The 60,948-nt window shown below is 41.6% G+C and overlaps 3 protein-coding genes across 5 annotated transcripts; 1 reads left to right on the forward strand and 2 right to left on the reverse strand.

Moving 5' to 3' along the window:
* Positions 1-18,474: 18,474 nt before the first annotated feature.
* exoc5 (exocyst complex component 5) lies at positions 18,475-27,441 on the reverse strand. Its single transcript, XM_026356368.1, has 18 exons — positions 27,254-27,441; positions 26,783-26,877; positions 25,189-25,336; positions 24,897-25,091; positions 23,457-23,521; positions 23,216-23,244; positions 23,000-23,109; positions 22,834-22,878; positions 22,609-22,749; positions 22,448-22,530; positions 22,147-22,356; positions 21,875-22,022; positions 21,682-21,790; positions 21,006-21,126; positions 20,787-20,873; positions 20,564-20,672; positions 20,180-20,395; positions 18,475-19,648 (listed from the first exon to the last, which is right to left on the reverse strand). Exons 1-18 carry the CDS (start codon positions 27,278-27,280, stop codon positions 19,460-19,462), a joined length of 2,127 nt encoding a protein of 708 aa, XP_026212153.1. The 5' UTR covers positions 27,281-27,441; the 3' UTR covers positions 18,475-19,459.
* Positions 27,442-27,509: 68 nt separating this feature from the next.
* On the forward strand, positions 27,510-32,110 carry ap5m1 (adaptor related protein complex 5 subunit mu 1). Its single transcript, XM_026356831.1, has 8 exons — positions 27,510-27,705; positions 27,862-28,522; positions 28,608-28,835; positions 28,910-29,049; positions 29,783-29,868; positions 29,963-30,075; positions 30,269-30,365; positions 30,450-32,110. Exons 1-8 carry the CDS (start codon positions 27,638-27,640, stop codon positions 30,530-30,532), a joined length of 1,476 nt encoding a protein of 491 aa, XP_026212616.1. The 5' UTR covers positions 27,510-27,637; the 3' UTR covers positions 30,533-32,110.
* A 4,966-nt stretch (positions 32,111-37,076) lies between these two features.
* Positions 37,077-50,847, reverse strand: slc35f4 (solute carrier family 35 member F4). 3 transcript variants are annotated; one of them, XM_026355772.1, is made up of 6 exons: positions 50,502-50,847; positions 39,356-39,656; positions 38,599-38,818; positions 38,375-38,500; positions 38,061-38,253; positions 37,077-37,647 (listed from the first exon to the last, which is right to left on the reverse strand). In XM_026355772.1, exons 1-6 carry the CDS (start codon positions 50,728-50,730, stop codon positions 37,517-37,519), a joined length of 1,200 nt encoding a protein of 399 aa, XP_026211557.1. In that variant the 5' UTR covers positions 50,731-50,847; the 3' UTR covers positions 37,077-37,516. The 3 variants fall into 3 exon arrangements, with proteins under 3 accessions (XP_026211557.1, XP_026211556.1, XP_026211558.1); XM_026355771.1 differs by having other exon boundaries at positions 38,351-38,500; XM_026355773.1 differs by lacking the exon at positions 50,502-50,847 and adding an exon at positions 42,614-43,033 and having other exon boundaries at positions 38,351-38,500.
* Positions 50,848-60,948: the final 10,101 nt, after the last annotated feature.

Genomic DNA, 60,948 nt, shown 5'->3' on the forward strand with positions numbered 1-60,948 from the left:
CAATGAGGAGAAAATTCCATAGGATTCATTTTCTCTATAAGACCCCTGCCCATGCCCCCAGCCCCCACCCCATCCACAACTTCAGCTGTGCAGCCCGGTGTTAAAAGACCCAGAGGAATACTGTCTTTGTCATCCTACCGTTTGGGGCCGAAGAATAAGAGAAGTTTTAATCCCCATTGTCCACGAGTCTGGGGGGGGGGGGGGGAGGGGGTCGGCGGCTGTAAGATGATCCAACCGGCCACACTAATCCCTCCATACCACTTTCGCCTTCACATCAAAAACACCCCCACCCTCCCACAAAGCTGCAGTCTTGTGTGTTGGACCCCAATGTGCAAATTCTAAAGAGGAAAATAGAGCAAAGAAAAAGTTGCAACAACAGAGCAGAATAGACTTAAAGACAGTTGCACAGAAGATAGGGTGAGCTCTGGGGTGAGGGTGGGGGCATGGTAGGCTTCTTCGCTGGGAGAACACGCACTCCCTCTGCTGCCACTCTCCCCCTCAGGTCAGGCCCTGATGCTGCTGCAGTTGCTCTTTTATAGGTCTCCCTGGCAACCAAAATATTTTCCGAATCGTCTGTATTTTCTATTTTGTAGAAATTACAAGCCAGAGGGAAGGGGACAGGTGCCACTCAGCTGAATGCACATGGGCTTACTCTTGTACAGAAATACCGACTGTGATACACCATATTGTTTCTTTCTAAATCCTGCTGGATTAGCCAGCAAAACAAAAAGGCAGCCAAATGTGAACAACTCAAAAAAGTGGGGATTGGAGGTTCCAAGGTCTCTATTTGCTGGTGGATCAAAAGTATGTAGGAAATAAAAAGTATAAGGTTCTTCAGCTTCCCTACTTAAGACTGACCTATTTGGATTTTCCTTATGACATGTGCTTTATTATCAGGCTGCTCATGATTTTGCAGTTTTGCCCAAATTGGAGGTCCATAGAGCACAAACCAAATTACCAATGAAATCTAAAAAAGGAAAAGATTTATTGGCTTGTCATCCGTTAAGAGTCGCTATGGTGATTTTAATGATAATGAATAAATAGTAATAATAAAAATAAGAAATGAAACATCTTGATGAGGTGAGGTTCCCTTTCAAGCTGTATTTACCAAGGCACCAAGGCAAGAGGACCCAGAAAGTAGATGAGAAATGAGGTCTGAAGCTCAAGGCCACCAAAGTCATTGAGATGATCCATCCTGTGGCCTCTGGGGGCACACACACACACTCACATTCACACCGAAGCTGCTCTGATGAAGTTCACTGTAATATTGAATGTGTGAGGAGTCAGAGTGGGGGCAGGGAGAAAAGACACAGGGGGGTAGCATGCGTGTATGTGTGTGTCTGTGTGAGGGAGCCAGGAGACAGCCGTTTAAAATTCTGTTTCCTGCAAGTGAGGAGGCTAATCCTGCCCCCATAATTCCCTGCAGCCAAAGCACCCCTCCTTCCTCAACATCACCACTCCCTTTTTTCTGTATCTCACTCATTCCCTCTCTCTCTCTTAGTGCACGCTCCATGAGTGACAGCACAATGCCCAGGCCCTCGCACGCTTATCTAACTCTAGCAGATGGTCGACTTGGATCAATGCACACACGCCACGATCAATGGCTGCGATAAAGAGCGGCGGGGATGGTACCCTCTCCCTAGCTCCCTCTCTCCTTCTATCTGCCTCCCCTCATGCCCAGCTCGCTGCCCCCTGCCCAATTGTTTCTCTCCGACGTTCGTTCATCTGCATCTGCACTGGCACCTACCCGGCGGCAGGCCCTCTGCTGATGCTGGGGTTCCTCCTGATGGCAGGGGTACCCAATATGCTGTCTGCTGCATCCCTCCACCTCCCTTGACCTGCTCGCTGGGAGAACTCTGAGCCCTCTTTCTATCAGGCTTATCATGAGATCACTGCTTCATCTCCTCCTCGCCCACCCTCCTCAACTTATCTCACTCCCTCTTTCTCTCTTACACTGGCTCCGGCTGTATCTCACATGTTAATCTCCCATGGATGTACTCATTCTCCTCAGCCATACAGGGAGCTTTCTGTTTCTGACCTTCTATGCTCCCCTTGAATGCACCATTTATCATGTAGTTGCCATTCTCTGATGACGCAACCTCATGCTCATCTCGTCATTCCTACATGGGATATCACTACAAAATGTTTCCACTTATATAGTCAGATTTTCGTTTTGATTTATCCCGCGTCAGAGTATTCCTTGGTGCTTCTCACCGGATGGTGAGGACACTGATGTGAATCAAAGTAGATCAAAGACAGAACTGTGAGGAGAAAGTGGAGCAGAAGTCTGACTGAGTGAATCTCCAACTGGAACTATGGGAGGAAGTGGGACAGGGTGCACGCTGCTAAACAAATTTCAACACCATAAGCAACGACTGTATTCAGAAACACACTGGGGTCTCTGACTGAAAAAAATAAAAAACTGCATCTTCTGTCACTTAAACTTTTATTTCACCTATAAGCCCTGGACCTTTGAATATTTTGTTAACAAGAAATATGTAAATGCAAATCATCAATATCATCAATTATATTCTGTCAAGAGCTACTAATGCATTTAACATTGCACTTCCATTAACAAGGGGACCCTCCAGAGTTTGAGTACAAAGAATTTGTTCTCTCAACACATTAACTCTTACCTCAAGTGGTATCTACCCAGGTAAATGGTGTGCTGTTTGCACAGGTTTTGTGATATCCACCTCTGACCTTTCCCACTGCCACATCAACACCATGGAGGTTGATAAAATTTCATTTGTGGCACATGAAGCATTGATAAAAACTCAATTCAAAACGGGTGAGGGTAAAACATAAGAAATTTTAAATGAATTCAAGGGCTGGTGAGTTTTTTTTATATGGTGTGTCTTTTGACAATAATAATATGATGCAGAATTCATCAGCTACTGTAATTAAACAAACTTTCCTGTCTGTTTAATTATATAATAAGCTATTGCGTGGCACCTATAGGACACATCCGACCACTTTAACCAAAACATGGGGCCATGTGATTTGTCAGCTGCATAAACTTTGCCGAAGAGTAAGCTCTCTCTTTCCTTCTCCGTAAAGGAATTTGTAATTGGCCGTTGGTGATGTAATGCGGTTCATAATAAGCCCATTAAAGCCTTTCTCTGTGCTGATGGAAAACGCAGTAGCAATATGGACACCTCCGCTATTTATACCTCTCAAATCCTCATGCATATTCACACCGTGCAGAGACGGGGAAAGAGCAGACAGACACCCTGACAAATAAGTGCCTGGATCTCATTTCTTTTGGAGCCTAAGCTATTTCAGCACACTGGGGCCTCCTCCTCTCTGCACACTATGGCCACAGCCTCATCCATTCTCTTGGTCTGCCTGCTTTCATTTGCTCTCGGTCAACATGAGCCAGAGATGTGTGTGTGTGTATGTGTGCGTGTGTGTGAGAGAGAGAGTTAGAAAGAAAGTCAGAGAGAAGGAAGGTAATGACAAGGCTTGGCTGAAGAGTTTGATGCACCACTGCCCCAAATTCTGTTATGTAGTAAATCTTTTTGTATTGCACAATTTTTCAATGACACCAACCAACAGGTGTGCTCAAGCAACCGTGTCTTTCTTTGAGACACTCCAACCATTACAGCTGTTAACTTGCAATGACCATTCTTCATATTAACATTTTTTCGATAGGCAATATAATTTTAGAATTTAAAACACACATATTTATACTGTTTACAGTCACTGAAACATGATGATGATATTCCTCAAATCATTAAACCCTTTCAATTTTAACTTGCCCTAAAAATTATCCTCTGAAGATGGCCTGGTACTTTAATTCAAAAACAATGCAGAAACACGGCAACAGGCATGGTGAAGTCCACTCACAGAAATTAATTGACATAAAGTCTGTCTTTGTTAAATGACTAAAACTTTAATTAAGTGTACCCTTTGTTGTTGCCCTTGTGTGCTAACACGGGACAGCCTCATTGCTCCCATGGCTGCCTGCTGCTGGACAGTTAGTCTGGCTGACCACACTATGCTATTGTCACATGAGCTTCAGCCTGAAGAGGCCGGTGCTCCCCCTCTGTCCCTCTGCGTCCCCCTCCCAATAGTTCTTAATCCCGCTTAATTTGAGTGCAAAGAAATTCACATGTGCCAGTAAGAACATTTGCAGAGTACACTGCCTCCATTTTCCTCCCTAAAATAAAACAGAGCTTAAGCACTAAGCTTTATAGATCTTACAACTTGATAGTGTGATTAAGGGGGAAGACGGTGCCTCTAAAAAGTGCACCCTTTTTGATTACAAGCTACGCTACACTGCTTTTAATTGGGAATTCATTAGCATGGCAGCAGAACTTTGGCAGAGAGGTCTACTTGTAGTTCAGAATGGACACCTACCTGTTTGATGCTTGTCTGCATGCACTATTATATATTTTATTGCGGAGTAGAGGAAGATAAAAGTAAAGAAAGAAAATTTTACACGCCCAAAAACAGTTTGAAGTTTCTTTAAAGGATAATCTGTGGTGCTAAGTCTGGCTGCCATCACTGCCACTTACCAGCCGTCATAGGGGAGGAGTGGATCTTTGTGTGTGAGAGAACAAAACAGACAGAGAGGGAAGAGAGGGAGCTGTGGCCCAGAGAGATGCAGATTTGTCCCAATGGAGATTTGAACACCTCCATACTGTGGGTGGGCAGACACACACACAGAGACACAGAGCTAAAGGGCTACATGGCCACCCGGTAGAAGAAACTTCATACCCTGGCCATGGTAAGCATTAGTTCAGCACCAGCTCTTCAGCTCACACACACACACACACACACACACACACACACACACACACACACACACACACACACACACACACACACACAAAGACAAAACCAAAGGATGCAGAAATAGCAGCTTTGATCACTGAATCACAGGTGTCTACCAGTTCCATTTAACCCACTTCCACTAAGTCACAAGAACTCAAATTCATTATTTCCCTCTCAACATCAAAGTGGTACGACTGTTTCATCCAGCAAGGTTTGACTTCTGCTCGAAAAGACAAAATACCATTCAGTGTCTCTGTCTATAAATGTTATTTTGGAACTCAAACTTCATATTAGATGTACTGACAAATTGAACAAAAGCAACACGGAAGAAAAAAAAACGGCAAGAACTGGTCCATATTTTGCTAAGATTTTGAACACATTAAGCCAAAAGGTAAGAAACGCAAGCTGAAAAATCCTCAGCTGACAATGGCACTATCTTATTGTTTGTGATACTGAATGTAATGTCTCAGATCTCGTTGGCATCTTCCTCTGGCAGCCTAACTCGCTCTGCTTTTTGTATTTTCATTGTGGATTGTTGTTTACTGGCTTCAGTGTGTTATATCAGTGCCTCTCTTTCCTCAAAACACCTACTCATTTGAGGACTGATTCATTCTGGGCTAATTCATATTCCCGAGGGATTAGAGACATCTAATTTGGTGATATTTCTGTCATGCACACTTTGGATGTAGTATTCAAACAGTCTTCCCCTCCCCCTTTGCCAGAAGCACAAAAACACAAAAAACAAATACACTGCAATACATCATGCAGTTATCTTGCTTGCCAAGCTAAGAATTTTCTTGTGTGCTTGAAAGAATCTCTGTTCATGTCTTTATTGGACATCTGCATTGTGGTGAGATAGCTAGATAAGAGTTCAAAATGTGCAGGAAGAAAAATAGTCTCAGCAACAGAGAGATAAGTATTTCCAAAATGAAATTGTGGTGCATAGGCACATTGGGAGCACATATGTGTGCCAGTGGAACCAGATAAAAGAAAGAAACAGGAAGTGTAGAAGATTTGGACAAGGCCCCAAGCTGTGTATTAAACAGATTAGATGCAAAGTTAGTAATCATTGGGTTTTCGGATGTCTGAAAAGAGGTGAGTTAAAGGTGAATATCAAGACATTTAGGTAATGAAATGATGATGAATTGGAATTTTCATTCCTGCTGTCAGAGACATGCAGAAAACTCTGATTGCCATTAAATTGAATATAAGAAGATCAGACAGTGTGCGAAATTAAAAGAATATATAAATGGAGGGGATTCACAATATCATTCATTTAGTGTGTTCATATGTTGGTCTGATTTAAAATATTATTGATTCCTTTGGTATATTATTGATCCCTCTGTGTACACTCAAGCCGATTTTTACTCATACTGAACATACAACGTGAGCATTTTTGTGCATAGAGGAGATTAAAAAAAATTTCCTTTACCTCCTAGTATGTGTAGAACTACCAATTTAAAGTTTATTGGGTGTATGAGTACATTTATCTAGGTCTAACTCCACAGCCCTTAGGGTGTAAAATCTAAAACAAACACTTGATGCATCAAGAAATTCACTGTTTGTTCTGTCAATTGAGCAGCTCCGGGCTATGCATCAAAGTAACATCATAACTCAGAGTTGTTTATTTTTACAGTTTCATAGCAAACTGTCTACATGCACAGGAAGACGATTGTACTGAGCTTTTAGGTTCAAAGTTCCTACCCTGCAGACAGCGACTTTTAGATTGCTAGACCCACCAAGTGTTGAGTGGCTCTAAGAATCAGCGGTTTCTCCACAGTGTGCCCTGCTTTTCGGAGGGTGGCATGACAGTGATGGATAGCTGTAAGCCTGGTACCAATAAGAGCCTCCAAGTGGTCGCTTTGGGGCCCAGGACTCCAGTAGATGGGCCCTCCAGGAGACCCACTCTAAATTAAATCCTCTGAGGCTGCCAGGCTACTATGACGCTTTCCCTGTGCCCCACGCCCATTCTCAACTGCTGCCTCCAGCCAACCTCACTTTTGTTCCTCCAGAACAAGTTTTTCCTCCTTAATTAATTCAACAAAAAGTAATTAAACCTTTGCATTTTGCCGACATGCTTCGTCAGCCCCCACCCTCACAAGACACAAAGAAAAGGTAGAATGGAGAGAGGGGGCGCAAGAAATTAAGAACACTCAGTGCCAAATGACCGTCGGAAGCAAAACAATATTAGCCCCCTGAGTTAGTGGCCAGGACTCATAATAAAAGGAATAACAAGACCAGGCAGAGTGCTGAGATGAATGCTCTGTGGTGGTGGAGCAGGTTGTATTGTTCTGTGGGGAGGTGGTGGCTGCTGAGGTGGACGGCCCCAGCCACAGAGCCTGCTCTTAATTTGCTGAGTGATGTAAGTCCTCAGGGTGCGTGTTGTTTGGCCCCGAGGGGTAATAATGTACTTGGCAACTTTTCTTCATCTCCCCTGCATTCAACACTTTATGTGGAAATTTTTTGGGAAAGAAAAAAAAAAAGTTGTTTTCTCAGCATTCATAACCTGCTCTTAAAACTCATGCTGTAGACGAGAAGCTGTGTATGCCTCCCTGCCCTTTATTAAAACACATTAAAAGGCTGCTTTAGCTCTGATTGTCTACAGTTTTAGGTTTACAGTAGTTGCCTGACAAAAGTTAAACCTTTGTTTTAAGCCAAAAAGTGATCGACATGGACTTTGTCTTATTCATTATTGTTTTGATGTGAGTAAATATGGAAATTATTTGTACTTGACCCGCTATATACGTGCATTGTAATTCATAACATGATACATGTTTATGGGTGTTGAGTAATTGAGCTTCAGTTGGTATTCAGAACTCAGTGAGCATATTTAGTATAATCAAATGAAATACAGTTTCAAAGAGCTACAATAAAATGACAATTCAGGTATTTCTTATTAGTCTTACTGAGTCATAAATGATTCATGGCCGCTGCACTGGGTGTTGTCCGGGGATGTCTTAATGGTTTGTCTAGTAAAGAGAAAAGTTGGTTAAGCCCATGTCTTTGAACTGTGATGTGGGGTCAAACAGACAAGGCTGATATTTGCACAGCAAATATCTTAATTCCCAACTAATCACTTGCTGGGTCCGGTGGATGGAGGTTTAGGGTGGAGTGGGTTTTAGAGTGGGGGGTTATGAGGGGCTGCCGTAGTGGCCTGCCACATTCTTCCTGTCAGTGACACGCCCTTTTTCCGAGGGGATTGTGGGAAGAGTCAAACAGGGTGACCTCTAGAGCGAGCTGCTGGAGGGCAGGAGGTGTTGACTTCAGTCCTGTAGAAAGGCCACGCGGGTGCTTGCCTGTGGCACCCGCATCCATGCAGATCCATACAAATCCACCAAACCCCAATTTATAGATGCCTGTAATTAATAAGGGATATGACTCAATTTGTCATCAATCTAAAGTTGAAATCGGAGGTATGAATGAACATTGTGAGTGTGCGTCTCTTTCATCTTCAGCATAAAGAATCTGCCCTCTAGAAGCCCCTTGCTTTCTGCAGTTTGGATTACACTTCTTTTGAGTGAAAATGCTGCCCGTGCACTGCTCTCTCTAAACATTTTTTCCACTGATGCAGGGGAACACACACTCTCACGCTGTGGCACTCCGGATTCCTCAGCCGTTCGGTGACTCTTGGCATTTGCTTATTATCAGAATATTCTTAATCATAGTGGAGACAGTGCCAATGGAGAGAGCGAGCCGAGAGAAACACGTCAAAACATCTTCAACCGTAAAGGACCAGACAGCAAGCGTGATGGGCAAATTAGTCAGAGGCACTGCCTAAATGGATGGTGAGGGCACAGAGGGAGAGATATGGAGTATGAGTGTGTGTGGAAATCAGCGAGGGAGCAGAATACAGAAAGAGAGAAAGAGAGGAACCTTCTCCATTTCACCATTCAGTGGTGCCTCCTATTCCCGAAGCACTTCGCCAGATCACAACCCACTAACTGATAGAAAAATAAATTAAGGAAAGGCTGCTCAAATAGATATGATTCTGAAGGAGATTTAAGGAGTGGAACTGATTGTGCATGTCTGATTCCTGCGCTTCAGAGTCCTCACCCGGGGGGCTTGGCTTTCAAAGCTGAGTGACTTGCACGGAGAAACACTCCATTAACAAAGTTCAGCTCTCCTCTGAGCCCTCCTTTCCTTTCCACCCCTCTTGTCTCACCCTCTCCCACCACAGAAGACCTCTCCCAGGCAGCAGAGCGTCTTTTCTAATGATGTTTCGGGGTGCTGTGCCTTAATAAACAGGAAGAATGCACATAAGACAGCAAACAGTTGACTGAGCAAGCTCCAGGCCTGGCTCGAGTATTAAAGGATAATTCCAGTTTATTACAACTTAGGTTGTATTTTTCTAGTTTTAGCCATTAGTTATCAGTTATGATAACATTGTATGCACAAAGTTAATTGCTTAGATCTGGGAAGACGCCAACATCATCATAATATAAGTTATTGGGGCAAGTAACAAAAGATGATTAGAAAGACTGTGACAAAGCTAATAGTTTGGGCTGATTACCTAAACTAGGGAAGCTCTGATATTATACAATGCATCCGTATCTTTGCAGATACTGACTTGATTGAGAGAATCACATGTGTTAGACCCATATTAAAAAGAGATTGTTGTCATAATAAAATTCAGTTGCATGTATTCAGCCATGTCGGTGATTCAGCTTTTATTGTCATTGTGTCATTGTCATCGTGTGACGTGTCATGTATTGGAATCAGTATTGGGAAAAAGTTAGATTAGTTTTACTTATATACATACATATGTATATATGTGTGTCTAAAGTTGTAATAGATGATGTTCACAACAAACAGGTTAAGTTAAAAAACAAAACCATAATGGTCCTTTAAATGCCTTTGGAGCGGCATTTGCTTTAGCACTGCTAGCTTTACTGGTGCAAAATAATTGATTTGCATTCTTAAGTTGTGCTAAAGGGTTAACTTCAGCTGAGGCAGTTCTGAGAGACACAGAGGGGCACTGAGCAGGCAGCATGGAGGAGAGCAGTAGCTCAGGTCCCGAGTTCCAGGATTAGAGTCATGGGACTAGGCAGAGGCAGGACCATTACCTCTGAGTGGAAAGGCTCAAACCCAGTGACTCCTTCAGATCAGATGGAGAAGAAAAGAGTCAGAAAAAAGAAGAAAGAGCAAGAAAAAGAAGTAGAGATGGATGGAGGGAGGGGGTACGTGTCAGCAAGGAGGATTGCAGAAGAGCAGAGCAATTAGGTGTGGTGGGATGGGGAAGATATGTTTTTATGAGCAGAGGAGAGTCTTGTGATCACCTTGAAAGAGTGTGTCCTTAATCTCTATGGAGGGGTTACTGTGGTGAGAGTGATTGTGGTAATGGAGGTCAGTTTGTCGATGAGGAGCCTGGGGGGGCAATCACCACTCAACTTCATTTAACTTAATTTTTCCGAATCCATCTGATACGAGTCCCCCTAAAACCTGCTATTGAATCTCTGTATTATTCCACTGGGGCCGTTATCACCTGAATGTGTGTGTTGTGACTGAATCACTCAGCTCATGTCTACAACCGAGCTCTTGATCATTAACCCTTTTAACTTGTCAATACACCACTGGAAATATTTGGGCTTTTTTTTTTTTTTTTTATTTCTTTGCATGGGTGAGAAGTTGAAGTTGAAGCTAGGTGAGTGTGGATAATTGAGCAGTCTGCAGGCATGGAGCCCAGAGATAAGTGAAAGAGTCAGAAATTGAGTGTGATGCTGAGGCGAGGGCCGAGCCCTTTATTTGATGGAGAAAAGAGGAAACGGGAAAAAGGAGAGGAGGATGTCTCTGAGGAGGAGAGATAGACAGCAGCAGAGCGAGGGACACGGAGACAGAGAAGGGGAAAGATATGGATGGCAGGCAGCAATTACTGAGGCTGAGGCTCCATGTGAACACAGCCAAGTGTGTGTGTGAGACAGTATGCGAGGACAAGAGAGGCATAAAGCGAGGGGGTGGGGGGGGGCAGAGGGAGGATTGAGATCTCTGCCTGCCTGGGCCCCTGCTGACTCTCATACAGGCAGATCACAGGCTCATCATGTCAGCTCTGTTTGTGGAAATCCTTCCTCATCAAATGACAAATTTGCTACACGTTTACCTTTATCAGATTTGGGAAGAGAGGCAGAGGAGATGAATGAGAGGAAAGAGGTGTGTGTGCATGTGTGTGTGTGTGTGTGTGTGTGTGGAAGTCTCTGTTGCTGCTACCGTCAAGGGGCCAATTACTTGCTCCTCCGAGAGCAATGCTACCATCTCAGGCCTTTCATTCAGCTGCCCTCCTCCTCCTCCTCGGAAACATCTGTCTCTGAATATGCAATGAGGGTGTCAAAGAGAATATACACACGTTCTGCAGAGAGCTAATATTTGCTAACATCAAACCTGTCTGTTCTGCCTCTAGTAGAGTGTACGCCGCTGGAGCAGGATGCCACCGGTGCTGCTGGGAACCTCTCCCCCTCCTGCTGTAACATTACTGGCCTTGTTACTGACACCATGCCTCGCTGCCCTCCGCCTTCTCCTCCTCTTCTTCCTCTCTGACTCGTCTTTCCTTCTCTTATCATTCAGCTTAATTAACCAGACTTAGGCCTCATCAACTGTCTTCAGTCTTGTTAAATAAACATCAACATCGATCAAAGTTTACACGTCAGCTTGGGCTATCTAGATTTTTATGGCTCATGGATGATGAGTGCTTTTATCCTGTCTTTACTGGTCTGCCTTAAATAAGAAAATATTCCAAATCTTCTGGTATTTCATTGGCTTAACATGTACTTTAAGGAGAATCCTAAAATCAAGAGATGGATATGGAGATTGGATTATGTCTTTAGGGTTATTGTTTGTGCAAAAAATCAGGACACTGGACAGGTAATTTTCTAATCCAGATTTTATTTAGGTTTAAATTTAAGTTCTAAAATTAGGTTAAAGAATAAATTGTTACAGAATAAATTAAATTATAAAAACAAACAAACAAACAGGTTATGTTTGTGTGCATACAAGTGTACAATCATGGTGTGATTGTGCATATGCATAATTTTGGTGAGATCAGTTTTTTGAATCATTCATCATCAGTTCTACTTGTGTTTTGTAAAATTTGTTAATTTTTTTTACAATATATGATACTATAAAGAACAAATAAGAATAATGATCATTCTGTGTCATAATATGTAAAGAAACAACTTTTTCATTCACTGTCATCCCTCAATCGATCCACCTTCCACCCAGCTCTCCCTACCTTGTCCATCCACCAGTTTTTCTTATCAAAATCAACGGAGCAGACCCAGAGAGTGCCCATCGTCGTCTTACTTCATGCGTTCTTCTTCATTGGTACAGCCTGATGCTGACATAACCCACAATGCAGCTGAAATCTGGATGCGCTATGCTGGCAGCAGCCGACGTAGCCCGAGGCTCCAGCCTTATGAAAACCGACCTGCCAAGGTTTGGTGAACTGTTTGTCTTTCTAACTCCACATCTCCATTTTTCATTTTAAGACTTGTAGTCTTCAGATCAAACAAACACTGGCTCAAGTCCGACTTTGTGCAGCTCACATAAAACCACAAATGGCTCTATGCTATGTTGTTCACATGTACACACACAGACCTGAAAGAAGCCTTGATATATAAAATCAATCAAGTTCCTCTTTGATAAGATATCACATTTTTGGGGGGGGGAACTTTATATGTCTAGGACTCCTCATCCTGACCTTTAATTTTGCTTTCAGGGATTTCAGGAATTAAGACTTCATGAATGAGGAGAAAAAGAGAATGAGAGGATAGAGCGCTGGAGAGGAGCTGTTTTGACAGGAGATACTCTCCACACTGTCTCTGTCTCTGCTGACTGATGAAGATTAAAGAGACAGAGAGTGAAAGATTATAGAAGAGCAGAGATTGACTGCTAGAGAGAGAAAGGGTGAACAGACGGAGCGAGAGAGGAAGAGAGAATGGATAATAACAGGCTATGAGAGGGTGAGAGAGAGAGTGAGGGGGAGCATTTGCATAATGTCCTCCACCACAGTAAGTCCCTGAGGCTAGCCATGCTGGATAACAGAGGACCAATACTCTTAATTCAATCTCTTTATTTTTCTAATACTTCAGAAATTAATAATTCGTCCCTATTCCACCCCCAGCCACCCGCTCTCGTCCGCAAACCACCGTGAGCGTTGAGCTGAGCTGCCTAAGTTGGTAACTTTAACCCAAGAAATTGATGTTAGCAGGCCTTGAGGCAGACCTGCTAATGAATGGATAGAGAGAGAAAGAAGAAAGTTAAAAGATGGTCTTTTATAAAGTAATTTAAGAAAATCCTGTTAGCTGGATCAAGTACAAGAGTATAATTTCTCAAAATGGGAAAAAGAGGAGCTTTCGCGCCTCTCCCGCACACTTAATAACAAAATTAAGGAGGTAAAAAGATAAAGAGAGGGAATCAATTAGGCCAGGCTGGTAAACAGTGCTGTGGAGAGAGCGGGATGGCCCATGGAGGTGGAATGATAGGTGTGATGCTCAAGTGCTCACACCCTCGGGTGGCTTAACCCCACATCACCTCCCACACTGACATCCCATAATTGGGCTGGGTGGGGCCAGAGGGGGAGGTAACGCAGCCCAGGTAAACACACAGAGGTCTGTCCTGACACCTGCCTGCCCTCACAGGTACACTAGATTTATTGTGAAAGTGGTTTTCTGCAGCTGGTGCATGCATTACATTTAATAATATAATGATACAATAAACCCTGTGTATGTTTCACTCATTTATTAGCCTTTTGTATATCAGGCTGTCCTGCTCTGTTGTAGCCCTCAATCACTAGGGTCTCAGGTTCATGATGACATGATCATTCCCCTATGGCAGAGGCGTGGAGAGACACTTGTCAAGTAGACAGCCTGTTAACCAGGCACTAAACACACTGAAGATAAGAGGAGATTATCAGACTGTTATTGTTCCAAAAGGGAGTCCTCTGTCACAGAGACCTGGCCAGGCTCAGTCATTCAGAGAAGAATAAGGAGGGATGGATGGTACAGTTTGCGATAGTGGTGGCGATTACTTCCTTCTTTTCTAAACATAACCTTTGTAGTGACGGCTGGAGGAGAGAAAATCAGATAAATATAGAAGAGGGACATTTGATTTATTTTGAATATGATGCCATTGAAGATATGTGTGTATATGGGTTTATTTCCTTGTGTAGCTTCAGTCTCATAGTTGTGAGGATGTGTGTGTGTGTGTGTGTGTGTGTGTGTTCCTTTATTTTGTATCATCAGCTTTTTATCTTTTATTCAGTCTCATGTGTTTTTTAAAAATGCTGCATGTCAACTAAACTCAATGTTTGCAATAGTTTGTGATAACTGAGTCACCTGCTGCTCGTCAAAATCATATTAAAATATTTTATTTGTTATTTATAATTGTATTATAGTACAACTGTATCACTATAACACTATTTTAGTTTATATTTTTTTAAAAACAGGTAAATAAAATGAGAAATGATGTAATAGTAGAATTCCAAATTAATTTTACAAATTCAACATCCTGTAATTAACCTATGGATAAAAAATATATTTAAATTAGCATGTGATAACATTTAGTCCTTATTTGTACTGTATGTACTACTGTATACATTATTAATAACACTAAAAGACAGACAAATAATACATTTTAACGAATCATCATTTGCTATGAAATGCCAAGAAAAAATTCTGTATAGTTTAGATTATGTCTAAGGAAAAGCTAATTGTACTTTCCTTCTGTATACATATATATATATGTGTGTGTGTGTGTTTGTGTGTGTAAAATTAGTTTTTTACCTTGTCTTTAGATGTGACCCCTTTGACCTTTTATCCAACGTTTTATTTCTGTTCCACTTCCGTTAGTAGATAAAAGCTAGGATGAATGGTTTCTGTGGGCATACCAAACACTGAGCATTTTTTGATTCACATTCCCCTGGGTGTTATGACTGGGAAATAATTGTACGTATTTGTATTTGTTTCTTTTTCACTGTGGTGTGCTCTGGGTAATTCTTAATACCTTCTAGAGATTATACGGTAACTCCCAAACTCCCATGATTATAATTAAGCCTGAATTGGTTATAAAATGAGCAAATGGCAATTTAGTTTTGCATCGTGTGGGGGAGCATCTCTGTGTTTTCCTCTGACTTCCCATATGTCTCTACATTTCTGAATATTCTTGTGATTGTGACTGCGAGTTTGAATATGCACATGCATTGTGTGTATTTGTGACTGTGTGTCACGGGAAAGTGCTGCAGAGGAAAGGCATATTTACGAGAGGGTTTGGTTGGGCATGGAGGCTGCTATCATCTTCTGGCAAAAAAAAAAAAAAAAAAAAAAAAGACGAGGAGGAAGAGGAAGAAGAAAAAAACACAAACATTCCCCCATCCATTCTCTTTCTCTTCCTTATTCTCTATCTTGCACTCGCTCTCTTCAGCTTTCTCCCTCCCTCTCTTTCTGTATCACTTACAAAGGCAGCCGTTTCCTCCAAAATGAGGCCACGTACGGAAGGTATGCAAATGAAATCATTGCTCGTGGATTAGAATGGGACACCATATACCCTAAATCATGATTGTCAATCATGACTGGGGATTAAGGGATACGGGCTCACAGACCTAAAAAAGCAACATTTCCCCCCTCAGGCAGATCCCCATTGTGAGGAGCTCTGAGGAAGAGAGGGCGCCACAGGGGAGGAGAGTAACACTGGAGCATGAGTGCCCCCTTCTGTCTGAAGTTCTCTGCACCATTTCATCATCAAACACCAGCCAGTCTGAACAGAAATAGAGGCTGGCACACATCAGCCTATTCATTTACATTCAGTGTAGCCGCAGGCAAAAGCTTGATTAGACAAATGCACATGCTTTGGTGATGCAGTGTTTCATCTTCAGTGGAGGAGAGAGAGACCTCATTTGTTTCTCTGGCATGTGTGCGTGTTTGGTTCAACATCAGTGGGTTAGGAGGGCCATAGGCCTTACAAACGTAACAGATGTTTGTTTGCCCTGTGAGTAAATGCATTTAGCACTGAAGTCCCTTAACCCTCACAATCAATTTGTTCTTTACACTGTCAATGTGTGGCTTTAATATGTACTGTGTACTGTATGCATTTTTATGTTTATTGTACATGTACTACATATGCCAATTTGTAGTATATGCTATGAACTGTGTACTATTGCTACCAATAATTATACATGAACTACTACACCGAATGTTAATATTATACAACACTGCATTAGCACATTATAAAGTATAATATTATAAAATGTAGGTAATGTGTTGAAATCTGGATTGTGTGTGCAGACCCTGGAGCCCTCAGCTAGAGTGCCAGTCTGTTCCTGTGGAGCAGTCAACCAGACAAACCCAGCCAAGAGAGAGCAAGGCACAGGCACTGGGCCAGGAAATAGCACTGGAAAACACTCCACTATGGCAGAGAATTAATAGTGTTTTTAAAGGAGAGAAGTCATGGGGGACGGAGGGATAAAAAGGGCAAGCACACAAGCTTAGCATCATCCAAAGGACAGTTGTGTATGATTGCAGGAATCAAGGGAGAGTTTCATTAAACCCCATCAGACTAGATCTTGATAATGAGAAAAGTGAGCAAAGGAGGAGAGTTGGCACTGTTCACATCCTGCACAGTGCAGCTCCAGGCTGCCCAAGACTGAAGGTGGTGCAGCACCTGTGCCATTTTGGCCCCAGCTTCGTACGGGCAGGAGGTCAAGGCCGGGGCAACATCTGCATCACATCAGAGAGCCTGGCTCCGTGCCCACACCATGGAAGTCTCTCACTGAGAAATCCTAAAGAATAGATTTGGAAAAAGTGCTTTCTGTGGATATTCAGTTTACATGTCGTTTTCAACTCAAGTACTCAGTATTATTTCCATAATAAGTACTATTAAGTGTGTTATATTCAAACACTTCAGAGCGGTCACACCTGTCGTATGACATAAATGCTAAGTTTTGTTACAAAATGGTTTGAGAACAAATAACATCTACTGCCATGTGATATTTGGTCGATGTGGTCTGTCCGAGGGCAGCTGCACACTCTGCAGCGTGTGCAGTAAAAATTACCTGACTCATTTTAAACAGGGGGGATCCTTAGTGTCCCTGTCTGCTACAATGAGACCACCTAAGTCATCTTTATGATGCTGGGTAAAATAAACCACAGAAATTGATACGAGCCGCCAGCACACTAAAGAGCAAATCATTATGCATCATTAGGTGAAGATTTAGTTTAAACGTATTTAGCAGGAATTAAGCAAAGCTGTTGTTGACATGGATTGACTGCTGTAATGCTTTATTGTCAGTGCTCCAGAAGGCAGAGGGAGGGCCGGCCTAGTTGGGTAGCTGCAGTACGCCGAAAGCAAGGATTTATGGGCTGTTAGGAGGACTAGCCGGGTGTGCAGGAAGAGTGGACAAACAGGAAAGTACGGCTGGTGATTTGGCAATTGGAGACAAGGCAAATGGGAAGTGTGAAAAAAGGGCAAACAAATGAAGGTGTGTTTGGGAGGTGGTGGAGAGGATTCAACTGCAGAATTTTAAAATGTAAATCTCAAGTACAGGTGCATTGTTTTAACTCTCAGGATCCCTGAATCTGCATTGTTTTAACCCTCAGGATGCCTGAATCAGCCATTTAGTGTTAAATAACGTACTATAGTACACAGAGTAAAGGGCATCGTGTTGAAGACCGATACTTCAGATAGCGTATACAGAAAGGGGCCATGGTGCAGGTACTAATTCAGGGATAAATACTGTGATATAAGGAATGTTTCCCAGGAGTTAAATGACTGGAGGAAATATTGTGCAGGTACTCAGTGCCTGTTTTCCTGATGAGGACGGGTAAGTGTCTCAGCACGAAGTCAAATCAAAGGTAGAACATGAACAACTTGTCCATAGTCAGTCCAACCACAGCCATGTTTCCCTATTCCATCCTGACACTCTTGTTTGTATATTTTGCCGTCTTTATGTGTCTGAATGTGTATGCACGAGCTGCTCAAACCGACGAGTAAGAGAGGACAGTCTTATCCAGCTCTCCAGTGTTGACAGTATTACTAATCCCCTCCACCTGCTCAAACACACACCCCAAAAACCACATCCCTCCTCCTCTTCCATGTGCCTGCACCGGGAGTCCCTAGGGCCAGGCTGCGCCTCTGCCTTCGTCTCCACACCAGTTATCGTCACTGGCCTGGCTCTGCTCCCCCAACTCGTTCCTGTGCCGTGCACATTAATCGCTGCAAAAACAAATAGTTTTCAAATGTTTGGAATAGACCCACTGTTTGCATCAGGGCCTAACAAAATAATTTTTACAAGCTATCCAGTTGTGATTAGGGCTGAGAGAATTGAATTTATGTGGCATTGATAATATTAATATTAGCCTAATTAATTATGTTGTTTGAACTTGCACAGCACTGTGTGTACCCTCTACACAACACTAACCAGCCGGAGCTGGAACTGAGCTCTCAGGCGTCTCTATCTCCCCGGCTCTCCCTCAGTCCATGACTACTGCACACAATTCATCAACTCATAGATATCTAATCCCCTCTGCTTCGCTCACTTCCTGAAGTCTAAGAAAGAACTTTACTCTGGTGGCAAGAATTCCCATGAATACTTGATGACTTCTATAGAAAGGAAGACTGTTTCATCTCACTTTGAAAGTGACATTCGCAGAGAACTGCAGTAACTTTTGATTCACAGCTCCGTGCTTATGAACAATATTCATAGAGGGACAACCATAAAATGCAACATCTTTTTAATGAGTCACTAATTAAGGTAACCAGCAGTACAGCGGGAGCAGCTTTAAGGAGACAATATTTCAAACATCGGGGACATGATCTGCATTTTTTCTTAGAGCAGAAGACAATGACTATAAACCCTAACACAACAAGCCTTCTAGTTTGTTTCCTTAATTAGCAGAGGTCAACATTTCAATGTCTCCTGACCCAGAAACACTTCAGATCCAGGCAACAATGTCTTTGGACTGTGTGGACCGCCGGCTGAGCATGTGTTGATCTGTGCAATTACAGTGACATATACCCAGTGACCCATCACACCAGTCATCTGAGCTTGAGAACGGACCACCCAAACCTCCAGAGAGATTCTCAGACCTGTTTATGCTTCTATGTGATGGCCTCTTGACCTCTACCTTGTGGTAAGGGTTCAGAGGTCAGAGAGGTGGTCATGTGTCTCTTTTAGCCAGACTGAGCTCTATCTCAGGCATGGTTGAGCAGGCTCTGTCACCTGCAGTTCATTGCAAAGGGAAGGCCTGATGTCTGACTTTACAGCGTGATTGTTTCCCTTTACAGCAGCGTTAGGGTGTCTTCCTGTGCACAAGTGCAGTCACAGATTTATATATTTGGCACAATTAAAAAAATATTTTTAACATAAGTACAGAAATCTGTGTTGTCCATTTACTTGTGTCAGGGACATTTAGCCATGAGGATTGGTGAAGGATTAGTATTTAAAAACAAATGAAATCTTAGGTCAATATACATTTAAGTTGCTTCAGCTTGGGAAAATTATTAATGAACAAAAGGGGTAAAATGCACATTTCCCACATTCAAGGGGCAACCCCACGATGCACAAAGCAATCCCAGTAAAGTCTGTAGGCTGGGGCCGGACTGATGCTTTCTCTGAAGCAGGGATGGGTCTCTTCAAAGTGCATCGTCTCATCAAAGCATGGGTTACTGACTGGAGGGCAGCAAGGTGTTGAATCAGTCATTAACTGAAGTGCCGGCCCAGTCTGGATGAACGGTAGTCTGCCCTGAGCTGGACAAAGGCGTGCAGGAGGTTCCGGTCCAGATTGGTGAGCTGCTCACCTGAACAAACCTGCTTCAGGTTGTCAGGGGCAACCACCAGGAGGTTACAGAGGGCGTGGAGTGTGTCGAAGAGCTGCAGCACCAGAGGGACCTGGAGGACAGAGAAGACAAATTAACAAACCACAAATTTCTTCATATCTTGTTACTTAGGTACAGTAAAGCTGCAAATCATGGAGAAAAAAAATAAAGTTTATATATATGTGATATTTAATATTTTCAATCTATAGCAACACAGCTTGCAAAACATATACTAGTGCATTCTTACATTTACTTATAAGTAACACTGCTATGATTGGTCAATCAACAGAAAATCAATATAGCTTATAGATCGTAGTAATTTATCAAATAGAGTTTTAAAATTGTAGTTTCCAGATTTTCACATGTGAAGAACATTTATAATCTTCTGTATAATTACAAAATCATTACTTTTTGGTCTTTTAACAGCTGTTGCCTCAAAATAAGCAACTGTGCAATGTCATATTAGGCTCTAAATATTCATGATGACCACTTGTCACTAGTCTAAACATTTAATGAAAACAAATGTAAGCAAAATCAGTGCAGGCAGGTAGGCCAAGATTTGCCGTGTCACCAGTGTCTCCTGGACCTATGCCCCCACACTCACCCTGAAGTCCTTGGCACATCGTCGGTATTCAGCCACATCGCAGATGGCCAGCATGCCTCCCATTGAGCTGTAGTTGTACTGTTGTAGATGCTCGTGGATGAGCCGGTGGAAACGAACGCCCAACTCCGTCAGCACTGTGTCTACATTTTTCCCATCCATGGACTTCCGCACGTGCTCCACCTGCCGACTGACGTAGGCGCATACCTTGGAGCAGGCCTGCCATGCGGGAATACACACAGGGACACATGGAAAACATGCTGACAAAACAACTGATAAAAACCTAAGTCAGAAACTATCCATGTTTAGTCTAATAATAAGACAGGCGGATGTACTGCAGGTAGTTTGCAAGTAGCATTTTCTGATTTGTTGACTTGTATCTCTTACTGTAGTGTACTGGATCATGACATTGTTCTCGTCCTCTGGCTTGAAGTCTGTCTTCTTCTGCTCTGTTGCCAAGATGTGTTTCATTTGTCCCACCATGCAGTTTAGTGTTCTGTGGGCAGCAGAACAAATTTAAAAGCTAGCATGGGTTTGAGCTTGCACATATAAATGATAAAACACACGAGTATTTGCTGCCTGTTATAACTTTCATTCCATAAATACTGACCTGTCAATTCCTGTGTCCAGTTTCACTTCCATCTGTTCAATCACCTCTTTCTTCTTGTGCAGGCACTCTGCCAACTTTGGAGATGAGCTGGTGATTGATTTAAAAAGGTATAATTAGAGGTTTCCCTTTTATCTCAAAATGATGAAAGTATGCACGTTTAGATCTAATAACTGGATACTGTAAAGTTTTTATGATTTTAACCTTTAACTTTTAACTGACCTTATTAGAGGCATTAGCTGGTCATTAAACTGCTTGTCAAACAAGTGGAAGATAGAGTTGGCCTGTTGAACCACATCCAGGAAGTAAAGGTTGGCATTCTTGGCATCTGCAGAGGGAATCGCTGTAGATCAAAGAGAGAGAATAAGACAATATAATAAGCCATGAGGTAGGTGAAAGAATAAATCTATATGATTGATCCAGGAATGTCACTGATGCACTTTCTTTTATACAGAATGTATCTCGGCCTGAACTAAACACTGAAAGACACAAAATAGTTTGTTGCATGTTTAGTTCCACTGTAACTTCCTGAAAATGATAAACTCCCTCCTTACAGACGAGACAGATAGTACAACCTGCTTCCCAGTGAGGTTACTTGCATATTCATCTTTGTTTTTTTTACAATTGTTGACTGACCTTCACTGGGTATCTTAAATGTCTGATGTAGGTCCAAGAGACCAAAACATTGTAGTAGTAGGCTTTCTTATCTTAGTCTTTGAAGCTAACTGTGTAGCGGAATTGACAGTAGGTGAATCAAAGTTATTCTTATCATCTGTAAGGCTGGACTGTTTCGTCTGAGGAGGAGGCACTGGCTAAGCCTTAAAGGGAAGTTTCTATTGTCTCAAAACACCACACAGAAGGTTGAAATAATAGTTATAATGTGCTGAAATGGATCTACCTGAGAGACCAATTTCCAGGGCATAGTCAATGTGATCCACACACAGATGTTCAACAAGCAGCAGGAAGATTGAGAAGGCATTCTTAGGCAGGTCAGAAGGATCTGAAAGCTATAAAAATAATACACAACTTTTTTACAGCTGCTTTTCTTTAGATTTAATCTTTTCAGTCAATACAAGACAGAGTATTCTCACTTTATGGCATCTCTCAAAAGCATGGCGCGTCTCCTGCAGCAGGTTGACAACCAGCTCTGGGGACAGAAAGGTCTCCCCGTGAGTGTCAATGCTAGGACCAAGTGGAAGGTTGGTGCGCTGCCTGATGCGCTCCTTCAGCTCTTGAATACTGTGGAAGGATACAGATGGAGATTTTCTGTGTCTGTGTGTGTGTGTGTATGTGTGTGTGTAAAAGAGATTTGCAAATCATTTGACTGCATAATGTGCAAAGAAACTAAGAACCAAAAGCCGACCTGCCAGTGCCAATCGGGCGTTTCTGGTGGTTCTTGGAGTCATAATAGCGCTGAAGAATCATGGCACCTCGAGTGCGAAGATATTCCCTCTCCATGTCAATGTAACTTTCCAGGTATGTGGAGAAAATGCTCTTTATCAGCTTGGATAGGAAAGTGTGCTTGTCTGAGCCCAAGTTAAACTCTGTTAGCTTAGTGGCCAATGTGGTCGTCCTAGAAAATAAAGAAAGAAACGTGTGTAAAAATGTAAGCAGAAAGGTTTAGCTGTTTCAACAGGAAGAGAATATAAAAGTGAAAAAGTAACCTGGTGTAAAGGTCATAGAGGTTTTTGAGGTACTGTTCCACATCAGAGTGTCGAGTCCCTTCCAGCTTTTCCTTAACATGGGCCTGCAAAGACAATGCCACTCAAATATAGGGTGACTGATGTCTAAATAACATGAAGCAAATGAAACTTAGTAGATTTACCTGTAACTTATTCTCAAAGATGTTTTGGATGAGTTTGGCCATAACAGTCTCTGGGCTGCTGAAGACCTCGCCCACTTGCTTGTTGACCCTCTGGCAGAGTATTGCAGTGTCCTCAAACACATCATTCCTTAGGTAGGCGCCCTAGGGAGTCGAATAAAGGGTTAATTAGGGTTCTGCAGATAATACTGGTCCACAAAAACACTGAAGAAAACTTTTTACACTCACTTCCTGACACTGCTTGATATAGACGTCAACACAGTGTGCATAGCCCTTTAATAAAAAGACACAGCAGTTAGTTTTCACTGCAGTTGGAAAATAATATTTTATTGATCATACACAAAAGTAAATAGAATATCAAATCCAGGAAACAAATATAACGAGTCTTAGGCACCTTGAAATGTAATAGAACAGCTGCAACCTCCCGCATGCGTCCAATTTCCCCCCTGCGCTGGGCAGCGGTGAACTCCTGGATTAACTGTCGCTCCAGGTCATGATACTTACCTGTGTGGATATGCAAAGACACAAAGATATTTGAAACTTCTATTGTACTTGTAATAAGCACTGTGTAGTCTAGATTACAGCAGATAGAGCTTTGTCACGCACTTACTTGCAATTTTTGCCTTGACATCTGCAAATCTGTCAGAGATAAACATATTTATTAAGAAAACACTTAAAAATAATATTATTGTTAAAGGTAAAAGTGTATTCAGATACCAAATTTAAATGCTTGAATGCATGTTCTGCAGTGAGTTTACATTGTGAGAGATAGTTGACAGCATTAATACACCACCTAGCCCCTTATTGGACATGCTCCTTTTGTAAAGCTGCCTGCAGGATGCTTAACTCACCTGTCGAATGGCAGCTCCTGGGCAATGAGATGCAGCTTCTGAATGATATCAGCAGCCTCCTTAATCTGAAGGAGAGACAGAAAGTGTGTGTGTGAGAGAGATGTTAGGTGAGGTGAAAAAGAGAGAGAGCACAACGTGACTATGAGAGGTGGACATCCACACAAAAAGTGGGCAGACTGCCGGCAGTGTCTCCACTTGGGGGATCATCATCTTAGAGCAGCCCTCCTTCAGCCTCCCATGTTGAACAGGAAGCTGATAACAGAGAGGCTGCGCTCACCTGGGCATCGGCAACAGCAACAGCAGCAGTCCTGACTTAGCAGCATATCCAACTCTTTATTGGCATGCCTTTTCTGAATGGGCTGTAATCCCACAGGAGTCTAAATCGCCTTCAATAATCTGTCCGGCCAGGGATATCTGTCTCAAAAAAAGGGGCCCTGTCGAGAACCCCCTCCCTCCTCACCCCTCCTGACATACACGCTGGCTGAAAAAGCCCCAGACCTACGAAAGGCCCGCCATCCGCAACTCCTCTGTTCCTGCAGATGCCTGCCTCAGCTAACATCATTACTCTGCTCCCGTGAGGAGGATCCAGCCTTTTTGCTCGGCGAAGGTTTTCTAAGTATCTGTCCCCCAGCTAAGATTAGCTAAATCCCATGTAAGTAATGTAGCCGTCTCCCTGCAGTCAGGGTTTAGCAGCACTTGTCTCCACGCTGGCGGCCCAGCCCTCCCTTTCAGAAGGATTAGCAAAGCCATCCCCCTTCAGCTATTCACTTGCAGCTTTCCTCTTTCCCCCTCGTCTGGAGGTATGCTCAGGAAAAGGAATCTGGCCAGATATTTCTGCATGCCTCTCCAGAAAGCTAGCTCCATCTCCAGCTCTCGTCTTTGGGATTGACCCCCAGACTCACTTCTCTACATCCACTAATGATGTTCCTACTCAGAGGAATTAAATCTAAAGCATCCCGATCTCTGCTGTCACTTATAAAACTGCGAGATCAAACTTTCAGGGGTCACTTGTCTAACAACAACATGGCTTCTGTGTAGGCAGGAACTAAAAATGTGCATTTTCTAGTATGCATGTTATCACCGCCCTTACATGTACGTATCATGCCACAAGCTCTCTGCTGCTGTAATGTGACACAAAGCTGAGGACCAACCAAATTCTCGCTCCCAGACATCCTACTGTAAATGCAATTAAGGTTGACATGAGCATGTTGGCATCCATGCTAGTCAATCAGCCAGCTATTGTCATACAGCAAATGACAGTTTATTAATCCAAATTAGCCAAGGGATCCAACTAAAGGGATAAACTTGACAAATTAATATGGACGGTTTACCTCCTAATCCTATTCATTCTTACCTCCAGCAGTAACACAGTGGGGGTCCTTGTCAGTGGTCACAAACACACACCTCCACTTAAGTGAATGGAAGGAGTAGCTTACTCACCTTGTCTGGGTTATTGAAGACATCACTGCGTAGGTCTCCATCCAAAAACTCGTTGAAATAGGTCATCAGACGCTGAGCTTCTACAGCCCTTTGCCGAGGTGTGTTCACACCTTCCAGTTGGTCACCGAGGTGACAAACCTTAGTAGCAACATAGCTTATATGCTCATCAAGCTCCTGGAAATGCTGGAACGCCACCTGAATTGATACAGAACAAAATGTAAATGAATTCTATGATGCGACATAAAATACTCCAAATGAGCGTATTTTGAGTACATCAAATCATATAAGACACCTGATTGCTTCTCTGCAAGTCTTGTACTTTATGGGCAAATTCTTTGGCCTCACGATGACACTGATGCTCAAGTTTCTCTACTCGTCGCTGGATCTTCTCATCCAGTTGCTTCAGCTCCTCTATGTGGTTCTCAAATTCTTCCAATAGCCTATGACAGAGATGAGACAGGGCATAGATGCAGAACCTTAAATTGCTCTAAATAGCATACAGCAAATGTTCAACAAACAACAAGTAAACAAATATTACTCTTTCTCTGGAAGAGTAATTGGGGACCACAAGGTTAAATCTGTTCCACTGACCTCACAGTTTAAGTTAATAGTTACTGAGTAGTGCCAGATGCTTAATTCCAGGGTCCCCAGAGTTAAGAAGCTGTGAAAACTAGCAGCTTCGTCAGCTGCATTTTAAGTGCCATCAGGACTACAGAGCAAATGTTCTAAGTCAGCACCACATTTCACAGAGTAGGAAACATCCCAAAATGATGAGTGTATAATCTCTTGACTAATTCCCTCAGCACTGGCTACAGCTTAAAGACATCTCCCATCCCTTCCCAATAGACACCCATTTCCTGGCTGGTGACTCACAGTGTGGTGGCCTCCACAAATATGTTGTCTCTGACTCCACGCTAAGGAGGTGGTGGCAACAGTTTTGTGAAGGGAGAAGATAAGGCATGATGGATCTGCAGTATAGTTAGACTGTTTTGGCATTTTTGCTTACGAGACATAACTTGGTCCCGAAGTGTAAACACAACAAGCAATGAAACCATGAAAAAAGCTGTTAAACATAGACATATCCTGTTTCTCTCAAACCCAACCATCAAAAACAAATTAGCATAGAAGAGCCAAAGATGAGCATTAGTAAATGCAGAATGATAAACTCAGTTCAGCTCAGTTAGCAAGTTCATACCGACAGCTAAAGTAAAGAAATCATTACTGACGTCAAACAACTTTTTATATTTATTACAAGTAGTTGTTTTCCAGTAAATATTCTAAAACTAAATTCAAAAAAGGGCATTTTTACTGTTGATCCCTTCAAATGTTGCCAATATGCATGTAGGAGAATGCTTTTTTGGCTTTGAGAATGTTAAATAACAATTTCTAGTTCATTTATAATTAATTTGTAAATTATAATAAAATAATGGATGTCTGCATCTGATAATATTTGAAAAATATTAAAGAAATGATTTTGCATTGAGGACCACAATATAAGTAGTAGGACAGGATGAAATCATACCAAGAGTTTGCATGAAGTGCTCTAGTCCTGAGTAGAAAGGCTGCATTTAATTGTTATATGAAGCATGTGAAGCAACTATTAAAAAAAACTGTGAACGTAGTGATCCTAAAATTGTCAGCAATTTCAAACACTGGAAACCAAAGCCTGATTTAAATAGTGTTTTATACAGCATCTTAAAGTCAAAGTGACAAGGTCCAACCGGTTAATATGTTTTAGAAACCACAGAACACATTGTTGTAAACCAGACTGTCACAAATGTCAAGGCTAAAATCTGGGCCTTGTGATTCTGTTGGGCTTGACTCTCTTTGACTTGAACATGTTATTCAGAGAAATGCAAGATGTGTGTTGTAAATAACCCTCTTACCTTTTAGGATCAAATGCTTCAGCCCCTCCTTTGGAGCCTCCTCCGGGAGTTCTCCATGCCAATCTTTCAATGTACTCATCTGCATCAAAAGGCTCCTGGAGAAGTCATAAGGTATAGATGGTAACGCCACAACAACAAAACGCCAGCTAATAATGCGATGCTAAAAGAAAACAACCTGGTATTACTGTTATTTTGATGATGCACTGTAACGTTAGCTTAAACTACCTGTTTTTATTTTGTAGCACATTAACAGCCAATAACCATTTCCTCCAGGAATCAAATTCGTATAGATAAACAGCATGTGTCCCGTTTTCTGTCTAGTATACAACATAAAGCCAACTTTTATTTTAATTCTTATTCAAACACTGGGAGGATGTACAAGGGCAGCACCGTTAAGTTGCCGTTAATCATAGTTAGCAACCTAGCTAGTCTGCTAGCTAACACAGCTCTCCAGTGCAGCAGTCGTTTTACCTCGAAAAGCTGAGCAGTTGTCGCCATGTTTAAGATCCAGCCGGCGGCGTAGTGAAATGCAATTTAGGAGAAGGAGCGCAGAATCGATAAAATCGCCAACTTCCACATGGATTTGTTGATTTTGTACAGTTTTGCCCTTTGTTGACAGCTTGCTCGTTAGCAATACAGCTTCCTGTGTGGGAGAAAAGGGTGGGGATAGCTGCTTGCCAGTGCGCAAGCGCAGATGTCAGCTGATCGTTCGTAGCTGTCACGTGAAACGGTAACAGGAAGTTTATGTCTGTGTCAGTAAAAATTACGAGGAATATTTCAATTGAATAACTGAACAAGAAGATGAAAATATTCAAATCGAAGTCGTAAATCGAGGGCTTCAGTGCAGTCGGCAAAATGAGTGTGCGCGCTTTGTGGATTATTTCTCACGAGAAGGGAGAACAGTCATCCATAAAATTCTCTAGGTTTGTAGATGAGTTATACTGGTTTTCATGTTTCACTTCTTGACTAGTTTGTAATCGTGTTGAATAATGTAACAGTGTTCTAATATCTTAAAATCTCTGCCGTCACATTTCTTGCAACCTTCTTCCTTTTGTGAAGTCTTGTGTCTCCCCCCTCAGGAGGTTCTCCACTGTGGAGCACCGTGCAAAGAGCCTGGGAGGTTCTTCATATGTAGCAGTCCCAGAAGACAACAAAGTGCTGCAGCTCTTGCTCACTGAGCTGGGCCTTTCAGACTCAGACAAGTCTTACGTAGCTCTCAGAGATGATTGCCTTTATCGACAGCGGTCACCAGCCCTGGAGTTGCGTGTGGATGGTCAAGAAAAGAGAGTACTTTGGCCGGTGTTAGCCATGTTACAAGGGCCACTTATCTTGGCTTGCTTGCCTTTAGTGGATGCCCCTCCAGAGCCACGACCGCCTCTGGCCAACCTGCTGTCTGTCTCACAAGGCCTCACACTCCTGGCAGGTCTGCACACTTTTCTCCTTGGCTCTGGCAGCAAGCCTGATAATGAGGGGCTGGCCTCTCGCCTGGCAATGCTGCCCTCTGTACTCCTGCAGGTTTGTCCACTTGGCACGCCGCTGGATGTCCCACTACTGGGGACATCTGCTACACACACAGTGCACACACCTGCTGGTATCCAGAAGCAGCCAGCCTGGAAGACAGGGCTCCACCGTGGTCGCGCTGTGGTGAACGTCTCAGTGATGGAAACAGTACGCTCCATGCAATATGGTAACCGGAGCAGACAGGACCTCTGGGATGTTTATGGCACAGTGACATGCAAAGTAAGTGCATCATGGAAAGGAAAGGCACTTTTTCCTTCTATTTATTCTTTTATTTTATCCTGCCTTTTTGTTGTTCTTTCAACAGTGTGAAGTTGAGGGGGTGCTCCCAAATGTGACCGTGACTCTCACACTGCCACCAAATGGTTCACCACTGCAGGACATCCTAGTCCATCCCTGTGTCACCTCCCTAGATTCTAGTATTCTGACTGCAAGCAGTGTTGATAACTGCGATGGTTCAGCTTTCTCTGGGCCATATAAGTTCCCCTTCTCTCCACCCCTAGAGCCTTTCAGACTGTGCAGCTACACGTCTCAGGTAAAATACACATACGTCTCACCTCACACATTATTAGTCTTGTGATTCTTACTGATACTCCAATTTTTCAACAGGTCCCTGTTCCCCCCATCCTCGGATCCTATCAGCTGAAGGAGGAAGAGAACCAGTTGCGGGTGTCAGTAACCCTCAAACTTCACGAAAGTGTGAAGAATAGCTTTGAGTACTGTGAAGCACACCTGCCCTTTTTTAATAGGTAAACAACACAATAACCAAAAAAAAGCTAGATCTGAGAACTCCTGCTGCCTCGTAATGCAGCTTGACTTTTTAAGTAGATTGTTATCTTACCAGCTAATTAGAAAATTTAAGGTCTCTTTGATGAGAGAACTTTATCACTAGCTAGGTTTTTTAAGATCTCTGTATGTGTCATGCACCATTTTAGTTTAGAGAATGAAAATATTAACTTACAGATATGGGCTAATAATGCGTGCATATTTAATCCAAAATTGAAATGAATTCAGCTTGTAACATAAATTAAACAAGGTCATTTTTTTTAAATAACCATAACATTAGAAAAACACGCTAGTATGCAAGGACAGGATTATAGATAGTAGATTTTATATTTTGTGTGAGTATGAAACAGAACTCTCCTACTGTACATCCTATTTAAAATGCACAGATTACTTTGGAAAACAGCTTCACTGGTTTCACTACAGTACACTAAATAACTCGCAAAAAGTATTCCAGCAGCCGGTAACCAAGTTTTAAATAGCTAACTGTTAATTATCTGACACAGGATGCAGAAATGTCCCTAAAATGTTGCACTAAATTTTTTTAAATGATCCGAATGAGATAAACTGTTCTTCTGTGTCAAATCTATGTTCATTACTTGTCTATTTTAATATTTATCTTTAACATGTCAACACATATATTTAGTATATATATTTTAAATGCAAACATTTGCATGTCCACCTTTTTGTCTCGTGCAGAGATCAGATTGGCGTTGCAGATGTGAAGGTCAGCTCTGGACAACTGGATATTTCCAAGGAGAAGAACCTGCTGGTCTGGGCCCTGGGTAGGCATGTTAAATGCAAAAATAACTTGTTTATTGCTGCTGTATTTTATTATAAAAGAACCTAATGGCTACTATTTCTCTCACCAATGTTTAGGACAAAAGTTCCCTAAATCTCGTGAGGTCACAATGGAGGGAAAGATTAGTTTTTGCGGGCCAACACCAGGACCTACTGATCCCCTCTGCACAGACCTTACAGCCTACATCAAAGTAAGTTAAAATTAGTAATAATCATAAATATGTTAGTCGGGTCATGAATCAATTGTCATTACTGTTATTTCTGTGGTCTTAATATTCTGACCATCTTCATTGTATGGCTCATTATCATTTCTTTACTAGCAATGTAATTATAGATATTCTTTAGAATGAACAATTATTACCACCTCCACTATTATCTCCACAGCTGTATTTCAGGGTGCTTGACATGACACTCTCAGGATGCTGTGTGGACCAGCATTCAGTGCAGGTTTATTCATCTGCCAAACCACGGATCGTTACATGTAAGCTTACAGTACTTATTCACAATCTAGATATTTGCTCTATACAATTTCCTGAAAGTAAAAGAAACTTTGTCTTATTTTCAGCCCGAGAACTTCAATCCAAAGAGTACTTCATATGGAATTCAACAGGCACTGCTCCGGTATCCTCTGGGCAGATGATGCTATAGCATGGATCCATAAAAAGTAGCTTGGTGGGAAAGTGGACCATTGACTGTCAGAGTCAGACTCAGTGTGTCAGTACTCTGTGATCCACTGAACACACGTTTACAGTGTGAAAACCTTGACTGGCAGAAGTGCTGATTTTGTTGCTGTACTCTAACTTTTATCCCCCAGTCTTCACCCTCCCTCAAATTTATCCCATTGCAGACACAATGGCCACCCCTCGCTCTGACAGTCCCACTTCAGTGACTCTCCATCAGCCGGATAATTAGCAGCTGGGGCCTTGTCATCAGCTGTTGTGGGCCTGGAGGAGAGGGGTTGCTAGGCTGTGAAAGGCCAGGCTGCTCTGGCCAGTGTATTGGCTACAAAAGGCCCCTCTTTTAGAGTTGGCAGGAGTCCTTACCCCCACCAGTCACTCGCCTCCACCTCTTTTGACCCCATCCCCGCCCTGTCAACTAGTGGTTAGTTCAAACACACAACCTCTCCAACCAGACTGTGATTGAGCGCTGACCCTCTGGTCCCCTGAGACTTTAAAAGCAGCCAACCCTATTCAATGAGCAGGAGCTGCGTAATTGGTGAAAAAGTCACAAGGATGGTAATGGTTGGGCTGTTTCTTGAGATTACAGAGGTGTTTTATCTGAGTTAATGCAGTACTTCAATGGATATGATTTTCATCTTATGTAGGTAACAGCAGACTCTGATACTTAATTATTATAAAGAAATTATTAGAAGAAGAGATGTTTTCCAAAGTTTATATTATGTTGCCTGGACTATATAGTTAAATGCGAACTCATGTTACATTTCTCCTGTAAAAGCTCCTGTATTAAGTTTAATGAATAACTAACCAAGGAAGGGTTAAATCAGAAGAGATGGTGCCCCACTATTCCACAGCAGCCAGACTCCTCTGAGTGTCCTCATTGTCTGGTGTTGGCCTCTTGTGCCCCTTGCTGGTCCAAATGCTACATTCTCACGTGGATTTCCACTCAGAAGGCTGACCATGACCAATCCTCTGTCAATTGGAACCAATTGCTCACACGGCATCCTTCACCTTCTTTTTATGTAGCAGTACAGAGTGGCAGACACCGAGACCTCTCGACTCTCCCCCTCCACGATGATTTGGCTTTAAGGACCAATGTGTATGGCTAGCGAACTGGAAAAGGAGAACTTTTTGAAGAGAATCTCCTCAGTATCCCAATATGTGGTCAGTCTGGCTCCTGAAGTCTGCAGCCACTGGCCCCTCACTGGCAGACTTTGCTTTGTTGATTGAATGGCTTCCTAAGTAGACCTTCCTGTTTTAATGTGTTCCTTTGCTCCAGTAACTGAGGCCCATAATCTGCTTTCTACAATTACACATTTATTCCATTATTGTTTATTCTTGTATACATGCAAAGGTGTAAGAGATTCACTGTTTTGTACAGTAATCATCTAAATAAAAATCAGATGTGGCAGAAAGATTTTACAGTAAAACAGCAATGTGGGTTGTGATAAATCATAGTAATACATCATGAGATTGCGAAGCCATTGGTTATTCAAAACAGTTTTTTATGCCAAAATATTTACTACACTAAAATAAACCCTTCAACTAATTCACTGTACTGTGCAGGTTTACCTCACTGTGTCCCTTAGTCCAATAATGACACCCAGTGGTGGTGGAGTACAATTTAGTTCATGCTAGACTGTTTTCATTTCTTTAAATGAGTTTAATACACGTCATCTAACCACTATCATATTATGTTTGCCAATTTTATTCCTGTTCAGACCCCCGTTGTGTCACAAGATCCCACTTGTGGAGTAACTGTGCAATTAGTTAGTTTCCTGTTTTCAGTGTAATTATATTTCAAGAGCTATAAATCTTGTTCAGATGCCGAAGGATTATTTTGTGCTCATTACTGTGCTGGATGTCAAATAAGAGACTATGGCTGATTTTAATCCCATCTTTTTGAACTGAATAAATAATTCTTAATTTTGGATGCTTGCTACAGTATCAATATTGTAGGAAAGCTGAAACGGGCTTTAGATTCACCAACTCTAGAGAAATTTTTTATTCTCACCCATAGATGGCACCATAAACTCAGCAATAAGGGCACTATGTGTTTGTGATGTGAATTTGTTCTTGAAATATATGAGATAGTGAACATGACCATTTAGGAAAAAAATAATTTGTTAAAGAAAGTTAAGCTAAAAAAGACAAAAAAAACTAAAGACTATGATTGACTGACAGAAAAATAACAGCATTTGGCAGACTCGGGCCACGTCCAACCCCCTCTCTGTGTTTTACCCTTGTGTTTCCTTGTCAGTTGGCCATGATACGTTTTATCTAAAACACATCACCTGTATCCAGCCTGTTGAACCGTTTTTAGTGCCTGTCTTTTTTTGGGACCTTTACTTCGATCATGCTGAGCCTCGTCTACTGCTTTGGACAGGAATTGTCTGCTGGCCATCACAGAGTTGAGGTACAGATTTTGGCTGCAGAAGGCAGCTGGGGTCCAGACTAACCCTAACTCTCCTGTGGTCTTATCTAAGAAGATGTCCCTCTCTGTGGGCCTTCTCACAAGTTGCATCCCCCATTGCAGATGAGCCTGTTGACTGCGAGTTGTCTGGGCCTCCAGAAATTCTCCCTGGAAAGTTCACAACAAATCAGAGGTGGAAAAGTAAGTAGCATCACTGGAGAAAATATCTTTACTTCAGTCATGTACATACAATAAATGCAATTTTGAGGTACTTGTGCCTTATTTGTATATTTCTATTTTATGTGGATTTTCTACTCTTCTACATATCAGAGTAGATGCAGTTGTATGGTATTTTCTTCGTGCAAGTTTTTACCTGATAACAGGGGCTTTTCGGGTCCCTGTGCCCTGAAAATACATTCCACTGAGGAGCAGTCATGGCTGTAGACCACCCTAATTTACACTCCACCGACACTTTAATCAGATCCACTGGGACAGGCAGGGCCCACATTCACAGCTCACAACTGTCACTCTCTCACTTTCTCTTTCTTTCCATCTCATCTTTCCTCCATCTTAATTTTTTAATTAATTAATTTGCTTTACCTGAATCATTTTTCTGGAGCTTTTGTTTCCAGTCTGGCCAGTTGTAGAAAACCAATGGACAACCCCATTTCTGCAGTTCCTGTCCTAGAACAAAGATCAAAATTTCATAAATGAAAGATGGCATTGGGGTAGTGATGCTGGAACGGTCAGCAGGGTATTTTCCCTTTTTGTTTTATATTATCATGATAATTTGATTGGCAGTGTGGCCAATTTGAGGGGCCAGCGGTTCCAGTGCCTGAGGAAAGATAATGATGGGATGTCTGGGTAAACAGTCAGAAACCATAATGCAAAATTTTGTGTCCCAGCACAAGATTGAACAGATAACTTCTCTTATTAATCAGGCAACAAGCCTACCCTGTTATAGTTACTTTACAACTGTAGTAGGCAGCTGATTTACTGTGCTAACCTGGGGTCTTTGGCGTGGATAGGTGTGAATTGTTGCTTTGATTCTGTGGGATGCTACCTGCAAAGCGTGGTTCTTAAAGCACACGCATATACATGTTACAAGTTACGTAGTATCAAAAGCCCTAAAACAATACAGTGATATGTAATAAGTAATAATAAAAGCAATAAAAACAATCCCTGAGTGACAGTGAACATTTTCAGACAGAACATTTCTACTAACCTGAAAGAGTTATATCCTGTTTCAATGGAGGCAAGGTTGTCTTTCTATGTCTGCAAGATCCTGGCGGCTGCTCCAGGGTGACCGACAGAGCAGGAAGAGTCCATTGTTGTTCGAGCTGTTCCTCCTCTTCTTGCAGACTATTACATGGAGCTACCTTACGCAGCCTTGATCTGGAGCCTGTGGAACCCATTGTCCTGCTCTCTGTCTCAACGCACCAACTTTTCCCTTTTGAGTCACATTACCATTGGTACAGGTTGGTGTTAATTAAAATTACTAATTTCACAATTTTAATTTATTCACATCTGTCACAAAACATTTTATTACTGTTGGTCCATCTGTTTTTAATCACTTCCTTTAAAAAAAAAAAAAAAAAACATTTTCAACTATAGAAAACCACTCTTGAGTTTTCCCCATGTGTTCCAGCTGCTCCCAAGTAAACCTGGTGGTCTTCACTTCAACCCTGCTGTGGAACTGAATCTTTGTCCTGATGCATCTCTGTCTGGTGCCAAAGTACAAATGCAACAAACACTTCTGATTGTCATTAAAGGAGTGTGCACACCAACGTTGCCTTCATACTTTTTCATTATAATGAGCTAAGTTTCTATGGCAACTCTCCCTACAGGTTACTTCGTAACTTATAAATTAATGCTTGAAAGAACCTGTTATTTTCAGGGACCCCCCCATTAGAGACAGACATTGTAGTTCTGTCTGTTCCCTCATACTGTATCACATACATTATGGTGTGCACAGATATTAACAATGCACAAAGGAACGAGATGAAGTTGACATTTTTCTTTTTTTTATGGAACTATTTCAACAACTGTTGCAAAGAAATTCTGTCTCATCATCAGGTCAAAATTTAGCATAAAGTATATATTTAGTATATAGTTAATAAAAATGAGCACAAATCGTGGTTGAAGCAGTATTTCACATTCACTACAGGGATTCTGATTAACGTCTTATGTCAGCAACCAGATGCGTGTCCATGACCATCAAGGAATTAAGAATTGAATATTATGGGTCTGTGCTTCTCCTAGATCATTTATTTTATTATGTTAAAATGCCACCGCAACTGTTTTCACTGAAACCGTCTTCTCAGCAAATGCTTTATTATACGCCTTAACTCACTGACTGCACTCTAGGAACCATAATGGCACAGTGGGTTGACTCTTGGGAGCATGCTTGTGTGAATCTGTGGCAGAGAGTGATGAAGAAAGGCTGAAAAATTATTCTACTGACTCCCTCATTATCTCAATAGCACATTTGGACTTGAATTAAATTTTAACATCATGTTTTGCAACAAGAAAGGATAATTTTATTATGCTGTATAGGCAACGCATGTCCCATGGGCTTTTTCAGATATGCATGCATTATTACCACAGTATCTGTGTATCTGTGAAAAAGGATAAATTATAGTAACATAACAATGATTCTCAGTGTTTTTTAATTTCCAGTGTATATGTGTGTCAGTTTGTGGTGGCATATAAAAGCATCATATCGTATGTGCAGAACATGAAAGCATCATATAGTATATTATAGTTATTATTCTGCAAAGTCATTGGTGCAAACTCAGTGCAATGCACTTTACAGATAATTAATACAGTATGAATCACACCACTCAGTTCTGCTAAAATCTTTGTCCATGATAGGTATAGTGGGGACCACATTTAGGCTCTATTATGTGAACACAATATACTGTATATCAAATATATTCAGGCTCAACTACTAGCCCACGTGTGCCTACAAATTACACAGAGGAGAGATAGGTTCCAGTCCCTCCACGATCCTTAACAGTGAGTTAATGTATATAATACAACCATGCTCCGTATTTCGGTCTTGTGGATGATTCAGTTAGTTAAATTATGTCAGGATGCCAATGTGCTGGTTTAATGTGAAGTACCTGTGATAGTTTGCCAGCAGTATCAGCAATGTCGGGCAACAAATAAAACAAAAAGCAAAAGAATTTTCCAAAATAATACCACATGAAGGATTTAGCCACAAATTCATGGTCCTGAGATAAACTAATAACACATGTCCACAGCTATGAATGTGGGTTTTAAGTTCTTTATTATAAAACCAAAAAAGCCTGTACATTACGCGTAGTATAATTGTCATTCTTGTCTATAATACTATTCAATAAGACTTGAAATAAATTTTAATGATACAAGTCTAAATAAATACCATAAATACATATAAGATTGAGCCAAACTGGCCCTGCCAATATTTATATTCACAGAATACAGTTCGCAGAGCAGGCCAGGGGAAGTCAGTCAGCTCTTGGTATGGGTGCGTGCGAGGGACAGACGGGTCTGAGCATTGCAAGTATTTCAAGAAACTAAATAACACTTTCCACCCCTCCAATTAGCAAAATCTATAAATGTTGTCTTTTCCCCTCCGGTAGTGAAGTGACAGAGACAGAGATACATCTCTGGAGTGAAGTTCGAAACAATACTTTCTGTCTTCATGATAGAGTCCATGTGGACTGAACGTCTTGCATCTCCCCCTGGGTGGGCAATGGAGGAACGTGAGTAGACAGGTAGCTTCAAGACTGTCAACAGAGGTCAGCCATGTCATGCCAGTGGAATGGAGACAGTGCCATTGGCTCGACTGCGGCTTCGAGTGTGGGCACTGGACTCTGTGAGCTCCTCACCGTGTTCCTCTGGCTTCTTGTCTGCAATGGTGGCAAGGAAACGCAGTGTGACTGAGTCCCACTCCTCGGGCAGCAGCAGGAGCAAGAAACCCAAGCAGATGATGCAGGTGGCTGCCAAACGCACCACGCTGAAGATCACCTCATGCTTCAAAACATCTACAGCTACATTGGAAAAGAAAGACAGGAACAAATGAGGGAGCTGGGAGACTGAGACGATAAACAAAAACGAAGTGAGATTAATTATATGAAGTGAGACAAACCACGGGACACTGCAGCTGTGGGGGATTAGTGTTGTAAATGCGGCTTATAATTAGCAAAAGCAATCCACTCTCTCTTCTCTGTGTCTTTGCGGTCTGGAGCGCTGGGACAAGATGCCGTAACCCACTGACCTTCATACAATCCATCGTGGTTATAGAAAAGAACTTGTCTGCAGGCATTTAGTGTCGCCTTTGCAACCCTATCCTCCCTCAGTGAGCGAATAGGTGCAGGGTTTGTTGAGGCACATTGATGATTGGGTTTCCAGGATGAGAGACTTGCTGTGTAATCTGTTTGCTACAGTGGCCTTAAGTGCTGACCTCTCGATACAAAACCATTGTACTGTATGTGTGGCCATTTACTCTGTTTTACAATCATATTTATTTTCATCATAACAGTCAAGAAGCACAATTCAGGAAAGTTGTGGTGATACTTGAACCGCATAAACCCTACCTGCATTGCCCGGCACACTGAGCAGTGTGCCTATGGAGATGAGAATGGGGTAGGTCAGCACCACACCAACATGGACCAGGATGTTGAACACTGTAAAAGATATGAAACATGTTGAAAGGTTCAAACAAATTTGAGCTTTAAACTAAAAATGTTTTTGTTTTTGCACAAACAAGCTATTTAATCATCTAAAGTGGGGCGCTGTAAACTTTTGGAGAGGTGTGGAACTTTTAGTAAGGGGAACCTGTTTTATTTTTACAAGCACGCAAAGCAAACACACAAGTGCACAACAAGTGTGTTTTATATTCTGCTGTTGGTTTTTAGCAGTAATACACCATTTAAATATAGAAATCACCAATAAAGACTGGGGAGATGTAGATCGCTACCAAGTCAAGTGTCAAATTAATCAAAAATAAACATTGTTTTTCATTGCAAACATTGTTTATGGAACCATATGGGTGAAACCATGATCCTCAGACTTCCTCATGATGTATATACACTCTCACCCAGCCACAGTCCTGCCAGTCCGCACAGGTATCCCCAGGGCAGTGAGGACAGTGAGCCCCAGTGCTCTACCTTGGTGAAGTAGAGGATGAGTGGTACACAGGAGATGAAGATGAGGTTGAAGAAGCCTATAGTGGAAAGAAAATGAGCCACTTCTCCAAGGTTGGCACTCCCCAGGAACATCTTGAACAGCACCTGCACGATGAAGCGACAACTGTCAGGTTTAGTCCCTATAACAGTCACTATACAGGTATTTAAATTTAGTGAAACAGACAATCACACCAATGTTAACCTGTAATGTGCTTGGCAGTCTGACCTTGTAGAGAGCTGATGTTGAGGCTGAGCCCACAGCCAATGCCACACCCACAAAGGAATCACCATGGAAACCATCAGCATAAGCCATCATGACAATACCTGTGATGGCCATTATGGCTGCCACAATCTGCAGGTGGAGATTCAGAGACATCACTGTTATCTCTCACAAGTAAGACAACCTGCCCCTGAAATAATGATTTGCACTGTTGATGTTTTCACACAGACCCGAACACCCATGAACCGATCCTTCAGGACAATCCATGAGAGGAGAAAGACGAAGGCCTTGTGGCAGCAGTAGAGAGCAGAGACATCAGTGGCGGTCAGTTTCTTCAAGGCCAGGAGGTACAAGTAGTTTGTCAGTGTCCACAGGATTGAGAATGGTGCTGTCCTCTTTACGAAAAGCTTGAGAGTCATCCCATCCTCCCCAAAGAGCTTACTGCATTCCCTGTTAGGGAGAGGGAAGTTTTGTCATCCGGTCCTTTCCTATGGGATCATTGTCTTTCGTTGTATCTTTTAGTCTTGCTATCAAGAGGACCATGCCTTGAGGATGGAAATGTTGGTTGCTTAGTTGCCTGGTTCCTTACGGAGCAGTCAGGTGTTTCTAGCTGAGTGTAAAGAGCAGCAAAGCCACTAGGGACCACTCGTGTAGTGTTTAGAGTACCTTGACACTAGTCTGGATCATTTCCTACTTGTTTGTGTGTATCTAATTGTGTTTCTCTTCCCTGCTGTCAGGTACTTTACTAGGTTAAACAGAAACAAAACTGTCTGGCAGTTCCCCCTTATGGTTGGTGACAGACTGACACAGCTCGCTGTAAACGTGACATTCCCTCATTTTTATCACACTACCGTGAAAACATGGAAAAAGCTCAATTGTGTTTTGTCTGCTACAGTTCATTTTAATAGTTCTAAGTACGGATGTACTCTAACAGAAATAGTTTTGTCCTTCTACATCAATACACATGTAATTTTGTGGGCAAGTTACCTGAATTTCTGTATGGGGGTCTGTTTGTCCCGCGTGGTAACCACGTGTCCGGAGTAGTAGATGGGGAAGAAGAGGATGTTCCAGTTGCTGCTGAACCAGGAGATGAAGAAGGGACAGGAGAAAGACTGGAAGGTCAGCTTGACCACCTGAGTGGTGCCCACCCAGGAGGATGAGACACATAGCACCATCAGCAGACCACCCAGCACCTTCAGAGCGGTGTTGGTACATGAGTGGTATGACCGGCTCTCTGTGCTAGTCTCACTGCCTGGCGTCTCTGTATGAGACTCTGAACCATCCTCTCCTTATGAGACACAAGCAGAGAAAAGAAAATGCAAGTGTGTTGCAGCATGAAAACAGATCAACTGATTACAGTCTAATGACTTTCTGGCTGGGGTCCTGCACACAGGCTTTTACTGACAAATCATTCTTAGTGATCACAAGCTGAGTTTGCATTTGTCAATATAAAGACACAGAGTCATGAGGCAAGGCTTTGTTTAAAAAGTGTTGATTTAACATTGTGCTTATGGATGTTATAAAAAGCTTTGTTGCCTCATGAGGCAGCACATACTGTACACCCACTGTTGTCAGGTGTGCACAGAAACCAGAAAGCAACAGCAAATCTAACTTCATGACATTCCACAAAAAATGAATGTCAAGCTTTGTTTTTGTTTTGGGTAGATTTCTGAAGATTGGCTCTATTAAAACAAAAAAATATATGTACATATATGTACATATATGTACATACGTATATAGAGGGCTTTTAGATCATTTTAATCTATGGGGCATCTGGCCTAGTGCCTTAATGGACTGCGGGAGTGAATGGCTCCTGGCCCTTAACTGTGTGGTACAATATGTGAAGTGCTGGGTGTGTGAGGATATCCAGAGAGAGAGCTCACATCCGTTCTTTACCTTTCAACAGTGTGATCAATTTACACCAGGGCAGGAATAAAAGATGACATGTGCCGGTTGTTTGCTGCCTGCGCTCTATTTCCTAGCTCAGCATATGAAGCTCTACCGTTTCCACCATGGCTACAGACACTATTGTCCTGCCAGCAATGGAAGTTGTACCGGAAGTATCTCTGCTCTCCACTAGCAGGGTGTCTCAGTAGTGCTCAATATTGCATCGCAATAATGAGACGTACTATGAGTGGTGTCACTGACATGTGTTATGATAGTGAAGTTTATCCAAAAGTTGACTTTTGATCTCACATACTTTAGTAAAAGTATCAATACCACAATGTAAAAGAGCTTCATTACAGTTAAAGGTTCACCGTTCACTAGTACAGGTACAGTACAATAAAATAAGTACTCTCAGCTACATGTGCTTAAAGTATAGTCAACAAGTAAACAACCTGTGTCACTGCTATACTATCATATTTTAAATGACACCTTTGTTCATACTGATTTGTCAATCTAAGCACCATTTTAGCTTTGAAACATTGAAGACGTTCTCTAACATTTGTTAAATATGGAAAATACTGTTAAATATAAATATGGTTGCTAAAGTTTGAACAGGTGAGAATGGGCACCAATGAAACAACCTTTATGTTGTTAGCGGAAAAAAGTGACTATGACAGTTCCTTCCAGAGTTTAAAAAATATATTTTAAAAAAAATCTCTCAGATAAAAATCTCAGGTAAAATATTTCATTTGGCAGTATGTCCCAGATGGAAACCAATTTGCAATATGTGGCAAAGGAAAAGGTTTAACACAGTTACAGTTTTGTTTTTGCACAGTCATCGAGGGATTTGGTCTAATTACATTCTGTCACAGCAAGGATTTTTAATCAACCTAATGAGTCAGTGGCTGCTAACTGGAAAACTAAGATCTGATATCGCCTTTTAAAAAATGTCTGATTCTCTTCGTCCACTGAGCAAGTTGGTTTGTGTTTCACAGCACTAACAAAACCTACAGCTTTTGGAGTTGGATAAGGTTCTGCTGTCCTGAGGTAAATGCCACTACAGGCTGATCTTGTGCCAAGATGCAGTAATATAATAACTCTACTATTCCCCTGCCTCATAAAACCAGCTCTCGTGGCCAAAATTGTATTTTCATAACAGACAGTATTATTGCTGACTAATATTGTTGCAAAAAAGTTGCAATGAAAACAGTAATCCCCGCGATACACAGACTGTCAGCGCAGCATTGCAGAGAAATACGTCACTAAAGCAGAAAAAGCACTATTTGAGGTTAACTTCAGTCAACAGGAGTAAGTTTGGAAAACACCTCAAATAAAAGATTAGCAGCGCCGGCTGTCACGAGTTAGTTGCATAATTATGAGCCTGGGGATTTTTTTTTTGTTGTTGTTGTTTTGTTGGGCAGCATTCACATTGCAAAGGTTTTTGTAGTTGAAATGTGGGGAAGTAAATTTAGATATACACCTTCCACAAATACAACTATACTGTAAATATTAACAATAGAGTTGTAATATCTGCTCGGAGATTTAAACAGAATTTTAAATTGTGGCATGCTCCTTTACACCTCTGTCAAACAACAATCCATAATTAAGCATATTTTCAAGTATACTACCAACTAATGAAATACTTTACGCTTTAGAAATTAAAGCATGTTTGTATTTACTCATCCATTAACCAGTTCCTCACTGCACAGTAGTTTAATAAAAGTGTATTTTAAAGGATCAACATTATACCTTTATATTACAGAAATGACAGCGCTGCAGAGTAGTCATTCATAACTGGCACCCAATAACAGACCTCATCCGCTCTGTGCCGTGCAGTATGCTGTTCAGACCTCACATTTCAATCCACCCTGTGTTTTAACCCTGCCACTGACTAGACATGCGAGTGACATTGATGGATGGAGCCTTGCTGAATCAAATTTGAAGCTCACAGTCACATTTGCAGTGCTAGGACTGCTTGCTGTCAAACAGCTCTAAGCCTTTATCTAAATTAGGTCAGATAATGTGGTGTGGCTATGATGATAGTGATGAAAAGGTGATTAGCAGTATGACTCTGTACTGTACACTTTCATGTAAATTAACTGAAAAAGCAGTTGAATGAAGCAGAAGACTTGAGCAGAACACTGATCATATGCCGCACAACACAGGTCTCAGTATCACACTATCTATCAGTAGCCTCTACTGTATATGAAATTGCACATGAATAGACACCATGTGTAAAAGTCACTAAAAAAGTACATTATAAGCTAATGCTGCCAAGTGTGCCACACACACATTAAGTACACACAGTATAGTATATATGACAAATGGTGTCCCGGGCCTCTAGTTCTTTCAGTTTACCTTCAGAGACAGGGCAGGTCAGGACCTGAGTGCTGTATGAGCTGAGAGGAGCCACTCGGGCTGAGTGCTTCTTCATCCTCCACTGTGGGCACAACACACTGTCCTTCCCTGGGAAGGCTGTGTGTGTGTGCGTGTATTGTGTGGAAGTGCGCCTGGGTTGCTGCTGCACGCTCAGCAGCTCTTCCTGCTACCTCTGTGCATCCTCAGACTCCTGACTCCTCCGCTTTCTCCTCACGCTCTTGATTGCCCCCTTCTTCTAGAGCTCTGTCAACTCTTCTGTCGTCTTCCACTCCAGTCCTGACTCTCCGTTCCTCTCCGACCCGGCACCCGTGCTCTCCCTCTGTCCCTCTCTGTCTGTCGGGATAGTGGCACAGCTCAGTGGAGATAGCTCAGTGGAAGTGCAGTGAAGTGGAGACTGTACTGTTGCACTGTCATACTGTGATCCAGCACTGCTACTGTCTCCAAGGGAGACTGTGCTTCAAGTGTGTGGCATGGCGCAATCACTCCCCTCATCTCTTTCCATCCTCCCCCTCCTCGAGCTCTCACTTGCTTTTCTCCTCCTCTTCTTTTGCTCCACAAATCAGCAGCTTTGTTTGGAAGGTAACCAAGCAGTCTGGGATAATTATGCTGCGTTAGCTGCTGCCCCTCCTTTCTCCTCCCCTCCACGTTCTACCTGACCCGGCTCTCCTGTCTTTCTACATACTCTCCTCTCTATCTTTTAATGGCTCTCTCTTCTTGGCACATTTCCTTCTCTTCTTCTACTCCTTGAGCATCAAATTATAAGAGGTTTCTCCTGTTGCCTCCTGTTAATGAATTGAGCTTTGAAAAAGACCAAAACTATCACGACCACACCAGACACAAATACCTCACAAAGTATTGAAATGAAGGATGATAAGAGCTCTCCTCCCACACAATCCTCACTACAATCACTACTACATTTTTACAGATCACAACTAACATATGTTTCTATATTGTATTTTCCTTGTTCCACACAGACTGTACAACACAGAGACACTAGGATTGGGACTAGGATCACAAACAACATAGAGAGTCAGTCTCATAATTCAAAAACTACTTAATGCAAACTATATTTATTGTTTTTTCAACTCTGAGCTGTTGCACATGAGTGCTTGTAGAGAGTTCAGAGCCATTTACATCAAGACATTACAGAACAACAAATGGGGCTCAACAAATCCAAACAGACTTAGTAAAAACACATGGGTTGACAATAGAGTGACCAGTCTTCCCCATAGCAATAAGACTGGTCACTCTATTTTTACTCCTATTGGAGTAAGACTAGTAAGAAACTTCTGGACGTTTCTTTAAAATCTGATAGCCACGTAGCTGTGAAAGAGCTAGTGAGTGTGATCGGATCACTGTGGCCAGCGTCAGTGCTGTGTGTGAACAAATGCTGTCCTTCATTGCTTTAAGCCGTCATACTTACTGTAAGCACTCTGGAGTTGAGCTTCTTCACTTTCATTTTCAAATGTTATCTTTGAAAGCCATTTAGTGTGATTGCTTTTTTACATTAAATATTTACGTAGTAATACATCCTACTAATATAAATAGAACACGCTAATAAAAGAGTTCTACAATTTGTCCTCACTCTTGCACAGTCATAGGAAACTCATCAGCGGCCAGTTTGGACCTGAGTGAGGAGGGTCGGTTTGGGCCGTGTGAGTCAGCCTCTGGGATGCGGTCAGGAGTTTCCATCTCAAGGAAAACCCTCCGGCCATTCTATCTCTAACTGTGGTTTCGATGTAATGGACCTAAATATTGCTTGAGCCTTTACATCAACAACATATCAGTGTCTAGTATATGCGGCCCTGAAGACGGTAACATAATCTTAATATAATCTATGCTGCAGTGCTTACCCTCTCACCAGTGTATTCAATTCTAGCTTATCTAGGGAAAAAAGCACTATGGCCTGACACAGACAAATCACTCAAAGTAAACATGCAATACAGTAAGTGTTAAGGTGCTTTGTCTAAGTCGGTTAGTTAACAACACTAATTTAGTGCAGGATTTCTGTCATTGTATCAGCATCACTCTGCGCCCCTCCCGTTTCTGTTTCTAGTCTCCAGTGCTCTCCTGTGCTCATCTGCCAAATCCTGGCACATCTACAGAAAGAATAGCAGATCAGAGTATTTCTCTGTGCATTCTTCAGGCTGTGAGAGAGCGGAAAACAGCACAGTTATTGTTTGTAACAATGGAAAACTGCAGAAACACATTTCAGTTACAGCATTGTAATTATTTGTTTGAGTTCAGAATTTAATATCAGTGAAATGCTTTGAAAAATTTCATTTTTAGGACATATCTTTTGGAAACACGGTGCACTTGTTCCCCATGGTCACTGAGTGGGACAGTAATGTAAAAGCATTAAGTGATGTCGAGAGAATGAACATTTGTGCATTAAGTGTGCATTAAAGTGTAAGGATGAACTAGGAGTATCGATCCCCTGGGACAAGAAGGGTTAAACTTAAAAATAGCCCTGCTGATTAGTGGATCCTACTTCTAGACCGGGAGGGGACAGAAAAACGATCCAGTCAGCAGAGCCTAGGATGCTAATCACTATAAGATTAAGAGAAATACCTGGGGGACAGGTGCTAAAGGAGACCACGGCTCCGTGTCTATGCCATTTTTGTATAAGTAACCTTAGCTGAACTAATCACATTTTCATTGTCCAGGCTTTATTTGACCAGTGGGTTATCGCTACTCTGTCTCTTCAGCTTTGTAGTCCAACAGCACATAACCACAACAGCACACTGTTTAGTATAATACTAGAATTTTACAGCACTAAAAACTACAGCCAGCAAACCAAAACCAAACCAGGTCTAACTAATAAAATGGGAACTGAGTCTATATAATACAATGGCACTCTTGCATTAGAGATCAAAGCACAAAATAGTACAACCTTCTCCCTCTTTACCTCCATAGCAACAGCGGATTTCACACTGATGCACTCAACTAATTCAGGGTCCTTTGTCATTTAAATTAACCAACGCTGCTCAGTTTATATTACAAGGGTCTTTGTCTTTAGTACCTCTCTGAAACTCATCGCATCTCAGCAATGCCCAGCACCAAAGAAGGAGGATGAAGGATGCTGAGTTTTTGCAGAATCGTTGACAGGAAATGCTCTGAGTGAAGTTCTGTGTGTTTGCGCTTGTTAAATTGCTTTCTCTTCAACTAAACTGGAAGTAATTGTAACATTGGGAAACGAGGACATGTAGTGGTGAATTTGATGTACTGCATTACAGGTGCATAGGCAGTGACACAGTGAGGATTGTGAAACGGTTCACCTACTTCTTATCATGCACATTTTTTCAGTCTGATGTAAATACACTAGGATTTGCTGCTTGAGATCACTACCACAAGTACAACAATAATACATAAAAATACGGTTCACTGACATTTATTATGCTCCGTTTTATTGGACCCATTTCTCCTGTAAACTATAGTACTGCCTTTTACTGACTTTTAGATTGTCCCTGGTGACATTGACATTATCGGAAAGAACACGGGTGGATTATCCTGTTAGCACCCCCAGGGCAAAATATCTTAGTAATAGGCACAGTATTTCTCCATATGGAACTTATAAAACTGCTGACCTTTACACCTGCCACTCTGCTATTGGTAGTTCTGTGTGTGAACTATAATGTGTTTATCTGTGTACCCAGTCATATCCAAATTACCATTAAATGCACTGCAGACATTTCTTTAAATGGCAGATTTATTGTCTGCTCAGAGAACGAATAATAATATACAGGAAAACCACCTGGCTCTACCTTTGTGGTAGTTGAACTAAACATAACTTTAGGAGGTACACAAGTTTTCATTATTATCCTCCTGTTAAAGCTTTTTAACAGAGTAGATTATTTTATTGTACAATTATATGAAAACAGGCACTAGTCCCACTTTTATTTTGGCCTCTGTGTGTGAATCACTGCAGACATACGTTTTGCTGTTAACTATAGTTTACATATCTACATCACAACTTACAAATTGAGGTAGTAATTTAAAACATATTAACTATTGTTATTAAGTACAGATGTGTCTGTGCTGTCGTGGAGGATGTGGAACATTGCTTTATTGTTGTTCTTGGCTTTACAGGCCACATGAGGGCAGTGTTAGCCTGCTGGACCTTTGCTGTGGCGCAGAACTCAGTCAAAGACCATTATAAACCTGAGCACATATTGTGCTCTTGTATTATGTAATATTGCATTTGGATTACAAAAACTTCCTCACAGGAAAAATCATGAAGCAAATTTGCTGGAGCCAACCAAAGACACTTGACATGCAGTGCTACACCATATCACCAATTGCACAAGTACGCATCAGCAGTTCAGTGGAGGAATATTGCAGCCATTACTTGCAGGGTGTTTCTGCTCATTCCCAGGAGCATGTGAGGCATAACAGCACTCCAGGAGTTGTTCAGGCAAAGCTCATATCCCATTCGATGTTGAGCTGGTTATAAATAGCACTAAGTGAGCGGGCATGGGAATGGGACAGTCCAAAATAAGTGCATGCACACTGTACAGAATGTTTGAGTAAGAAAGGCAAGAGTCATCTGCTGTTACACTGGCTATAAATGGCTTCAAATATTACAAAGAGAATTACCCATTAGTACAAGCAAGACTGGGTTCAAAAGCATGCCCATCATCTTTGTATATCTCTCCAAACTTTCTCTGCGGACTGAAGTGCACATGAAAACACGGTGCATAATGATAACATTGTGAGTCCTTCAAATTTTCCTCAGAGCTCCACTGCTTCACTGTGATGCAAGAGGTGAAAAACACAGGCACGGTGCTGAGTGGGACTGCCACTACGAGGACCTGTCATCTCTGCTGTGTTGTACCTCTTTACCTAACGGGCAGCGTGCCATCACCACAGACTTTTCTAAATTACCCATTCAAAACAAGATACACAGCAAATTGTTATACTGGTTTTCCAGGAGATGCTTCGAAAACATTAACTGTCGTCTGCTCACAGACAGTGAGCAAACAGTGTCTGAATATGCTGCTCTCTCCTTTTTTGGTTTATAGTAAATTTGATTTCAGTTTTTTTCTAGTGCACATTTTTGTAGTTGTGCTGTTATCAAATAAAAGAAATATTGCACCTTGCTTGTTCTGGATGGAATTTATCTTCTTGTCTTATCTTGTCTTATCGCTTCATATCATAACTGTACAGTATACATAAAAAACCCTGTCACCAAATGTAGTTCACAATACCACTTAGAGGCATCTTCTAATTCAACACAGATGGCAAGTGGCAATAATAACAAACTGGCAAAAGGATCTTACTAAATATATCATTATGCCATAGGCTTGGCAGGAGGCCTGTTCTATTTACATGCTCCTTTGTCTTTGTCGTCTGTTATGGAAAATATGATACTCACCAGCTTGAGGTACACGTGGTTCTCAATAAATAAAATAAAATAAATAAATAAAAGTTTACAACAGTGTAAATAATTCAAAGTGACACTTTCATGCAGCAAGAAACTGAAGTGACTTTCACAATAATTATGCAATAATCTACACATATAAGTGGAAAACAGGTTTGTTACTACTGCACAGTGACGGCACCAGCAACAGCATGTTTAATAGCTTTGCAAGCAGGAAAAACAGTGATGCTGCCCCGAGGAATACCTTCTGTTGACTCTGGCAAGCACACAAATCAGTTGATAGATTGATGAAGAAACGCGGGGCTGCACAAATGTTTTTCGTATCAAATAACCCCTCTAACCCCTCCATAAAATGACTTTTATAGGCTTGGTATGGGTACACCTGCTCCCTTATACCTGAAAACCCACATCAAAGACTAAAACCCTTCTTCACATAGCATCCAGTAAGGCAACAGTATATGGAAAATAGATGTCTAGTTACTGTACAGATACAAGTTTATGTCTTAACTAATCAATAATTTACTAATTGTTGTAGTACTATTGGCAACTCTACTGATACTAAATCCTGCTCTTCACATATTTAGAAGAACTAGGCACACAAAATGATACCACAGCTTAACCTTGCCTGAACTATTCACACACTGTTGCTGTTGTTTCAGAGGTCCTTGAACCATTAAAACTGTCAACTCTGTTTTCAATTTAAAGTTTTGGGTGCGTCTTGTTAATCAGGTATTCTTTCAAATAGATTAATCTGGACGAGTGGGTATATTCTCAAATGAAAGTGCGTGATTGCATTCATGGTTAATCTACTGCAACTGACACCCTTGATAAACAGGAGGCAGTTAATGAGAGACAGGCTCATTTCCTTTTCCTCAGACTCTATCTGAAATAATCCACTGAGATGCTCTCGGCTCATCCGAGAGAGCCTCAGCTGGAACTGTTCTTGATTGAAAAGGACCCTATCTGCATACTCACATTTCCTTTGAGATTTAAAACAGGTTTAATGCATTATGTCATAGAGCGACAGTGTTCAATACTAAACTGGGGTAGGAACTTCACAGCACAGAACAGCTCTCTCTACTACACGCAAGTCATGAATTTGTAGTTGAGCTTTTATGTAACTGCCAGAGGGAGATGTTAGGGAGCTTGTGTGACATGTCCAATTCATTTCAGGGTGAAATGTGTAAGCGGCTGCGTCTCAAGAGGTTTACATATAGATTACCAATTACATATGTGGGGACCTCTTTAAGAAACTTCAAGGGAGAAGGATGAAGCAATACAACGGGTAGGCCAATTATGTAACAGAGGTGAATGTCTGTGACTGCCCTTGTGCGCTGCTCACTTAGATCCATCACCAAAAACCTATTTGTAAAACTACTGGCTACTGGCTGCGTGCAGCGCCTTGCAATGGTTGTTCTCCTCCCCTGTTATTATCTGACTGGTTATACTTCACCAGCACTGGAAAGCAAGATCGTAAAGATCATGCCTGTACAAAATGCAACATCAGCTCTCTTTTCCAATCCCAGACAAATTCCCCGCATCAGCAAAATTCGGACAATTGCTCTACCAATCAAAACCACCTTGACAAATGAAAATTATAGAGAAGCGTAACAGACTGAAGCACTGCCATAGCTCAAGCATGTGGGGGGGATAGCTGGTAATAGCTGGTAATCTTCACATAGATCTCAGGACCAGCTGTCATTTGGAGAAATGGATTGTTTTAATTCAACATATGGAATAAAAGATGAGGCAAGTTACTGTTTGTTCTGGACAACATCAAGCTACAGCTTGAGAACTGAAACTGAATTTGAAAACGGCAGCAACATTTCATGCGGGACACTTTGCAATGTAATTACATCGTCTGATAGTGTTACATCTGTTTCTCCTCCCTCTGTATGTGTGTGTGTGTGTGCACCATGTGTTACTCACATTGTAGGGACCAAAACACACTTACTCACTCCCATGCAAATCTGTGAATGTCAGAGTTATGACATGGTTTAAGGTTACAGTAAAGTTAGGTTTAGGTTAAGGTTGTGATAAATCTCTAGGAAATGTATCAGATCTAAAGTCCCCACAACACTCTTGGGGACTCGTGTGTGTGTGTGTGTGTGTGTGTGTGTGTGTGTGTATGAGTATCAGAGATGGATGGACCAGCACATCACTCCGCCTTCAGCTGATGGTGGCAGTGATTGACATCATGCTGCTCCATAATAACCACAATTAAAACCCAGTTAGCTGAGTTTGCAGTAGCGGCTTTTACAATAGTCCAATGGAAATAAAAAGTAATTTGATAGAAAAGAGATTAGTGCATTGTTCCTTCCACACCCCACTACCACTGCATGAACTGCATTTTTTCTGTTCTGCACCACCTTCATGCACACATTTTATTTTTCTACCTTAATCTTGTAAAACTGTGGTGCTTGGGATTCTCACAATCTCACACCTGCTAGAAAAAACATCAGCTGATGACCCCATCACTCTACTCACTTCTATGACTGGAGTATCCCGGGTTGTAGCCGTAGTAGCCGGTGATCCTCAGAATCCGGTCCTCTATGTCGTGCACCCCGTTGGCTGTGACTTTGGGGCTGCTGTCCATCAAGGCAGCACGGCTGCCGCCGGTCGGCGTCGCTTTGCCCGGCAAGTGTGTGCTGTTCAGGGGCTCCAGCCGGATGCAAGGCTGCTCTCCACTGTCCAAAACGCTCTCGGTGCTGATCATTGTAGGTCCGAGCGGGCAGAGATCAGAAGAGACCGACGATGAGCCCTGTTCACCATGCGAGAGACCCTCGGGGCTGCATCAACAATTAGCAGGCAAGAGGAGGGCGTCCAAATCCACTTTCACATTCCTTCAGTGATGCTCCCGGACGCAGAGCAAGGTTATCAAACTCCTGGAGCCTGGCAGACATCAAACACTAGGGGGCGTGTCACTACTATCACATGCTTTGCATCTGAATCCAATTAGACCGAGAAAACACTTGGCAGTAGACAAACGAGCCCAAACAAGTTCAGAGACAGAAAAATGTGGTGGTATTTTACATAATTGGCATATTGAAAACTATAAGCATTTCATATTTCTGTAATAAATTGAATTTTAATCTTTAATTGCATTTGTTTTTAACTGCAACAATACATTGTCTTACGATTGAAGTGGCCCTTGGTTTATATCCAGTATCCAGAATCTCTCACTTAACCCCACATAAATATTGTGCACCAAGCAACATTTTGAATGCTATTTTCAGCATCCACTCACTTCTTCCTTCTTGTTTCTGATATTTGTGGACAGATGTTTGACTCCTAAATGACCCCTGGTTTCCATATGCTGTTCAAAATTTAAAAAAATGCTTGTTCTGTTCAGAAATAAATGTGGCACAAATGTCTCTCAGACTGACAGCTGTTGGCTCCCCTCACTTGAATGTGGGCCACAAGTGTCATTTTAATCTTTGGCACTTTTATTGTTTTTCTTTGAGTATAACAGCTTATACATTAACGCATTTGTGCACATTACAGTGCTGTAATACATTTTCCATTATTACTACTTTCCACAGCTGGCCACAGGTTATTGTGCTGGCTCAGGGAAGTCCCAATCAACAAGATCCCCCAGCTTGCAGATGCAGCGCAAAAATATTCAGAAAGCTGGGCTCCAAATCCAATAATGCAAGATGCAGTATTTCAGTGTGTCTCGGAAACACCTTTCCAAGTCCTCCACTCTTTGTGTGAAATCAATTCCCAGTGTGTGGAGAATTTGCGCCCCTGTTGGCATTGTTGTGCAGATACACACTGGGTTTTATGATGCCCTTGGACGGCAGACGTGCTTCCTCCCCCTCTCTCACTTACTGAACCAATATCCACCTCATGTTCTTTTGTTTCACTTGTGTTTGTGCTCCAAAGCACTTATCTCACACATTCAGTTCAGAAACAGCTTTGTGGCTATACAACAATGAAGTGCCAATCCTCAAAAACTTCCTCCACGCCTTTTAAGAATTGCTAATTTATTATTGGACACACAAGTCTGCGGAGCGACAGGCCAAAAAAAAGTTTTCTTCAGTCGCCTACTTTTGTTGTGGTGTGCTACACTTCTGTACAGTTTGTGCACTACAAAATTGTAAACAGCTATGTTAGTGGAGTGCACATCTGTTGCTCTTTTTCATGTCTGACATTCTTGTCTAAGTTATTATTTTCTACCAACTGCTAATGTGTTATAAAGAATCCAGCTCAAAGGGAAAATAGCTCTTTGACAGCAGTGAGCTCATTAAAAGTCATTGCTGCCATAACCCACAGTAAGAAAGCAATTTATGCTTGAGCTGTGACAATGCAAATTATGGCTTTTTAGATTTCAAATGTACATACACTGTAGTGTATTGTTGTGCATGAAACGCTGTCACAGTCAAGTGATCTCCACAGAGATTATTCAGTCCTTGAAGCAAAATGTTACAAGCTATTGTGAATATCAATCCTTGCATCTTTTTTTAATATAATTCATGCTGTCCCACAGCAAAGGCAAAGGGATGAGGTTGATGTCAATCACAGACAACATGATCAGCATTCAGTACAGCCACAGACAGGAATTGTCCATGCACGAACCTTGTCTCACCTTCGTCCTCCCTTTCTCGCTTCCATTTCAGGAGAATATATCAAAGGACCTCAGCATAAAACTCAACATGAAGCTTCTCATCATGTTCATCAAATGTCAAGACATTTCTCATTTTTAGTTTTGTCTCGAGTGTAAGGAGTGTGACTTCTATTTATAGATCCCAGATCTGATTTTTGATGCTGAGAGATGATGTATCTTTGGAGACTAATCAAATGACCATTCTTCACTCACTCTAATAGCTCATTGACTATTCTCCTTGGTTCCTGTGGCAGGCATTCAACCACAAAACATAATCCTTTGCCTAAGTGGAATAAAAGGACACACTGAGGAGACAATATGTCCCATGTGATTTCATCCCAGGCCAACCCCACTGCACCAACACCCCCCACAGAGGAGTAGCAAGTCACCTTAGATATCAGTGACCAACTCCCCAGCCACCTGCTGTATAAATATTCGATGTGTACTAAAGATAACCTGGCTCGCACAGCAGGGAGAGAGAAAGAGGGCTGATCGGCAGAAGAAGGGGTTGTCATTTGAATACAGCGAGCTCAGTTGTGGCTGCGTGGCATGTTGGTCTACAAAGGTCACATGTGAAACTTGATAAGTAATAATCACCAGGTCTCTGTCATAATGTAGGAGTTCAATTAGGAAGAGAAGAACGTGAAGAATAAATAATCCCATTACAGCCCATAGAATAATTACAGTGACTGTGTGATCATGCCAGAATAAATAATTTCCTTTCCTAACATAAAGATGTTTCTGTAGCACAATAAAAGAGGGTTTTCTCTTTATCTATTGTGACTGTGCACAAGATAAAATATCATAATGTCCTTTGAAGCCTCATGTGACCTTTCTTTGTTGTCTTCGTGCACAGAAAAACAGTCACCTGCTCATGAAGCATCACACAGCACCGAATGGCCTGTAGTACTGTACTTTCTCCTCCTCTCTCTGCTCCGGCAATAAAAGCTGATTTGCCTCCGGGAGGCAATTGCCGAATGAGTGTGTTTGCTCTCTTTTAAGGATGGCAGTCCATGTATAAATAAAATATACAATGACCAGACTGCGTTTTTAAAAATAGACGATTCACAGTGCTCAGCTTCTCTATCATGCCAATGCACTCCCTGTTATGTTTCATGCCTGTTTGGACATGCTTTTAGTGGAAGACAGTTAAATACTGATTGTACACTTTGCACTACAAAATGTAGTTTGAAGAAGCCACACCAGTTATTACTGTCACTGCACATTAGACTCAGCTGCCAAATGAGTCTCAGTATCACATACCTTTGCAAATGAAGCTTTTATTAGGAACAAGGTGGCCACTTTTCTGAAGGTCAGCATTTTCATATGTGGTCATGCATTGTAAAGCATTCCCACACAATTCAATGATTCCTGACAAATGACACTGGAAGGACTTCGTTAAACAGCAAAATCAGCAAAATGGAAATGGCAGTATGTCTTAAATATGTGGCCTGTACCTGAAAGGGCACTTAGCCTTTGACCTTATACCACTGTTTACTATAGAATCAATATACCAATCCAAATAAGTGTGAATGTTACAGTAAGGTTTTCCATTTCATCAGCAGTAGGTCAATAAGAAGCATGTGTATATTGTATGAGCCTTTTAGGTCATTTGTTGTGATGTTTTGTGTGAAAGCCTCTTTCTGAAGACAGAAATGCAATAGTCTTCATTTGGAGATGCTATATATGAAGATAATATCTGTGATGATCTCATTTTGACTGAAAAACTACACAATTCGTTAATGTTAACCTCCCCCAACACACCCTCACTACAGCCTCATGCACATTATAATTGACTAAGATTTTGCTATGATTATCCTTTATATACACTCTGCATCTGTCATGTTATGTTGAGTTCAGTCATATTATCCTGTTGCAAAGTGTTCTCATTTTATATATGCTGTAAGCAGATACACAAGTGGACAAAGACTGTGTTCCTCCAGATGAAATTCGAGTTGATCTTACCAGCACAATGGGAAACAACTGCTGGAGATTTATAACCTCTGGAGGTAACAAAGTTAAATCCCTGGGCGTAGCTTTTCTGCATGCTGCATCCCTCCTCACTGCAGTCAGGATGATGGATTAGGCTGCTATTGCAGGGGGCTGGGGAGCAAGGTCTGGATGACAGCAGAGACAGGACATTTGGTCTGATTGACCAGGCGGGATTGTGAGTAATGCTCACATCGATATTACCTCCGGGTGTGTCTCACTCTCACCCACTCTGAATTTAGATTATTTCGAGATGTGTATTATAACAGATGCTGTTCTACAAATTGCATCTACAGATATGTCATTTCCATTTCACCTCTGGGATGTCTACAGAAACATGACAAGCAAACATGCTCATATTGAGTTTGGCCACACCAAAAACAAATCTACCACCTCTCACTTGCGAGGCACCTTTTGTAAGGGTTTAAGTTTCCTCTTTGTTGCCTCAAGTCTGCAGGTATGAATATGAGTCATGTAGTTTTAGTTGGATTTGTTCATGCTATTTTGTCATGTTGCCATGTACCTAGTGCTCTGAGTATACTAGCAAGCTCACAGTATAGAGAGGTGCTCACAAGTGGCGTGATAATAAAAGTTACTGCAGGGGGTCATCAAAGTTACTGGGTCAAATTTGGCAACTGTAAAAGTACATAATTCTTTTGCCAAACCATTTCACCAATTGCTATTATATTTTAAATATTTCACTAGACAGACTTAACTTAGAACATGCAGGTGTCTTCAGTGCATCATACAGTCAGGGTCAATCCCAGAAGTGTAAGTTATATGAGCTGTAATTTAACACACAATTAAACATACTACTACACAGCAAGTGACCAGACAGTGGATGGTCTTTTTTGTTTTATTTAGTGATCTTAGCATTGTTGAATTTCCCATCCACAGCTCTAGATCAGCTCAATTACAGTTGAGGGTAGAGGTGGGTGCCTCTCTTCTGTAGCGCAGACAGATTAATGGTCCTACTAAACTCAGCCTAAAGCTATACTCCCCACAGCTTATTAAGTACGATTTAATATAGGGGGATATGGGCCAAAACGGTCAATTCTCAGGTTTGAACTCATTGAACTCTGATGCCAGAGAAGCGTGCTGACACTCGGAATTCAAGGTCGAGATAGGTATTGACTGGAAGATCTATTAAGGGATCTGGAAATTCTCCACAGAGCCCTCTGTTTCAGCCATTGTCATTCCTTCTTCAGTGAAGAATGGTGGTGTCGTGGTTTTAGCCGAGTTGTCTCCCGTGACAGATGCTCAGGTCAAGATGGTGGCAGTGTGTGGCTGATCACACGGCCTTGTAGGTCAGAACTGGTATTGCCCTAAATCATCTTCTCCCAGCAGCTCCAGTCATTACACTGTGTCAGCTTTCAGTCATTAAACTCTGGTTCTGTGTTATCTGCTTTCATTTAACACTGTTTCCTCACAGCAAAACTTTTTTATCTTTGAACCAACCAGCCTTTTGTTTTTTGCAGACTTTATATTCCTATTATATTATCCATATTCTCCCAGCGATGTGTGGGTTTGCTCATATGGTTTCATGCAGGGCGGATTAAATGATGATGCTCGATTGCTTGTGACCATGAGTGGTTGCCTGTGTCTGTGTGTCAGTACCCTGCCTCTCACCCAACGTCAGTAAGGACTGTCTCAAACCCTCTTGTGACTCTGTGCAAGATAAGTGGAACAGTCAATGTATGGATCTTTCCACTTAGTTCAACATACACACTTCAACTCAGCGTTAAAAGACTGCTCTGAGTAAATGCATTATCACGTGTCATCACGTTGACGTTAATGAATAAGAGTTTGTGAAAGTTCTTTCTCTTCACACAGCCACAAGCACCAGAATATTAGCATTATGATGATTATGATAAGCATTCTTATTATTTTACAACAAGCATTATCATATTAACACTATATTCATTTATTCCATCTAAATCGACTGTGTTTCAATATAGGCTAGAGTACAGTTATGCAATAGTTTAAAACTGCTTTCTCACTCGTGTTGTGCTGCAGCTTGCTGTGTTTACTCCAGACTGATGTCCTTTTTCTTCTCTGGAAACTGGTCTCTTATACACTTGCTGGTTACATAGTGTGAATATGCTGTTGGTGCTATGTCCTGCTGTCTTGTTACAAGATATTATGTTGTTTACCACCAATTTACAGCTGTTGCCAGAGTGCCACCCTCTGGTCAACGTATTAATCACACAGCAACAACAATTCCCAGTGGCACTGACCATAGTAATGCGGAAAGAGAAGAAAACAAATAGAGATTCATAGGGAACAGCTTAAGATGCAGGGAAAGCACGAGTTCGTTTCTGGTTTGCTGTGATTTTTCATTTCTTTTGGACAGAATATGTTAGAAATTCTCTACTGGGAGCTGCACATTACAGAGGAATCATCAAAGGATAACAGCTAGTTTGTCTGATGTTCTTCCTAACTGCATTCATTTGCACTAATCATACTGTATATGAATTATTAAATTCAGTGTTCACTTAACTACGTTAATGCAATATTCACAGACAAGGATGTATGTTTACGGCTAGGCCGTGACATTAGGTTTGATTTGTTTTTGCAGATTACATTTTGCCATTTGTAACTAATGTTTTTTTTTACATATCTTTGATATGTTTTGATTTGAGGAAATCATATGACTCCCTCTAGAGGGACACAAGTATTTTTATTGCTGGCAATTAAAGCCTATGGCTATTGATGCCAATACTGTCTTTCAATGCAGCAAAGGCATCCACTGCCAGATGTGTGTGGCACTCTGTGTTTTATTGCACCAAGCTTTGCTGCAAACCAGATGCTGGAAACTACACTAATTATCACAATATTCTGCAGTATGCTACCTCTGCTTTTACCATCACGTATGCAACAATTACAACAGCAACCAGTATTGCTTGATTCCATGAAGTATTTATCATGCCAAGAAAACGTGAATAAAACACGCAAGTTCAAGTGAGAAGGGTCAACGTTCTTTCAAAACAACCTAACACAGAACAGCCATTACACCACCCTGTAAGCCTGAGAAGGTTGTGTCTGCATAAGAAGCCTGCCTATTTATACCTCCTTTGGGGGATTTAGATTTAAAGCTTTCACTTTTGAGTTTATGAACTGGAATGGGAGCTGCTTTAACTGCTGCAAAGGCAGTGCATGAAATAAAATACAACTTTGAGGTCTCGTGCTCACGTAGACTTTTTCCTCTTTACATGAGAATATTCCAACACAGATTTATAACAGTCACTTTTTTCAGATATTTGCAACTATTTTCTAGCTGACGTGGACTAAAGCTGCCTCAAAATACATTTTGTCCTGCAGCTTTGAGCCAGATAATCTGAGGGGATGTACGGGTTCATATACTGGGAGCATGTCAAACAAAAAGGCCTGTGCAATATGAGGTATTTTAGATTGAATGAATTTTAAAATCGGTACGGAAACTGACAGAAAACCAGTGTAACGACTTTAAATGTGGTGTAATATGTTCTCTCCTTCTGGTCCCGGTCAGACTCAGGCAGCAGAGGTCTGAATCAGATGTGAGGTTTTTGGGTAGACCAAATGGGAAACCATTATAATACTCCAGTCAGCTAGATACAGTATAAAATGAATCTATTTTTAGTCATTTTCTCTCTCTGAGCATTTGGATCAATGTCTAAAATATCAGTTTTATCCTGGCTGAGCGATAAAACATTATTTGACATCCAGGAACTGTGTGTGGAAGGTGCAGCTTCTTTGATATTTAATGCACTGGATCCACAGAACAGAGGCCGCAGCAGGTGATCGATCAGAAACACACAGATGTTTTGAAATGGCTTTGTTCCACCACAACACCACTCCGTTTGTACAGCTGTCTGATGACTCAGCGGTTCAAGATTGAACATAAAAAAATAAGAACAATAGTGTCTTATGAGTCATCCGATCAAATATGAATTGCACACACAGCGTGAAGAATGTAGGACACTGAGCTCAGAAATCTTGCTCAGTTTAAAGTTTGCATATACACTGTGTTATAAACACCAGTTTAATAATGTGGGAGTGTATGGCATCCCATCTTTCAAAATAGCCTTTATGGTTCAGTGTTAATATGTATTTTAGCCAGGCGACAGCGCCCTCTACTGGTGTAGGTAACATCACTGCTGGTGGCTGCCAAAATATATGAGCAGCATATCTCATTGATGGGGTACACATGTTTGGTACAGACACATGATACGTATGCAGGACAGCATCATCCATCACAGTGTGGTTTCACACCGTAAGCCATGTGTTTCTGTAATGGGATTGTGTGCTTGTTTAATACCGGGCGTGATGATAGCTGTCTTCTTTTAAGTAATCTGAAACAAATCCTCTGATATAAAGGCATCTGGCAGGCTTCTATTGTTTGTGACAGAATTTACAAGCCACTCACTTGTGTTTAAAAGCACTCTGGGGTCTATTCTGGTGTAAATCAAATTAGAAAAACATCTTAGCAGCTTTGATCCATTTTTTCTTCATGTTTTTCTTTTCTAATGAAAAGTATTTGTGCAGTTATTAAACTTTTTTTTTTCCTGGTGTGCCACAATCCTACACGCCCCCTTAATTTTAACCTGTGAATCCTGTGACCTTGTATTCAAGTGCAGACAGACATTTATCTGACTTGCACATCCAGAGGTCTCATGACTCAGTCATCCAGAAGATCTCAATTCTCAGCCAGCAGGATCAGTGTCCACTGCGAAATTCACCAGCCTTCCATAAGTCAGCATGCCAAACGTTATCGCATTGGCACCTCATGAAAAACATAATTTACTAGCTGCTCCAACTGCACAAAACTGAATTTCCCAACAACTTTGTGGGAACCAAGATTAGGAGCAATTTCAGATGTTGCAGCGATTGCCAGGTCTCCCAGAGCCAAACTCAGCCCAAAACCCCAGTTCACGACAGGTTCAACTGTGTGTGTGTGTGTGTGTGTGTGTGTGTGTGTGTGTGTGTGTGTGTGTGTGTGTGTGTGTGTGTGTGATCTATGCTCTGGCTTCAGACTGTATGTTGTAACAACTTTTTAAGTCATGACTTACCTTCAGTGTATTAAGACAACAACAGACGATGATTTCTGAGTCATATGTTTCTCTCAGGTTTGACACACAGCAATCTGTCAGTATTGGACATGTATTCTATTTAAAGGTGACAGTGTGGATTTCATTTTTATAGACGTAGTTAATCAGATTCAAATCTGGGATTGCCTACATTTCTTTCTTATTTGATGCTTTGGGAATGTTGAAGATCTAAAGGACAATGGTATAAATCAGAACTTGTTTGAGACCTGCTGAACCTGGAAATGTCAGCTGTCCCTGACGGGTCATTCTTAGTTGTGTTAAAAAGTTTTACGATGATTGTTTTTATTGAAAAAGTGGAGAAAAATGCAGCACTGATCCGATAAGACCGAGTTAAGCTTTGATGTCGTCACAGCTGCTGACTTTCAAAGACTCTGAAACCGCTGAATTTATTGTACTATTTAGGTCATGTTTGTTTAAGTGCATCAGACAGAGTTTTGAATGATAGAACCGACTTTTAGGGTAAGTTAAATTGTTTAAGGCTTTTCAGATATTCATCTTTAATAAAACCGCAAAATAATACTATTGCCTCACACATTGAGAACAGTGGAAAATTAATTTGTAACTGATTCTGACATTTGACGACATCTGTGGTTCTTTACAGTACACAGCGTTCTCCCTATTTCTGCTTCTCATTATAAATAAATAAACTCTCCTAAGTTAAACAGACAAGGCAACTTATGATTGCCGATTTTGTAACTGACAGCAGAAAACTAACCAAATAGCACCAACCTACGTTATATATTATTCTCAACGAGCTAGTTCATGGGAATGACCATTTCTTGTTAATCTAAGCTTTTTCATTTATTTCCCTTTCCTCAAGAGACTCACTCTTGGCTTGCATGCATCATATCATCTCAGATACCATCTGCTTTGGGTTGAACAATGAGTGTAGTATTTTAATTCTTATCTGCCTGCATCTTTGAAATTACAATTGCTCTCATCTCTTCCCCTGCTCCACTTTCCTCATCTTCTATCTCATGTCCACAGCAGGAGATAAGTGTGCAACACATGAAATAGCAACTGTGACCTTTTTCTGTTTTGAAAAAATAATACTAAGAACAATAAGAGCAAAACTACTATGTTTCTCCAGTCAGACTTTGTGTATCGCAGGGTTTCCCTTTACACAGTACTCCATCTATAGGCAACTAGAGGTAAAACCCAGCAGTGCACTGTATCTAACAATATACAGTATCCTACTATACAGTGTTTTACATAAGTACTTATTTCCCATGTCGTAGCTTCTGATCTCCCC

Source organism: Anabas testudineus, chromosome 12 (assembly GCF_900324465.2).
Source record: "Anabas testudineus chromosome 12, fAnaTes1.2, whole genome shotgun sequence".
NCBI lineage: Eukaryota > Metazoa > Chordata > Actinopteri > Anabantiformes > Anabantidae > Anabas > Anabas testudineus.

What these genes read in the sequence shown, in the direction of transcription:
- exoc5 (XM_026356368.1), bottom strand. Translation starts at nt 27,280, where the DNA reads ATGGCGACAACTGCTCAGCTTTTCGAG. An exon ending in TCTTTGAGAATAAGTTACAG is followed by an intron (nt 22,531 to 22,608) that starts GTAAATCTACTA and finishes TTGTCTTTGCAG; the next exon opens with GCCCATGTTAAGGAAAAGCT. An exon ending in CTCTATGACCTTTACACCAG is followed by an intron (nt 22,357 to 22,447) that starts GTTACTTTTTCA and finishes TTTATTTTCTAG; the next exon opens with GACGACCACATTGGCCACTA.
- ap5m1 (XM_026356831.1), top strand. Translation starts at nt 27,638, where the DNA reads ATGAGTGTGCGCGCTTTGTGGATTATTTCTCACGAGAAGGGAGAACAG. An exon ending in TCATCCATAAAATTCTCTAG is followed by an intron (nt 27,706 to 27,861) that starts GTTTGTAGATGA and finishes CTCCCCCCTCAG; the next exon opens with GAGGTTCTCCACTGTGGAGC. An exon ending in ATGGCACAGTGACATGCAAA is followed by an intron (nt 28,523 to 28,607) that starts GTAAGTGCATCA and finishes TTCTTTCAACAG; the next exon opens with TGTGAAGTTGAGGGGGTGCT.
- slc35f4 (XM_026355771.1), bottom strand. Translation starts at nt 50,730, where the DNA reads ATGATCAGCACCGAGAGCGTTTTGGACAGTGGAGAGCAGCCTTGCATC. An exon ending in GGGATACTCCAGTCATAGAA is followed by an intron (nt 39,657 to 50,501) that starts GTGAGTAGAGTG and finishes GTGTCTCATAAG; the next exon opens with GAGAGGATGGTTCAGAGTCT. An exon ending in ACCCCCATACAGAAATTCAG is followed by an intron (nt 38,819 to 39,355) that starts GTAACTTGCCCA and finishes TCTCCCTAACAG; the next exon opens with GGAATGCAGTAAGCTCTTTG.